Source organism: Hemitrygon akajei, chromosome 24 (assembly GCF_048418815.1).
Source record: "Hemitrygon akajei chromosome 24, sHemAka1.3, whole genome shotgun sequence".
Taxonomy (NCBI): domain Eukaryota; kingdom Metazoa; phylum Chordata; class Chondrichthyes; order Myliobatiformes; family Dasyatidae; genus Hemitrygon; species Hemitrygon akajei.
Window position 1 is genome coordinate 53,094,211 of NC_133147.1, and position 67,040 is coordinate 53,161,250.

At 51.0% G+C, this 67,040-nt stretch overlaps 3 protein-coding genes and 1 pseudogene across 3 annotated transcripts in view; 2 read left to right on the forward strand and 2 right to left on the reverse strand.

The window, feature by feature from the left end:
• The window catches only part of LOC140715740 (C3a anaphylatoxin chemotactic receptor-like), a 150,292-nt gene extending 146,990 nt beyond the window's left edge, over nt 1-3,302 (forward strand). Inside the window, exons 2-3 of the mRNA XM_073028109.1 lie at nt 505-1,543; nt 1,895-3,302. Coding sequence (XP_072884210.1) covers nt 512-1,543; nt 1,895-2,629 — 1,767 coding nt within the window. The 5' untranslated portion in view covers nt 505-511 and the 3' untranslated portion in view covers nt 2,630-3,302. The remainder of the gene's footprint in view (nt 1-504; nt 1,544-1,894) is intronic.
• Nucleotides 3,303-12,686: 9,384 nt separating this feature from the next.
• LOC140715621 (C3a anaphylatoxin chemotactic receptor-like) lies at nt 12,687-40,741 on the reverse strand. Its single transcript, XM_073027989.1, has 3 exons — nt 40,600-40,741; nt 15,967-16,213; nt 12,687-14,374 (listed from the first exon to the last, which is right to left on the reverse strand). Exon 3 carries the CDS (start codon nt 14,365-14,367, stop codon nt 13,330-13,332), a length of 1,038 nt encoding a protein of 345 aa, XP_072884090.1. The 5' UTR covers nt 14,368-14,374; nt 15,967-16,213; nt 40,600-40,741; the 3' UTR covers nt 12,687-13,329.
• On the reverse strand, nt 38,025-38,941 carry LOC140715741 (C3a anaphylatoxin chemotactic receptor-like; annotated as a pseudogene).
• Nucleotides 40,742-61,671: 20,930 nt separating the features above from the next.
• On the forward strand, nt 61,672-62,740 carry LOC140715742 (C3a anaphylatoxin chemotactic receptor-like). Its single transcript, XM_073028110.1, has 2 exons — nt 61,672-62,307; nt 62,387-62,740. Exons 1-2 carry the CDS (start codon nt 61,672-61,674, stop codon nt 62,738-62,740), a joined length of 990 nt encoding a protein of 329 aa, XP_072884211.1.
• The last annotated feature ends 4,300 nt before the right edge of the window (nt 62,741-67,040 follow it).

The following is a 67,040-nucleotide window of genomic DNA, read 5'->3' on the forward strand; positions in this document are numbered from 1 at the left end:
CCTCCCCTTCTCTCTTCACCGTTTCTCTTAAGACTCCCTCTTCCCCTTCCCTCCCCTCCTCCTCTCACCTTGTCTACTCCCTCTCCCATTTCTCTCCTCTTCCCTTCTCTCTACCTGTCCTTATTCTTCAATCCCCCGGTTATCTTCAACCAATCTTCACCTGTCCTCCCTTCACCATCTCCTCTGCCCGTCCTTCTGCCTTTCAGCACCCAGCATCCTTCCCTTACCCATCCATTTCTCTTCCTTTTGCACCTCCTCATACCCCAGTTTCAGTTCCTCCTCTGTTGTTCACTCCCTCCCCCTCCCTTTCTCCCTTCACTCCGGTTTAGTCCTCTATCATCTTCACCTACCTCTCCTCTCACATGCACCTCTCCTTTTGACCCCATCTTCCCTCTTTACCCTCCCTATCTCTCCCTGCTTCCTCTTTCCCTCTCCCACCTCTCTACTTTTGTCCCCTCCCTCCATTCCCAATCTCTCTCACCTCCACAATATCTTCCCCTCCAGGCTCAGCATGATGTATTATGGAGATGATTACTTCTACAACATATCTTCCTTTGGAAACTACTCTGATGAGAACTTACCTGGGGATTCTGGGACCCAACTGCCAACATCCGCCATTTTGTCCATCTTTGTCTACGCCCTCACTTTCCTGTTGGGTGTCCCTGGCAACGGGGCCGTCATCTGGGTGACAGGCTTCAAGATGAAGTGGAGCGTCAACACGGTGTGGTTCCTGAACCTGGCTGTGGCAGACCTGACCTACTGCCTCAGCCTCCCCTTCCAGATGGCTAACGTTGCCCTGAGGAACTCCTGGCCTACAGACAATGTCCTCTGTAAGCTCATTCCCTCGGCCATCGTCCTGAACATGTACGCCAGTGTTTTCCTATTGACCATGATCAGCATCGACCGCTGCCTGGCCGTCACTAGGCCCATTTGGTCCCTGACCCACCGTTCCCTGTCTTGGGTGCGTGCGGCCTGCCTTGCGGCCTGGGGCCTCGCCTTCCTCATGTGCCTGCCCACTCTGCTGACACGGAAGATGTACATAGACTCTGAGTTCGGCTTGACTTACTGCACCTTTAACTACACCGGGACTTATTTTGGAGACCGGACCAGGGAGGTGGTGGAGGTGACACGGGCCCTCTTTGCCTTCATCATCCCCTTCCTCATCATGGCATTCTGCTACCTCCTGATCGGCCAGAAGCTGCAGAGGGGCAAGTTCACCAAGTCCAGCAAGACCAGGAAGCCTGTCCGCCTCATTGCAGTTGTAGTTGCCGCCTTTTTCCTCTGCTGGCTCCCATACCACATCTGCGGCCTAGCTCAGGCTTTCTCCAAACATCAGGCGGCCTGGGTCTGGGATAGCTTCTCCGTGGGCCTAGCCTCCTTCAACAGCGCCCTGAACCCCATCCTCTATGTCTTTGCCGGCCGCGACTTCCGCCAGGTTTTCCGGCGTTCCCTGTCCACCTCGCTCCGTTTGGCCTTTGCTGAGGAGCGGACGGAGACAGCTTTCAAGACTCACATCAACACCATCTCCAGTATAGATGCCAGTGTGTGAGGGCTCTCCCTCTACGTCCCGCCAATGCTGGCTCCTCGCTCCATCCTGCCATTGATAACCCGTACTCCATCTTGCCCTGTGTCACCTTCCACCATTATAGCACCCGTTCCCCTTTGCCAGCGCTCTGCCTACCATTGTCCCAATCCTACAAGGCCTATCGTTCAAGGCCTGGTGAACGAAAATCCTCGGCTGATAGCCAACCACTGACTCCTGCCCCGCCCACCTATTTGCCCGTGATCTGTTCAACCCCTGAGCAACTAACTGAATATTTCCCCGCAGTCGCCAGATAGCGTCCGATCAAAAAAAAAGTTGCCCCAGCTCAAAGGACCCTCTGCGTGAGTTCAGACCAAGTTGATTCATTGCCTCCTGGGCTCGGCTTCCTTATTGCCATGGCAAACAGACACGACAGCTCTATTGCGCTGTGACTTTTGCCCCCATGCCTGCCCCCTCCATCAGGTCCCCCCTCAGCCTGCCCCACTCCAGGGAGAACAGACATTGTCTCTCCGGTCTCTCCTTATAACCGAAACACTCCTCATGTGCCTGCCCACTCTGCTGATACGGACGATGTACATAGACTCTGAGTTCGGCTTGAGTTACTGCACCTTGAACTACACCGGGACTTATTTTGGAGACCGGACCAGGGAGGTGGTGGAGGTGACACGGGCCCTCTTTGCCTTCATCTTCCCCTTCCTCATCATGGCATTCTGCTACCTCCTGATCGGCCAGAAGCTGCAGAGGGGCAAGTTCGACAAGTCCAGCAAGACCAGGAAGCCTGTCCGCCTCATTGCAGTTGTAGTTGCCGCCTTTTCCCTCTGCTGGCTCCCATACCACATCTGCGGCCTAGCTCAGGCTTTCTCCAAACATCAGGCGGCCTGGGTCTGGGATAGCTTCTCCGTGGGCCTAGCCTCCTTCAACAGTGCCCTGAACCCCATCCTCTATGTCTTTGCCGGCCGCAACCTCCGCCAGGTTTTCCGGCGTTCCCTGTCCACCTCGCTCCATTTAGCCTTTGCTGAGGAGCGGACGGAGTCAGCCTGCAGGACTCACATCAAGACCATCTCCAGTACGAATGCCAGAGTGTGAGGGCTCTCCCTCTATGTCCCGCCAATGCTGGCTCCTCGCTCCGTCCTGCCATTGATACCCCTTACCCCATCTTGCCCTCTATCAACTCCCGCCATTATCGCAACCGTTCTGCCCCCGCCACCACTCTGCCTACCATTGTCCGAATCCTACAAGGCCTATCGTTCATGGCCTGGTGAATGAAAATCCTCAGCTGATAGCCAACCACTGACCCCTGCCCCCCACCACCTATTTGCCCGTGATCTGTTCAACCCCTGAGCAACTAACTGAATATTTCCCCACAGTTGCCACATAGCGTCCGATCAAAAAACCCTGCCCTGGCTCAAAGGACCCTCTGCGTGAGTCTAGGCCAAGTTGGTTCACTGCCTCCTGGGCCTGACTTCCTCATTGCCATGGCGACCAGATATGACAGCTCTATCGGGCCGTGTCTTTTGCTCCACTTCTGCCACCTCCATCAGGTCCCCCCTCAGCCTCCCCACACTCCAGGGAGAACAGACCCAGACTCTCTGGTCTCTCCTCATAACCGAAACACTCTGTCCCGGACAACGTCCTCTGCACCCTCTACAGTGCAGTCACCTCCGTCCTGTAGTGTGGACACTGTACTGCAGCTGTGGGTTGGCCAAAGTTTTGGACCAAGAACCTTCACCAGGACTGTTTATTCATTAAAAATAAAACTTTGAAATAAAATTATAAATAAAATGCGTAAAAGATATGTTTATTCATCTATGGAAATGAATAAACATGACTGCTTATCTATTTCCATAGATCCTAGGGTGGTGGGGTGGAGATACATCTCTACTAAAGGAGATGTAAGGTTCCCCTTTCCTCCACCAGCCTGCAGGTCACCCTTGGGCAAGTTGTAGACCCTCCAATCAGGGTCACGTGAAACCGTGGGAGCAGGTGGTGGGTGGTCATATGATCTGTATGGGGAGGGTGGATCAAACTGGATCGCCTTCTCCGGGGGCTGAGGGGAGACCTGCTGGAAGATTATAAAGTCATGGGAGCATGGATGGGATGGACAGTGACGATCAGTTTCTCCTCCCGCCCCCGGGAAGAGGGCTTCGTTTCAGGGGGAGAGGAAGGAAAGTTTAAAGGAGACGTGCTGGGTGCCAGAAGTGGGCTGCCATGGGGGGAGGTGGTAGTGGAAGCACCGGCCTGTTTAATTAATGAATTTATTGAGTTACAGCGAAGATTAGACTCTTCTAGTCCTTCGTGCCACACCGCCCAGCAATCGCCTGATCTAAACCTGCCTAATCCCAGGATAGTTTATCCTACCCTACCAATACCTATACCAATACCAATACCAATAGGGTACCAATTACCCTACCAACCGGTATGTCTCTGGACTGTGGGATGAAACCGGATCACCCGGAGGAAACTCACTCGGTCACCGGGTGAATGTACAAACTCCTTACTGGCAGTGGCCGGAATTGAACCCGGGTCTCCCGTACTGTGCTAACCGCGACACTAGAGACTTCTACACACTGTGGACTCTTCGTTAGTGCAAGTATCTAATCAGCCAATCACGAGGAAGCAACCCAGTGCATAAAAGCAGGCAGACATGGTCAAGAGGTTCAGACCAAACACGGGAATGGGGGACGAAATGTGATCAAAGTGACATTGACTGTAGGATGCATTATTGGTGCCAGATGGGGTGGTCTGAGTATCTTAGAAACTGCTGATCTCCTGGGATTTTCAGACACAGCGGTCTGTAGAGTTTACAGAGAATGGTGCAAAAACAAAAGAAAAACACCCATTGAGTTGTGTGGGCGAAAAAGCCTTGTTAATGAGAGAGATCAGAGGAGAATGGCCAGACTGGCTTAAGCTGTCAGGAAGGTGGCAGTATCTCCAATATCCACTCGTTACAACAGAGACCACAACACGTCAAACCTTGAAGTGGACGGGATAGAGCAGCAGATCACAAGCATACACTCAGTGGCCGGTTTATTCAGTACAGGAGGGACCGAATAAAGTGGCCACTGAGTGTATGTAGACACATGATCGTGCAGGGAATGGTGGGATACGGGTCACGTACAGAAAGGATTCAGCTGAATTCAGCAGTTTGCTCGGCACAGATATCCCTCTACGATGTTTCCCCCTGCTGCCCAAAACCGGTTCTGCAACAGCAGATGTTTAAACTGAAGGCATCTCCACACAGGCTTAACAGTGGATCCCCGGGTCCAATCCCGCAGCCGTTGTGGAGAGAACGACCCTTCAGTGAGGATGAGAGACAAATGTATGCAGGAAAGAACTCAAGCCGGGGTTGAAGGTGGCCAAAAGTCTCCTTGGTGAGTGGGATAAAAGAGAATCCCCAGGTATTGTATTGAACCAGATTCAGAATCACTGGCAGATTTGAGATATTTATTGACTGTGTACAATGCATTGCACTACATAACAATAGAGAAAAAACTGATTCACAGTAAGTGTGTATGTATGTGTATATACACATGGGGGAAACTTGGGGGAAGAAACTGTTACATAGACTGGTCGTGAGAGCCCGAATGCTTCAGAGCCTTTTCCCAGACGGCAGGAGGGAGAAGAGATTGTATGAGGGGTGTGTGGGGTCCTTCATAATGCTGTTTGCTGATAGCGTGTAGTGTAAATGTCCATGATGGCCGGAAGAGAGACCACGATGATCTTCTTAGCTGACCTCACTATCCGCTGCAGGGTCTTGCGATCTGAGAAGGCCATGTGGCCCATTGAGTTTGTTGCACCTTTACATCGATTATGATCCCTCTCAACTCCAGTCTCCTGCTTTCTCCCCGTTAACCGTTTATGCTCTGATGAATCCAGAATCTATCCACCTCCACTTTAAATATATCCAATGACGTGGCCTCCACAGCTGTCTGTGGCAAAGAGTTCCAGAGATTCACCTCCATCTGGCTAAGGAAATTAATCCTCACCTCCGTTCTAAAGGGATGTCCCTCTATTCTGAGGCTGTGTCCTCTGGTCCCAGACTCCCGCACTATAGGGAACATCCTCGCCATGTCCATTCTCTCTCAGCCTTTCAATATTCAAAAGGATTCATTTAAATCACATTTCAATCATCCAGACAGAAAGGTTGGAAATGTGGGCAGAGAAATGGCAGATGAAGTTTAATCCAGATGACCATCAAGTCAACTCAAGTCAACTTTTACTGTCATTTCAACCATAACTGCTGGTACAGTACATAGTAAAAATGAGACAATGTCTTTCAGGACCACGGTGTTACATGATACAGTACAAAAAACTAGTCTGAACTACGTAATAAAAAAACACAACACAGAGAAAGCTACACTAGACTACAGACCTACACTGGACTGCATAAAGTGCACAAAAACAGTGCAGGCATTACAATAAATAATGAACAGGGCAGTAGAGCAAGGTGTCAGTCCAGGCTTCGGGTATTGAGGAGTCTGATAGCTTGGGGGAAGAAACTGTTACGTAGTCTGGTCGTGAGAGCCCGAATGCTTCGGAGCCTTTTCCCAGATGGCAGGAGGGAGAACAGATTGTATGGGGGTGTGTGGGTTCCTTCATAATGCTGTTTGCTGTTAGCGTGTAGTGTAAATGTTCATGATGGCCGGAAGAGAGACCCCGATGATCTTCTCAGCTGACCTCACTATCTGCTGCAGGGTCTTGCGATCCGAGATGGTGCAATTTCTGAACCAGGCAGTGATGCAGCTGCTCAGGATGCTCTCAATACAACCCGTGTAGAATGTGATGAGGATGGGAGGTGGGAGATGGACTTCCCTCAGCCTTCGCAGAAAGTAGAGACGCTGCTGGGCTTTCTTTGCTATGGAGCTGGTGTTGAGGGACCAGGTGAGATTCTCTGTCAGGTGAACACCAAGAAATTTGGTTCTTTTTGCGATCTCTACCGAGAAGCCGTTGATGTTCAGCGGGGAGAGGTCGCTCCGTGCTCTCCTGAAGTCAACAACCATCTCTTTCGTTTTGTTCACATTCAGAGACAGGTAGTTGGCTCTGCACCAGTCTATTAGCCGCTGTACCTCCCGCTCTGTATGCTGACTCATCATTCTTGCTGATGCGGTTCGAGCTGTGTGTTGCAGCACAGTCGTGGGTCAGCAGAGTGAACAGCAGTGGACTGAGCACACAGCCCTGGGGAGCACCCGTGCTCAGTGTGATGGTGTTGGAGATGCTGCTCCCGATCCGGACTGACTGAGGTCTCCCAGTCAGGAAGTCTAGGATCCAGTTGCAGAGGGAGGCGTTCAGGTTCGGTAGGCTCAGCTTTTCAATCAGTTTCTGAGGGATGATTGTGTTGAATGCTGAACTGAAGTCTATGAACAGCATCCGAACGTATGTGTCTTTTTTGTCCAGGTGGGTTAGCGCCAGGTGGAGGGTGGTGGCAATGGCGTCATCTGTTGAGCCGTTGGGACGGTACGCAAACTGCAGGGGGTCCAGTGAGGGGGGCAACAGGGTCTTGGTATGCCTCATATTGAGCGTCTCAAAACACTTCATGACAATGGATGTGAGTGCAACGGGACGTAGTCATTTAGGCAGGACACTGATGACCTCTTTAGCACGGGGACAATGGTGGCGGCTTTGAAGCACGTTGGAACGGTGGCGCTGCTCAGGGAGATGTTGAAGATGTCAGTGAGAACATTTGCTAGCTGGTCTGCACATCCTCTGAGCACTCTACCAGGGATGTTGTCTGGTCCAGCAGCCTTCTGTGGGTTGACCCTGCACAGGGTTCTTCTCAGGTCGGTCATGGAGAGACACATCACCTGTTTAATGCATGCCCTCTGGTAGATATTTCTACCCTGGGAAGAAGATACTCCCTGTCTATTCTATCTATGAGTCTCATAATCTTATAAACCTCAATCAAATCTCCCCTGAGCCTCTGCAGCTCCAATGAAAACACTCCACGTTTGTCCAGCTTCTCCCGATAGCACATGCCCTCTAAACCAGGCAGCATCCTGGTAAAGCTCTTCTGCTCCCTCTCCAAAGCTCAACATCCTTTGCCGGGTGACCAGGACTGCATGCATTACTCCAGATGTGGCCTAACCTGATTTTTATAAAGTTGTATCACAACCTCTTGAACTCAGTCCGCTGTGAACTAAAATCAAGCATCCCATAAGCCTTTTTAACCACCCTATTGATCTGTGTGACTGGTTTCATGGATATGTGACCCCTGCTCTTGGTGATTTATATAAATGACCTGGTTGAGGAAGTAGAAGAATGGGTTAGTAAGATTGTTGATGACACAAAAGTTGGGGGTGCTGTGGATAGTCTGGAGGGTTGACAGGTTCCTGAGAGGAGGTAGCCGAGATAGTTGATGAATACTTTGCTTCAGTATTCACCAGTAAAAAGGACCTTGGCAATTGTGGGGATGACTTAAAGCGGTCTGAAATGCTTGAATGTGTAGACATCAAGAAAGAGGATGTGCTGGAGCTTTTGAAAGGTATTATGTTAGTTAAGTCACCAGGACCAGGAGGGCTATTCCCAAGTCTACTGTGGCAAGCAAGGGAGGAAATTGCTGAGCCTCTGGCGATGATCTTTGCATCATCAATAGGGACAGAAGAAGTACCGGAGGATTGGAAGCTTGCAAACGTTGTTCCCTTGTTCAGGAAGGAAGTAGACATAACCCAGGAAGTTATAGACAAGGAAGTCTTACGTCAGTGGTGGGCAAGTTGTTGGAGAAGATTGAGAGGCAGGATTTATGAGCATTCGGAGAGACATTATCTAATCTGGGATAGTCAGCATGGCTTTATCAAGGGCAAGTCAAACCTTACAAACCTGATTGAGTTCTTTGAGATGTAACAAAACACATTGATGACGGTGGAGCAGTCGATGCAGTGTATATGGATTTCAGTGAGGCATTTGATCAGGTTCCCCATGTGAGGCTCACTCAGGAAGTAATGAAGCATGGGATCCAAAGAGGCCTCGCTTTGTGGATCCAGAATTGGTTTGACCAGAGTAGGCAAAGGGTGGCTGTGGATGGTTCGTATTCTGCATGGAGGACGGTGGCCAGTGGTGTTCTTCAGGGATCTGTTCTGGGACCCCTCCTCTTGGTGATTTTTATAAATGATCTGGATGAGGAAGAGGAAGCGTGGGTTAGTCAGATTGTTGATGACACAAAGGTTGGGGGTGTTGTGGATAGTCCGGAGGGTTGACAGAGGTTACAGCTCGACATCAACAGGATGCAGAACTGGGCTGAGAAGTGGCAAATGGAGTTCAGCCCAGACAAGTGTGAAATGATTCATATCGGTAGGTCAAATGTAAAGACAGAACATAATATGAATGGTAAGACTCTTGGCAGTGTGGAGGATCAGCGAGATCTTGGGGTCCATGTCCCTAGGACACTCGAAACTGCTGCGCGGGTTGACAATGTTGTTAAGAAGGCGTATGGTGTGTTGGCCTTCATCAACTGTGGAATTAAGATCAACAGCCATAAGGTAATGTTACATCTATATGTAATACCCTGGGAAAGGTTTCACTGCTAAAGTAGTGGTTGTTCTGTAGCAGCAGTGTTTGGGTCATGAGATAGAGATAACGGGGGCTTTCGAATATGCACCATCCAATGAAGGGAGTGTTTTTTCTTGTTGTGTGCCTGAGAACAAGGTGATCCGAGTCTTTTGTTCGGTGAGAGATGAAGAGAGAAGATGCCTGAAAGGAGAAGTTGTAGCCAGCAGGATGGAGTGGACTTGGAGTTGAGAAAGCCCGGGGAGATTGATGGAAGACCAACGGCAGGAAAACCGTGAGCTCCAACTTGTCCACATTAGACAGTTTCATTAAAATGGGCCCTTTTCTTTTTGTTTTCTTTACTAACCCTTTAGTCAAATTAAGAATTATAAAGCTTAATTGTTTAATTCCATATGGTGTACTGTCGGTTATTTCGTGGTACTGACTCATAACGGGGGAACCAATGACACAGCATCGACACGAACAAGTGGTTTTGGTCCTCAGATTCCACACGTTTGTCGGCCAGGGACTGTCTTCCCTAGGCTAACACCGCCGGCCGAACCTGAGGGTGACATATATAACACCTTGGTCAGAACCCACTTGGAGTACTGTGTTCAGTTCTGGTCACCTCACTACAGGAAGGTTGTGGTTTCTATAGAGAGAGTGCAGAGGAGATTCACAAAGATGTTGCCTGGATTGGGGAGTGTGCCTTATGAGAATCGTTTGAGAGAACTCGGCCTTTTCTCCTTGCAGCGACGGAGGATGAGAGGTGAACTGATAGAGGTGTATAAGATGAGGAGAGGCATTGATCGTATAGATAGTCTGACACTTGTTCCCAGGGCTGAAATGGTTAACACGAGGGGGCATAGTTTTAAGGTGCATGGAAGTAATTACCGAGGGGATGTCAGGGGTAAGTTTTTCACACAGAGAGTGGTGGGATTGTGGAATGCACTGCCAGCAATGATGGTAGAGGTTTGATTGAGGTTTATAAGATTATGAGACTCACAGATAGAATAGACAGGGAGTATCTTTTTCCCAGGGTAGAAATGTCTCCCAGAGGGCATGCATTGAAAGTGAGAGGGGGTAGGTTCAAAGGGGATGTGAGGGGTAAGTTTTTTACTCAGGGAGAGGTTGATGCCTGGAATGTGCTGCCTGTTATGGTGGTTGTGGCAAATGCATTAGAGGCTTTTAAGAAACGTTTGGATAAGCACGTGGATGTGAGGAGAGAGAGGGATATAGATATGGAGAAGGTAAAAGGGATTAGTTTATTTGGAAGGGTTTGATTTAGCTGTTTTACTCCTATAGTGCAGGAGTCTAGGACCAGAGGACACAGCCTCAGAATAGAGGGAAATCCCTTTAGAACGGAGGTGAGGATTAATTTCTTTAGCCAGATGGTGGTGAATCTCTGGAATTCTTTGCCACAGACAGCTGTGGAGGCCAGGTCATAGGATATATTTAAAGTGGAGGTGGATAGATTCTGGACTCATCAGAGCATAAACGGTTAATGGGGAGAAAGCAGGAGACTGGAGTTGAGAGGGATCATAATCGATGCAAAGGTACAACAGACTCAATGGGCCACATGGCCCATATATATATACATACTTACTGTGATTGAGTTTTTTTCTCTATTGTTATGTAGTGCAATGCATTGTACACAGTCAATAAATTTCTCAACATCTGCCAGTGATTCGGATTCTGGTTCAATACAATACCTGGGGATTCTCTTTTATCCCACTCACCAAGGAGACTTTTGGCCACCTTCAACCCCGGCTTGAGTTCTTTCCTGATACATTTGTCTCTCATCCTCACTGAAGGGTCGTTCTCTCCACAACGGCTGCGGGATTGGACCCGGGGATCCACTGTTAAGCCTGCGTGGAGATGCCTTCAGTTTAAACATCTGCTGTTGCAGAACCGGTTTTGGGCAGCAGGGGGAGACATTGTAGAGGGATATCTGTGCCGAGCAAACTGCTGAATTCAGCTGAATCCTTTCTGTACGTGACCCGTATCCCACCATTCCCTGCACGATCATGTGTCTACATACACTCAGTGGCCACTTTATTCGGTCCCTCCTGTACTGAATAAACCGGCCACTGAGTGTATGCTTGTGATCTGCTGCTCTATCCCGTCCACTTCAAGGTTTGACGTGTTGTGGTCTCTGTTGTAACGAGTGGATATTGGAGATACTGCCACCTTCCTGACAGCTTGAGCCAGTCTGGCCATTCTCCTCTGATCTCTCTCATTAACAAGGCTTTTTCGCCCACACAACTCAATGGGTGTTTTTCATTTGTTTTTGCACCATTCTCTGTAAACTCTACAGACCCCTGTGTCTGAAAATCCCAGGAGATCAGCAGTTTCTAAGATACTCAGACCACCCCATCTGGCACCAATAATGCATCCTACAGTCAAAGTCACTTCGATCACATTTCCTCCCCCATTCCCATGTTTGATCTGAACCTCTTGACCACATCTGCCTGCTTTTATGTACTGGGTTGCTTCCTCGTGATTGGCTGATTAGATACTTGCACTAACGAAGAGTCCACTGTGTGTAGAAGTCTCTAGTGTCGCGGTTAGCACAGTATGGGAGACCCAGGTTCTATTCTGGTCATTGGCTATTATAAACTATCCTGGGATTAGGCACGTTTAGATCAGGCGATTGCTGGGCGGTGTGGCACAAAGGACTGGAAGAGTCTAATCTGCGCTGTAACTCAATAAATTCATTAATTAAACAGGCCGGTGCTTCCACTACCACCTCCCCCCATGGCAGCCCACTTCTGGCACCCAGCACGTCTCCTTTAAACTTTCCTTCCTCTCCCCTTCAGACGAAGCCCTCTTCCTGGGGGCGGGAGGAGAAACTGATCGTCACTGTCCATCCCATCCATGCCCCCATGAGTTTATAAACTTCCAGCAGGTCTCCCCTCAGCCCCTGGAGAAGACGATCCAGTTTTGTCCACCCTCCCCATACGGATCGATCTCTACCCTCGCCTGGTGTTGTGCAAGTTTTTCCTTGTAAACCAGGGGATCCCACTCTTTTCTGTGCCATGGTCCAATCACACAAGGGGTCTCCCCGGACCCCAGGGTGGGGACCGCTGTTGTAAACACAAGAGATTCTGCAGCTCTTGCTAACTCTTCCAGAGCAACACGCACAAAACGCTGGAGGGACTCAGAGGAGCGATTGTTGGCTCATTATGCGCCGTGTCGTATGGTGTAGGCGATCGCAGTCTGAGATCAACATTGTTCTTGGCAATTTTCCTGCAGAAGGGGTTTGCCATTGCCTTCTTCTGGGCAGTGTCTTTACAAGACAGGTGACCACGGCCATTATCAATACTCTTTAGAGATTGTCTGACTGGTGTCAGTGGTCGCATAACCAGGACTTGTGATCTGCACCGGCTGTTCATATGACCACCTCCCACCTGCTCCCACGTCTTCACGTGACCCTGATGGGAGGGTCTACAACTTGCCCAAGAGTGACCTGCAGGCTGGTGGAGGAAAGGGGAACCTTACATCTCCTTTAGTAGAGATGTATCTCCACCCCAGCACCATAGGAACTATGGAAATAGATAAGCAGTCATGTTTATTCATTTCCATAGATGAATAAACATATCTTTTACTCATTTTATTTATAATTTTATTTCAAAGTTTTATTTTTAATGAATAAACAGTCCTGGTGAAGGTTCTTGGTCCAAAACTTTGGCCAACCCACAGCTGCAGTACAGTGTCCACACTACAGGACGGAGGTGACTGCACTGTAGAGGGTGCAGAGGACGTTGTCCGGGACAGAGTGTTTCGGTTATGAGGAGAGACCAGAGAGTCTGGGTCTGTTCTCCCTGGAGCGGGGGGGGGTTGAGGGTGGACCTGATGGAGGTGGCAGAAGTGGGGCAAAAGTCACGGCATGAAAGTGCTGTCATATCTGGTCGCCATGGCAATGAGGAAGCCAGGCCCAGGAGGCAGTGAACCAACTTGGCCTGGACTCACGCAGAGGGTCCTTTGAGCCGGGGCAGGTTTTTTTGATCGGACGCTATGTGGCGACTGCGGAGAAATATTCAGTTAGTTGCTCAGGGGTTGAACAGATCACAGGAAAATAGGTGGTGGGGGGCAGGGGTCAGTGGTTGGCTTTCAGCCGAGGATTTTGGTTCACTAGGTCTTGAACGATAGGCCTTGTAGGATTGGGACAATGGTAGGCAGAGCGCTGGTGGGGGCAGAACGGTTGCGATAATGGCGGGAGTTGATAGAGGGCAAGATGGAGTAAGGGGTATCAATGGCAGGACGGAGCGAGGAGCCAGCATTGGCGGGACATAGAGGGAGAGCCCTCACACTCTGGCATTCATACTGGAGATGGTCTTGATGTGAGTCCTGCAGACTGACTCCGTCCGCTCCTCAGCAAAGGCCAAGCGGAGCGAGGTGGACAGGGAACGCCGGAAAACCTGGCGGAAGTTGCGGCCGGCAAAGACATAGAGGATGGGGTTCAGGGCGCTGTTGAAGGAGGCTAGGCCCACGGAGAAGCTATCCCAGACCCAGGCCGCCTGATGTTTGGAGAAAGCCTGAGCTAGGCCGCAGATGTGGTATGGGAGCCAGCAGAGGAAAAAGGCGGCAACTACAACTGCAATGAGGCGGACAGGCTTCCTGGTCTTGCTGGACTTGGCAAACCTGCCCCTCTGCAGCTTCTGGCTGATCAGGAGGTAGCAGAATGCCATGATGAGGAAGGGGAAGATGAAGGCAAAAAGGGCCCGTGTCACCTCCACCACCTCCCTGGTCCGGTCTCCGAAATAAGTCCCGGTGTAGTTCATGGTGCAGTAAGTCAAGCCGAACTCAGAGTCTATGTACATCGTCCGTGTCAGCAGAGTGGGCAGGCACATGAGGAAGGCGAGGCCCCAGGCCGCAAGGCAGGCCGCACGCACCCTAGCCAGGGACCGGTGAGTCTGGGACCAAACGGGCCTAGTGACAGCCAGACAGCGGTCGATGCTGATCATGGTCAATAGGAAGACACTGGCGTACATGTTCAGGACGATGGCAGAGGGAATGAGCTTACAGAGGACATTGTCTGTAGGCCAGGAGTTTCCCAGGGCAACGTTAGCCATCTGGAAGGGGAGGCTGAGGCAGTAGGTCAGGTCTGCCACAGCCAGGTTCAGGAACCACACCCTGTTGATGCTCCGCTTCATCTTGAAGCCTGTCACCCAGATGACGGCCCCGTTGCCAGGGACGCCCAACAGGAAAGTGAGGGCGTAGACAAAGATGGACAAGGTGGAGGCTGCTGGCAGTTGGGTCTCACAATCCTCAGGTAAGTTCTCATCAGAGTAGTTTCCAAGGGAAGACATGTTGTAGAAGTAATCATCTCCATAATACATCATGCTGAGCCTGGAGGGGAAGATATTGTGGAGGTGAGAGAGGTTAGGAATGGAGGGAGGGGACAAAAGTAGAGAGGTGGGAGAGGGAAAGAGGAAGCAGGGAGAGATAGGGAGGGAAAAGAGGGAAGATGGCTTCAAAAGGAGAGGTGCACGGGAGAGGAGAGGTAGGTGAAGATGATAAAGGACGAAACCGGAGTGAAGGGAGAAAGGGAGGGGGAGGGAATGAACAACAGAGGAGGAACTGAAACTGGGGGATGAGGAGGTGCAAAGGGAAGAGAAATGGATGGGTAAGGGGAGGATGCTGGCAGCTGAAAGGTGGGAGGACGGGCAGAGGAGATGGTGAAGGGAGGACAGGTGAAGATTGGTTGAAGATAACCGGGGGGGGGGGGGAATTGAAGAATAAGGACAGGTGAGAGAAGGGAAGAGGAGAGAAATGGGAGAGGGAGTAGACAAGGTGAGAGGAGGAGGGGAGGGATGGGGAAGAGTGAGTCTTAAGAGAAATGGTGAAGAGGGGAGGGGAAGAGGGAAGGGGAGGGGGAAGAGGGAAAGAGAGGAGGAAGAGGGAAGGGGATGAGGGATGGGGAGGGGGAACATGAAGGATAGAAGGATGAGGAATGGGGAGGGTGAAGGAGAGGGAATAAGGAGCAGGAAGGGGGAGGGGAAGGGAAGAGGAGGAAAAGTAAGAGGAGAAAGGGGAGAGGAGGAGGAGTTGGGAAGGGGAGGGTGGGGAGGAAGAGGTAAAGGGTGGAGGAGGGAGGGTAAAAGGGAGGAAAAAGAAGAAGGAGGGGAATGTGGAGAAGGAAGCGGTGGATGAGGAAGGAAGAGGAAGAGGAGGAGGAGGGAAGGTTAGAAGGAGAAAAGGGGAGGAGGAGGAATGGGAAGGAGAAGGAGTGGTGGAGGGATGGGGAGAAGGAGGAGGAGGAAAGGTGGAACCATTGCGTAGGAGACGGAAGGGTGAAGGGAAGGAGGGAGGGGGTAAAGATGGGGTGTGGGGAAGGGAGGTTGCAGTACATGGCAGGGACAAGCAAAGAGAGAGGGGGACGGAGGATGTGAGATGAAGTGGGGGAGGGTTGAATACAGGAACGGTGGAAAGCATAAGGAGGGAAAGAGGGGAAGGTGAGTGGCAAAGGGTGGAGGGGCAGGGGAAGAGATAGAGAGGAGGGAAGAACAAGAAAGGGTGGGGTGAAAGTTTGAAGGGGTGGGAATAAGACGGGTCTAGATGGAGAGAGGAGGGTTGGAGGGAAAAGAGAGAGAGGTTGGAAGTCACACCCATCTCCCCCTTCACTGCCCCTCCTGCACCACGGTGCTCACTCCTCACCAGCCCTCACACACCGCATTGGTTCTCCTCCCTGACAGACCCTCCAGACCCACAGCAGAGACGGGAAATGGACGGGGAAGAAAGTGGCCTTCAGTGTGACTCTCCCTCCTCACCTCCTCACCCTCAGCACGGCACTCCCTCCTCACCGAAATGAACGCAGTGTACTCCTCCATCCTCACCTCCCCCACACCACCCCACCCTCTCCCTCCCCACCATTCATCATCCACTGCCGGCCCCTAGGGACCCCAGCACCGGCATTCCTTCCTGGGCCCCCACCGACTCACCTTGGAGCCTGCTCTCCCTCTCGATGAAGTTCAGCCTCCCCGGAATCTCTGGCTCACTCCGTCCCCCCGGGCAGCTCGGGAGAGTTGGACTCAGATCCCAAACTGCTGCGACCACAGCGACCAATCCTGAAGATGAACTGTGCAGAAAAGAACGGAAGGGCTGTCCGCAGCCCCGGTAGAGCAGGGAAGGGAGAATAGGACGCTGGTCCGGGAGCAGTCCGGAGAGTGGAGTGGGTCCCGTCTGATGCTGAAAAACACATCAGTATGATTTTGTCACTTTTTTAAATCTCTGGTTTATTAGCTCAGTTCCTCAAACTGAATCAGATGGGGACGGCAAAGCGTTGAAGAGAAACCACAGGAGTTCCTGAATGAGAGAAAAAGGGGTAAACATCCCATCACACACTCCCGGGGTCAGACACAGAGTGAAGCTCCCTCCACACCGTCCCATCACACACTCCCGGGGTCAGACACCGAGTGAAACTCCCTCCTCACTGTCCTATCACACACTCCCGGGGTCCGACACAGAGTGAAGCTGCCTCCACACCATCACATCACACACTCCCGGGGTCAGACACAGAGTGAAGCTCCCCCAACACTGTCCCATCACACATTCCCGGGGTCAGACGCAGAGTGAAGCTCCCTCCTCACTGTCCCATCACACACTCCCGGGGTCAGACACAGAGTGAAGCTCCCTCCGCACTGTCCCATCACACACTCCCAGGGTCAGATACAGTGTTAATCTCCCTGTTCACCGTCCCATCACACACTCCATGGATCAGACACAGAGTGAAGCTCCCTCCACACCATCCCATCACACACTCTCACGGTCAGACACAGAGTGAATTTCCCTCTACAGATCTGATCCCACAGTCCCGGTGTGGAGCTGGAAGATTAAGTCAGTGGGGTGGGGTGGGAGGGGGGTCGGTGGTGTGGTAGATATTGACAGTCATCAGTCACGAGATGTTGCCTGTTTGACTGAGCTGGGGTCCACCGTTGGGAGAAGAGGCTGTGCACAAGAAATCTGGTTGTTGGGAAAGAGTTCTGTCCCTCTGGGAGCAGAGGAACTCCTGCTGTAGGTGGCAAGAGGTGTCTGTGGAACTGTCAGGCACAAAGGAGCAAAGACTGTGACAGTCCCATCATGAACACTTGCTGAAATCCCTCCCCTTCCCAGTTCCCTGGTGAAGACAGGCAATACCTTGGACATTTTATTTTAAAAGTCTGGGCAGCCCGCAGTCGACCTCTGTGAGGAGATCTTCTCCCAAACTCTGGACCCGCACGGGAGAGCGTCACTGTCTTTGCTCCCACTCCCCACAATCCATCTCCCCTTTCCTGGGCCGTGGGCTTGTTTTCAAAGCGATCATTTCTCTTTTTTGCCTACAAAGCACTCCCGACGTCTGCTTTAATTTTGCTGGTACACGGACGACATACATAGACTCTGAGTTCAACTTGAATTACTGCACTATGAACTACACCGAGATTGATTTTGGAGACCGGACCAGGGAGGTGGTGGAGGTGACACGGGCCCTCTTTGCCTTCATCATCCCCTTCCTCATCATGGCATTCTGCTACCTCCTGGTCGGCCAGAAGCTGCAGAAGGGCAAGTTCACCAAGTCCAGCAAGACCAGGAAGCCTGTCCGCCTCATTGCAGTTGTAGTTGCCGCCTTTTTCCTCTGCTGGCTGCCATACCACATCTGCGGCCTAGTTCAGGCTTTCTCCAAACATCAGGCCGCCTGGGTCTGGGATAACTTGTCCATGGGCCTAGTCTCCCTCAGCAGCATCCTGAACCCCATCCTTTATGGCAGTGGTTCTCAACCTTTTCTATGCCCCACACCCCTAGGAAATGTTTGATTAATGTTCGCACCCCCTACAAAAGTAATATCACATTTGAAGATGAAGAAGTCTAATTTCTAATTTTTGAACCACATACCATACTGCGGGTGAACAAATTGAACTTAAAAAATAAGCTTTTAACTCAGTGCAGAAAATGCAAATATAAATTGTGTAATTAGATTCTAATTTATTCAGAAAAAATTGTAAACAGTGAAATCAATCCCAATTGTGAACATAAAATTCAATGACTTCTTTGCTCCTGCTTCTCATTCGTGATTTTTTCAAAACATGGAACTTACTTGCTGACTGCGATCCTCAGGTCTGCCTGTGGATTCAGGCGATACCTAGATTTTGTCTTGATTGACAAAAGAGAACTGAATCCAGATTCACACAAGTATGTTGTTGCAAATGGAATGAGGACACGGAGTGCTTTTCCACCAAGTCTTGGGAACATATCCAGTGCTGCACACCAAAACTCCTCCAAAGTCTTGCTTTCAAATTGCATTTCAAGAGCTCGATTTGTCCGCCAATCAATAAGATCTTCCTTCAGCTCTGCATCATCTGACATTTTTGCCAAATTGTAGGAATATGGATTCATGATCCATTCTTCTGAAATCTTCAGGTCTCCAGCAGCAAAATATCCATCAAACGATTCTGACAGCATTTCCAAATGAGCCACAATTTCTTCACGCACAGTAGGAGTTATGGATCCAGCATCATCACCCATCTCTTCTAGTGAAGGAAAATTTGAGAGACTGCCTCTTTCCATCCTTCGACGCCAAAGACATAACTTTTCTTTGAAGCATTCAACTTTTCACAAGCCTTCAATATGTTTATCCCTTTTCCAAGAAGAGAAACACTCAGGTCATTCATACGAGTGAAAATGTCAGCTAAATAAGCCAGCATTTGGGTGAATTCCTGTGATTCCATTGCCCCAACCAGATCACATTCACGCACCTCCAGAAAGATTTTGATTTCTTCCCACAGTTCAAATAAGCAGGTTAAAGCTTGTCCTCGTGACAACCAACGGACTTCTGTGTGGAAAAGCAAATCTGAATGCTCACTTCCCAGATCCTCACAAAATGATCTGAAGATGTGATGGTTCAAAGCATGCCCCCGATCCAGTTGATGATCTTCACACAAGCATCAAGGATTTTCTTCAAATTTGGAGGCAATGTTTTTGATGCCAAAGCATGCCGATGAAGAAAACAATAGGTAACTTGCAAGTCTGGTATCTCCTTTTTCATCAATGCAGAACAGCCAGATTTATTTCCAAGCATTGCAGGTGCCCCGTCAGTGCACACAGAACCAATGACTTTGATATCTAAATCATGTTTGGCAAAGACGTCTTTCACCAGCTGCATCACATCCTTTGCAGTTGTGTTTGTTTTCAGATCTTTACAAAACAAGAAATCTTCTGTAACACTTACCCAACAGGCTGGTATATGTCTAGGGGAAAAGGAGATCCAGCCACTCACCAACCCCGCCTCCCGTACACGCAGGTGCTGTGAGAATCGCGTTTATGCCTCGCGCCCACCAACAGTATCAAACCCACAACAAATACCGGGTGTATGAAATACACTTTAAAGAGTTTATTAAAATTAAAAGAGTATTAGGCAATACTATATATATATATATATATATATATATATATATATACAAGAAAAAAAACAAAAGGCGCCAACTTATCAAAGTACAGTCAGTTAGTGCACTCGTTGGAGCTCAACCAGCGAACCATTCGACCCCTCGTCGCTTGCCTCCGACTTCCACGTCTTCGCACCTGGCACCACCCCCGGTGGTCTTCCGAGCGCACGTCCACCTTCCTCGGCGTCTCCCTCCTGACTCCCTTCACTCCCAAGCCCGCGCAACCCCTCCCCCAAGTTCCCAGCCTCATAAAACACAATAACATTCCCCATTGATTAACAAATGAAAACAATTACCATATCAGCCATTCTAAAGCGAAACAACGGTGAGAGAAACATTTAACAGACAAAGAAACATCCCTACTCGTAACAAACCAAAGAAGCCCTTTTTAGTAACATACACAGGACATTGTACATTCTCTCCCCACCAGCAAATGTCATGCCCTCATGGCATTACTAGAGTTCCCCAAAGCTTCTTGCAACACACAAAACCCCACCCAGGTGCAGAAAGCAGTGACATAACTACCCAGAGCAGTAGAAATCACACTTGGTTCTCCTGGTACCACATATGTCAACCTCTCCGGGGGGCGCCTAATCCTCTGAGATACCCCTTCTGCCCCACTGGGCTCCCTCTTCACCTGCGAACCCACTGTCTTGGACACCCCAGGTCTTCCTGACAGACCCTCACCCCCTTCCTCACGGGGGTCCTCCCTCACCTGAGATCTCTCCGGCTCACGCTCGGGCTCCACCCTCTCTCCCACCAATGTTGGCTGCCTCTCCATCTGACCCTCAAGACCTTCCCTCCTCTCACCCAATTCAGTATGGAAAGGGCCAAGAGCCTCCTCTCCTGGTACTGGAGCACCAGCGAATGAGAACAGGGGCCACTCATCTGAGTCGTCCTCCTCCGAATCGATAGCCATTTTCGGGCGAGGGACCTGTCCCCGCTCTTCAGCAGCTGGCTCTTCCCTTTCTCCGCGCCCTCGCAGAGTCCTTGTACTAGGCGTAACCTCCCACTCTGGCTCCGTATCCACCTGCACCGCTTGACCCAGCGGCAGCAGGTGATTCCGATGGAGTACCTTGATAGGCCCTTTCCCATCCTCAGGTTTCACCCGGTAAACTGGCAGGTTCGGCATCTGGCTCTCTATTACATAGGGGCTGGCTGCCCATCGATCTGCCAACTTATGCTTACCAGGGAGTCCCAAATTCCGTAAAAGGACCCGGTCGCCCGGCAATAATTGAACAAACTTCACCTTTCGATCATACCGCATCTTATTCCTCTGATTTTGTTTGGTAGGCACCGCCTCGGCCAACTTGTACGCCCGCAGTAACTCCCTCTTCTTGTCGGACACATACTTTAGATGGGACTTCCTGGGTAATTCACCCACTTCACCCTCAAAACACAAGTCAATGGGCAACCTCACTTCCCGCCCGAACATCAGATAATAGGGCGAATATCCTGTAGCATCATTGCGAGTACAATTGTAATAGTGAACCAATTGTCCAATATGACGACTCCACCTGCTTTTCTGTCCAATCTCCAGCGTCCCGAGCATATCCAACAGGGTCCTGTTGAACCTCTCTGGCTGTGGATCTCCCTGTGGGTGATAAGGGGTAGTCCTCGATTTCTCAACCCCAAGCATAGTCAGTAATTCATGGATAAGGCGGCTCTCAAAGTCCCACCCCTGATCACTATGGATTCGCCTGGGAAGGCCGTTATGAACAAAATACTTCTCCCATAATACCTTCGCCACTGTCGTCGCCCTCTGATCCTTAGTGGGAAATGCCTGAGCATAGTGAGTGTAATGATCGGTGATGACTAAGACATTCGCGGTGTTGCTGGTGTCAGGCTCAATCGACAGAAAATCCATACATACCAGGTCCAGAGGTCCCACACTCTGCAAGTGCGACAGTGGAGCCGCCAACATGGGCAGGGTCTTCCTCCGGATGCAACGACTGCATCCCCTACAGTATTCTTCGACTTCCCCCCTCATCCGGCGCCAGTAGAACCGGTCTTTGAGTAATCCATAGGTCTTTTCCACCCCCAAGTGTCCGGAATCATCATGTAGGGCCTGGAGTACAGCCTGCCGATACTCCTCCGGCAGGACCAGTTGCCAACAGTGGGGTTGGTCCGGAGGCGCCGTTACCCGGTATAAGATTTGGTTCTTTAACTTCAACCGAGACCACTCCTTCAACAGGGGCACGAATGGGTGTTTCGCCTTCTCAGCCAACGCCCCATCCCCCCTCTCGACCGCTCTCCACACTGTGCCAATGCCTGGGTCATTTTGCTGAGCAGCTGCCACTTCCCCTGGACTCAGTTCTGGCAACTGTTTAGTCCGCAGTGCAGTCAGGTCACAGTAAGCTAGGGGTATGGCGTCGTCAAAAACCCCCAAATGGTCCACGGCTCGTTCCAACCTCCCTCTTCCCTCGGCCTTCACGGTGATAGCAAACTGACACATCGCCTTCACTCCAGGGGCAGGGACACTCTCCCACTCCTCGTCCCTCTCCTGTTCCCCCGGCTCCCGACGAGACAAAGCATCCGCATCGACATTCTTGCTTCCGGGCCGGTACCTCAGGCTGAACTCATATACCGACAAGGCCGCCAGCCACCGATGTCCTGTGGCATCCAGCTTCGCCGAAGTCAAAATATAAGTGAGAGGATTGTTATCCGTTCTCACCTCAAACTTGGCTCCGTACAGGTAATCGCCCAGCTTGTCCACCACCGCCCACTTCTGCGCCAGGAACTCCAACTTGTGAGTGGGATAGTTTCTCTCCGATGGCGACAAGCTTTGGCTGACAAATGCTACCAGTCTCAATGCTTTGCCATGCTCCTGGTACAGAACAGCTCCTAGACCGTCTCGGCTGGCATCCGTGTGCAGCACATATGGCTTCTGGGGATCGGCAAAAGCCAACACCGGGGCCTGGGTCAGTGCCCTTTTCAAAGATCGGAACGCCTCTTCACATTGATCATCCCATCTCGAGCCAAAAGGTTCCGCCGGGTTCCAGTATCCGCCAGCGTCCTGCCTCTGGTCCCCCGTCCTTTTCTTTCCCACCGGGGGATAGCCACACAACAGCTGAGTCAACGGGTGACACACTTTGGCGTATCCTTTCACAAATCGCCGGTAATACCCACAGAACCCCAAAAATGAGCGCAGAGCGCCCACTTTCTGGGGTCTCGGCCAGGTAGTCATGGCCTCTATCTTGGTTGGATCAGTAGCCACTCCCTCTCGCGAAATGATATGGCCAACGTAGCTAACCGACGACTTGCAGAACTGGCATTTGTCCAGGTAAAGCTTCAACCCTTCTTCATTAAGCCGGTCCAACACCTTCAACAGTCTCTCCTCATGTTCCTCCAAAGTCGATCCAAACACTATCAAATCGTCCAGGTACACCAGCACCTCTAACAGATTCATATCCCCCACAGTTCTCTCCATGAGCCTCTGGAAGGTGGCTGGGGCTTCCGATATGCCTTGGGGCATTCGTTCAAACTGAAAGAACCCCAGCGGTCAGATAAAAGCGGTCTTCTCTTTATTGCCCGCACTCATCGGGATCTGGTAATACCCACTTCTTAAATCCAGCACACTGAACCACTTCGCACCGCTCAGGCAGGCCAACGCATCCTCCACTCTTGGGACAGTATATTGATCAGGGACAGTTCGCCGATTCAACGTCCTGTAGTCAACACACATACGCACTCGCCCATTCTTCTTCCATGCCACCACTATTGGGGACGCATAAGGACTTCGGGACTCAACTATGATTCCGGCTTCCTTCAACTTGCACAAGTGCTGCCGCACGTCCTCAACATCTGCCGGAGCCAGCCGCCGGGATCTCTCTCTGAACGGGGTGTCCTCCATCACCCGGATGATGTGGCTAGTGCTTTTGGAGCAGCCAACATCAAACTCGCCCCGAGAAAAAACAGCTTCCATCTTCAGCATCTTCTCCACTAGCCTGCGTTTCCACTCCGGCGACATAGGGGAATCCCCGAAGTTAAAGACTTCAGCGGTCAGCTCCCTTCGATGCTCCGATCCCTCCCCGTTAGGGGTCCTCACTGGTGCGCTAGACATTACCGTCACCGGAAACAGATGTGCCAGCGGCATTCCCCTCTTAAAGGTGATGTCTCTTGCCGTAGTGTTCCTGACACTTACGGCTATACGCCTCGCATGTACCACCCCTGGTCTCTGCACTTCGGACCTCACCAGCGCCCCCGCCGGAAATCGTGTCTCCCCTTCAAGATCGTCCGGGGCGTCTACTAACAGGGCTTTGCCCGTCGGCACTCCTGGGAATCTGGGGGTCCCCATCACTAGTGCTACCTCCCCTGGTCGGATCACCTTGGGCCTCGCCTGCGTACACCACACCATCCCTCGTTTACACTCCGGGTCCAGTCCTAGGGAGGCAACCCCTTCTTCGAACACTGCTCGAAACACTGGATGCACCGAGAGGGTCTCCAGAAAGTCTTCCCCTGCTTTCTCCTTACAAGCTCCCAGGAGCCGTCGCACAACGGGGGAATTAGTCCCCACCAGGAGGGCAGCACCACCGGTTTCCACCGGGTCAGGACACACCAACACCAACGTCTCAATAGCTTCGGACACTCCCACATCGCCCTCCGAGAACTCCAATCTCACTGATAGGTACCCATCGTACGGGTAGTCACCCTCGCTCACACCCCAAATCTGCAGGGCGTCAAATGGGGTTACGGGCAAATGCTTTAGAGATTGGTTGTAGAAAGACCGGTACAATAAGGTCACCTGTGATCCCGTATCCAGAACGGCTTTTGCGTAAACTCCCTCTATCCGTAGACCCACAATGGCATGGGGTCCTACCAGCCCATCTGGAATAGAGGCGTGGGCACCCGGTGGTCCCCTGGCTGATCTCTGGGAACGTGTTCCTCCAGAGGCTCCAGTCCGTTCCCTCACTGAGCCTCTCCTAAGTTTCCCGACACCTCCCCCTTCATAGTCGCAGGGGGGCTTGTCCTCCGTGGAACTCCTGGTCTCTCATAATCCCACCTAAAGTGTCCCTCCTCTGCACAGCTATAGCACACCCTCGGCTGCCCACAGTCCCGCCTGAAATGCCCCTCTTTCCCACAGTTAAAGCACACGCTGCCTGCCGCCCCTCCTCTCCCAGGACGGCTCCCGCTCCCAACCCACGGCACTGGTCGCCCCTGAGAGTGGGTACCTCCCCTGTCCCTCCCCTCCAGAGGGGGTTCTCTACCCCCCGGTGGGTTGTCATTCCTCCACCCAGCCACCACTTCCTGTATCGCTGAGGATCGCTCCCGTAGGCCCGCGCCCCTTTTTCGCCCCAACGCTCTCTCTTCCTCCCGCACCTCTCTAATCAGTTGCCCGAACGATGGAGGAGGGTCTTTCTTATAAGCCTGCCGGATAGTCCATGCCACCTTGTCCTCCTCCAGAGAGCCACTGAATAACTGACTCATCCTCACGCTAGCCACGTCAGGCGCCTTCACTACCCCCCGGCACCGCAGCCCCGAGAGCATCCCCTCCATCCTAAATATGTACTCGGAGAGCTTTTCCACTCTCCATTGTTCCAGGTGTTGGAACTCTGCTAAAAGCAGCCAGGGTTCCCCTGACAACCCAAACACTTCCTCCAAAACTTCTGTACATTCCTCCACTGAGGCCCCAGACTTTTCAGCTTTCAACTCCCGACTGTTTTGGCTGCTAAACCCCTCAAACTTCCCACCAATCGCTGCCTCTTCTCCTCCTCCGAGCCTGGCCACTCCTCTAACATCAAGGACGTATGCTCGATCCAGGTCTCATAGTCCACCGCCCCGTCCGGAGTCGGATTGGCTCCGGAGAACACCCCCAGCTTCAGCCGTGGCCTCTCGGCCACTCCCACCAGGGAGTTAAGTGCGGCTGCCAGCTCCGAGGCTTCCCCCCTACCTGGGGGGCGGGGGCCTAGTCACGACTCCCTCCTCCCTCCTCCCTTTGCTAGTGCCGGCCACCTCTCTGGGGTTTTCCTCTAGCTCTAGCTCCTCCTCTGATGTCTCCTCAGCCTCATCCTTGGAGAAGGGGTGGAGCCCCCACAGCCCCTCCTCCCCCGGTACACTGACCGTCGCCGGCAGTTCCAACGTCCTGACGTCAGCACTCGTACTAACCAACACCCAGCTAGACTCCACCTCTTTACCACACCGTCTAGCTACCAATTCTACCTGCCCAATACCTTTTACCAAACTTAACCCCCGCACTAACACGTCTCCCGAAACTCGAAAATCCACTCCGCTCACTACACAGGCATACTGCACCGGTACATCTTCCAACTCGCACCAGTTAACAAACTTATCTCTGTCCATCTCCGCTCTGCTGCCTGCGCCATTCCACAGCCCCTGACAATCCAATCCCGGGCGAGCACCCCACAAATGTAACACTTACCCAACAGGCTGGTATATGTCTAGGGGAAAAGGAGATCCAGCCACTCACCAATCCCGCCTCCCGTACACGCAGGTGCTGTGAGAATCGCGTTTATGCCTCGCGCCCGCCAACAGTATCAAACCCACAACAAATACCGTTATGAAATACACTTTAAAGAGTTTATTAAAATTAAAAGAGTATTAGGCAGTACAATATATATATATATATATATATATATATATACAAGAAAAAAAACAAAAGGCGCCAACTTATCAAAGTTCAGTCAGTTAGTGCACTCGTTGGAGCTCAACCAGCGAACCATTCGACCCCTCGTTACTTGCCTCCGACTTCCACGTCTTCGCACCTGGCACCACCCCCGGTGGTCTTCCGAGCGCACGTCCACCTTCCTCGGCGTCTCCCTCCCGACTCCCTTCACACCCAAGCCTGCGCAACCCCTCCCCCAAGTTCCCAGCCTCACAAGACACAATAACATTCCCCATTGATTAACAAATGAATACAATAACCATATCAGCCATTCTAAAGCGAAACAACGGCGAGAGAAACATTTAACAGACAAAGAAACATCCCTACTCGTAACAAACCAAAGAAGCCCTTTTTAGTAACATACACAGGACATTGTACACTTCCTTCACAGCACCATCATTGACGTACCTCACTAATGTGATGAGTTGACTACAACTGGAGACATCAGTTGACTCATCCAACTGAATAGAGATTTCAAGAGGACCAGCTCTGACATCTGAGATGACTTGGTCCAAAATATCTTCACTCGAATCACTGATTCGGTTGTGAATGACATTATTTGATAGGGGCACCTGTTCAAATTTTTTCTTGCTTCTTTGCCCAGGATAATTGTTGCCATTTCCGGTGCACATGGTTTGTTGAGATCTTCCACAATTGTGTGGGGCTTCTTGTATTTGGCCACTTTATATGCCACTTGGTATGAAGCAAGAAGTAGTGGTTTTTCAACAGAAATGAAACATAACTTTGAAAGAGTTCCTTGTGAATCAAAACGAGCTCTTTTGATTTTCAATGACCCAACATCATGTCCTTCAACATCAGCTACGCCATGGTTGTTCTTGAAGTGCTCTTGAAGCTTGGATGGCTTCAGATTTGAGTTGGAAAACACAACGCTACAAAGAATGCACTGGGTTTTTTGCAAGCCATCATTTCCTGTTGTGTAAGTGAAACCAAAGCACGCATAGTCATCATTCCATTTCCTTCTTTTTGACATGATGAAGGGTTAAGGGTAAAGAGAAAAATATGAGCTAATATGAGAAAAACTATGACTAAGTCAGGGATGACCGCTTTACTCAACCAGACATGCCTATAGTAAAGTATCGGCAGAAATACACTTTCAAATATTATATTATGTTATTATCTGTGGTTACGCCAAGATAAATCGTCAGGTGGAAATGCTATGGGGACGTGACGTGATTTATTAGGCTACTCTCTACTGAATTTACACACCTATTTCCAATGATTACCAGAGATATGAACTCCCATCACACGATTCAAAGTCCTCGGTGCCTACCATGATACCTCCTCAACTAACACAATTCAAAATTATCAACAACTCAAGAAAAAAATCTTTTAAGAGAAAAAAAAAAGCCTTTGAAATTCAAAAACTTCTTTAATGCATTGAGACAAATATGAATGAATGACTTCAGCTGCTTTTTATCAAAATGTGGCTTTTAAAAATTTTATAATTGAATAATTTACCTACTGTCTGCGGGTTTGGTTTTAACGTGAAGTCGTTACTCGATGGTTCATTCGGGATGTATAAAGATTTTGGCACTATAAGATGATTTTTAACTCTGACATGTAACCTTCTAGCTAACATTGATGAGACTCCTCAACTCTGAGGTGTAACTTCCCAGGTAACACTGATGTGAATCCTCAACGCTGACTCGAGCAGCGGGAGACTGAAGCGAGTTTACGTCTCTCTCGACTCGGGCAGCGGGAGACTGGAGTGTGCTTGGGACAAACGTTACTACCACTTCTCAAGGCACACTGGCAGCTGGCTGAGTGATGACTCGTGACTCGGCACTCAAGGACACAAGCCACTCTTTGTCGCACCCCCTGAAATTCCATCTCGCACCCCCTCGGGATGCAGGCACCCCAGGTTGGGAACCCCTGCTCTATGTCTTTGCTGGCCGTGACTTCCGCCAAGTTTTCCAGCGTTCCCTGTCCACCTCATTCCGCTTGGCCTTTGCTTAGGAGCTGACGGAGTCAGCCTGCAGGACTCACATGAAGACCATCTCCAGTGCAGCTGCCAGAGTGTGAGGGCTCTCCCTCTATGTCCCGCCAATGCTGGCTCCTCGCTCCGTCCTGCCATTGACACCCCTTACTCCATCTTGCCCACTGCCACCTCCTGCCTTTACCGCACCCGTTCCCCCCACCACCAGCGCTCTGACTACCATTGTCCCCAATCCTACAAGGCCTACTGTTCAAGGCCTAGTGAACCAAAATCCTCGGCTGATAGCCACCCACTGACCCCTGCCCCCCACCACCTATTTTCACGTGATCTGTTCAACCCCTGAGCAACTAACTGAATATTCCCCCGCAGTCGCCAGACAGCGTCCGATCAAAAAAAACTTGTCCAGGCTCAGAGGACCCTCTGCGTGAGTCCAGGCCAAGTGGGTTCACTGCCTCCTGAGCCCGGCTTCCTCATTGCCATGGCGACCAGACATGACAGCTCTATCTCGTCGTGACTTTTACCCTGCCCTTACTCCCTCCATCAGGTCCCCCCTCAGCCTCCCCCTGCTCCAGGGAGAACAGACGCTGCCTCTCCGGTCTCTCCTCGTAACCGAAATGCTCCGTCCCGGGCAACGTCCTCTGCACCCTCTACAGTGCAGTCACCTCCTTCCTGTAGTGTGGAGACCAGAACTGGACACTGTACTCCAGCTGTGGGCTGACCAAAGTTTAGGGCCAAGACCCTTCACCAGGACTGTTTATTCATTAAAAATAAAATTATGAAATAAAATTATTAATAAAATGAGTAAAAGTTATCTTTATTCATCTATGGAAATGAATAAACATGACTGCTTATCTATTTCCATAGATCCTAAGGTGGTGGGGTGGAGATACATCTCTACTAAAGGAGATGTAAGGTTCCCCTTTCCTCCACCAGCCTGCAGGTCACCCTTGGGCAAGTTGTAGACCCTCCAATCAGGGTCACGTGAAGACGTGGGAGCAGGTGGGGGGTGGTCATATGAACAGCCGGTGCAGATCACAAGTCCTGGTTATGTGACCACTGACGCCAGGCAGACAATCTCTGAAGAGTGTTGATAATGACCTGGGTCACCTGTCTTGTAAAGACACTGCCCAGAAGAAGGCAATGGCAAACCCCTTCTGTATAAAAATTGCCAAGAACAATATTGATCTCAGACCGCGATCATCTATGCCATACGACACGGCGCATAATGAGCCAACAATCGCTCCTCTGAGTCCCTCCAGCATTCTGTGCGTGTTGCTCTGGAAGAGTTAGCAAGAGCTGCAGAATCTCTTGTGTTTACAACAGCGGTCCCCACCCTGGGGTCCGGGGAGACCCCTTGCGTGATTGGACCATGGCACAGAAAAGCCTGGTTTACAAGGAAAAACTTGCACAACAACAGGTTGTATGGGGAGGGTGGATCAAACTGGATCATCTTCTCCGGGGGCTGAGGGGAGACCTGCTGGAAGATTATAAAATCATGGGGGCATGGATGGGATGGACAGTGACGATCAGTTTCTCCTCCCGCCCCCGGGAAGAGGGCTTCGTTTCAGGGGGAGAGGAAGGAAAGTTTAAAGGAGACGTGCTGGGTGCCAGAAGTGGGCTGCTATGTGGGGAGGTGATAGTGGAAGCACCGGCCTGTTTAATTAATGAATTTATTGAGTTACAGCGCAGATTAGACTCTTCCAGTCCTACGTGCCACACCGCCCAGCAATCGCCTGATCTAAACCTGCCTAATCCCAGGATAATTTATAATAGCCAATTACCAGAATTGAACCTGGGTCTCCCATACTGTGCTAACCGCGACACTAGAGACTTCTACACACAGTGGACTCTTCGATAGTGCAAGTATCTAATCAGCCAATCACGAGGAAGCAACCCAGTGCATAAAAGCACGCAGACATGGTCAAGAGGTTCAGACCAAACACGGGAATGGGGGAGGAAATGTGATCGAAGTGACTTTGACTGTAGGATGCATTATTGGTGCCAGATGGGGTGGTCTGAGTATCTCAGAAACTGCTGATCTCCTGGGATTTTCAGACACAGCGGTCTGTAGAGTTTACAGAGAATGGTGCAAAAACAAATGAAAAACACCCATTGAGTTGTGTGGGCGAAAAAGCCTTGTTAATGAGAGAGATCAGAGGAGAATGGCCAGACTGGCTCAAGCTGTCAGGAAGGTGGCAGTATCTCCAATATCCACTCGTTACAACAGAGACCACAACACGTCAAACCTTGAAGTGGACGGGATAGAGCAGCAGATCACAAGCATACACTCAGTGGCCGGTTTATTCAGTACAGGAGGGACCGAATAAAGTGGCCACTGAGTGTATGTAGACACATGATCGTGCAGGGAATGGTGGGATACGGGTCACGTACAGAAAGGATTCAGCTGAATTCAGCAGTTTGCTCGGCACAGATATCCCTCTACGATGTCTCCTCTTGCTGCCCAGAACCGGTTCTGCAACAGCAGATGTTTAAACTGAAGGCATCTCCACACAGGCTAAACAGTGGATCCCCGGGTCCAATCCCGCAGCCGTTGTGGAGAGAACGACCCTTCAGTGAGGATGAGAGACAAATGTATCAGGAAAGAACTCAAGCTGGGGTTGAAGGTGGCCAAAAGTCTCCTTGATGAGTTGGATAAAAGAGAATCCCCAGGTATTGTATTGAACCAGAATCCGAATCACTGACAGATGTTGAGAAATTTATTGACTGTATACAATGCATTGAACTACATAACAACAGAGAATGAACTGAATCACAGTAAGTGTGTATGTATATATATATGGGTCATGTGGCCCACTGAGTCTGTTGTACCCTCACATCGATTATGATCCCTCTCAACTCCAGTCCTTGACTCCCGCACTATAGGAAACATCCTCGCCATGTCCATTCTCTCTAGGCCTTTCAATATTCAAAAGGTTTCACTTAAATCACATTTCAATCATCCAGAAAAAAACGTTGGCAATGTGGGCAGAGAAATGGCAGATGAAGTTTAATCCAGATGAACATGAGGCATTTTAAAAAAAGGATCTAGTGATTTCCCAGTGTATACGATGAATAAACTCTCCTCGGGCTTCCAGCCGGGTTCAGGAATTGATTTTAACTGATGTTTTGATTGTAAACTCTGGATGAAGTCAGGCGTTTAACTTTGCAGGATGAAAAGTTCAGGGAAAGTATCCAGTAAATGGCAGGAATGTAAGGAGCGCTGATGAACAATAGAAGGATGTTGTGGTCCCTGGGGTCCACAGCTCCCTGAAAGTGGTCACACGAGTAGATAGGTTGATAACAGAGAACAGTAGAGCAAAGGAATGGGCCATTCGGCCCACAATGTTGTGCTGAACCAGCTAAATCAAACCCTTCCAAATAAACTAATCTCTTTTACCTTCTCCATGTCTATATCCCTCTCTCTCCTCACATCCACGTGCTTATCCAAACGTTTCTTGAAAGCCTCTAATGCATTTGCCACGACCACCATAACAGGCAGCACATTCCGGGCATCAACCACTCCCTGAGTAAAAAACTTACCCCTCACATCCCCTTTGATCCTACCCCCTCTCACTTTCAATGCATGCCCTCTGGTAGACATTTCTACCCTGGGAAAAAGATACTCCCTGTCTATTCTATCTATGTCTCATAATCTTATAAACCTCAATCAAATCTTCCCTGAGCCTCTGCCGCTCCAACGAAAACACTCCACGTTTGTCCAGCTTCTCCCGATAGCACATGCCCTCTAAACCAGGCAGCATCCTGGTAAAGCTCTTCTGCTCCCTCTACAAAGCTCAACATCCTTTGCCGGGTGACCAGGACTGCATGCATTACTCCAGATGTGGCCTAACCTGACTTTTATAAAGTTGTATCACAACCTCTTGAACTCAGTCCGCTGTGAACTAAAATCAAGCATCCCATAAGCCTTTTTAACCACCCTATTGATCTGTGTGGCCGGTGTCATGGATCTGTGAACATGGATCTCTCTGCTCAGCAACATGATTAAGAATCTTGCCCTGAACAGTGCACTGTCTCCCTGCATTTGCCCTGCCAAGGTGCAGCACCTCACATTTATCAGGGTAAAACTCCACCTGGCATTTCTCAGCCCAACTGATCATCAGTCTATCGCGCTGTATGCTTTGCCAGTCTCATACGCTATCCATCACTCCACCAATAGAACATAGAAAATCTAGCATTTTACAGGCCCTTCGGCCCACAATGCGGTGCCAACTAGAAACTGTCAAGAATTTCCCTGCCACAGAGCCCTCTGTTTTGTAAAGTTCCAAGTCCTTTAAAAGACCCTATTGTATCCACCTCTACCATCGTTGCTGGCAGTGCATTCCACGCACCCACCACTCTCTGTGTGAAAAACTTACCCCTGACATCCCCTCGGTACCTACTTCCATGCACCTTAAAACTATGCCCCCTCGTGTTAGCCATTTCAGCCCTGGGAACAAGTGTCAGACTATCTATATGATCAATGCCTCTCATCATCTTATACACCTCTATCAGTTCATCTCTCATCCTCCGTCGCTGCAAGGAGAAAAGGCCGAGTTCACTCAAACGATTCTCATAAGGCACGCTCCCCAATCCAGGCAACATCTTTGTGAATCTCCTCTGCGCTCTCTCTATAGAAACCACAACCTTCCTGTTGTGAGGAGACCAGAACTGAACACTGTACTCCAAGTGGGGTCTGACCAAGGTGTTATATATGTCACCCTCAGGTTCGGCCGGCGGTGTTAGCCTAGGGAAGACAGTCCCTGGCCGACAAACGTGAGGAATCTGAGGACCAAAACCACTTGTTCGTGTCGATTCTGTGTGTTCAGTTCCCCCGTTATGAGTCAGTACCACGAAATAACCGACAGTACACCATATGGAATTAAACAATTAAGCTTTATAATTCTTAATTTGACTAAAGGTTTAGTAAAGAAAACAAAAAGAAAAGGGCCCATTTTAATGAAACTGCCTAATGTGGACAAGTTGGAGCTCATGGTTTTCCTGCCATTGGTCCTCCATCAATTTCCCTGGGCTTTGTCAACTCCAAGTCCACTCCATCCTGCTGGCTACAACTTCTCACAGGCAAATTCTCTCTTCATCTCTCACCAAACAAAAGACTCGGATCACCTTGTTCTCAGGCACACAACAAGAAAAAACACTCCCTTCATTGGATGGTGCATATTCAAAAGCCCCCGTTATCTCTATCTCATGACCCAAACACTGCTGCTACAGAACAACCACTACATTAGCAGTGAAACCTTTCCCAGGGTATTACATATAGATGTAATAGATGTAAGGGTATTACCTATGGCTGTTGATCTTAATTCCACAGTTGATGAAGGGCAACACACCATACACCTGCTTAACAACATTGTCAACCCACGCAGCAGCTTTGAGTGTCCTAGGGACATGGACCCCAAGATCTCGCTGATCCTCCGCACTGCCAAGAGAATATGATGTTCTGTCTTTACATTTAACCTACCGATATGAATCATTTCACACTTGTCTGGGCTAAACTCCATTTGCCACTTCTCAGCCCAGTTCTGCATCCTGTTGATGTCGAGCTGTAACCTCTGTCAACCCTCCGGACTATCCACAACACCCCCAACCTTTGTGTCATCAACAATCTGACTAACCCACGCTTCCTCTTCATCATCCAGGTCATTTATAAAAATCACCAAGAGGAGGGGTCCCAGAACAGATCCCTGCAGAACACCACTGGCCACCGTCCTCCATGCAGAAGACGAACCATCCACAGCCACCCTTTGCCTACTCTGGTCAAACCAATTCTGGATCCACAAAGCAAGGCCTCTTTGGATCCCATGCTTCATTACTTCCTGAGTGAGCCTCACATGGGGAACCTGATCAAATGCCTCACTGAAATCCATATACACTACATCGACTGCTCTACCTTCATCAATGTGTTTTGTTACATCTCAAAGAAGTTAATCAGGTTTGTAAGGCTTCACCTGCCCTTGATAAAGCCATGCTGAATATCCCAGATTAGAAAATGTCTCTCCGAATGCTCATAAATCCTGCCTCTCAATCTTCTCCAACAACTTGCCCACCACTGAAGTAAGACTTCCTTGTCTATAACTTCCTGGGTTATGTCTACTTCCTTCCTGAACAAGGGAACAACGTTTGCAAGCTTCCAATCCTCCGGTACTTCTTCTGTCCCTATTGATGATGCAAAGATCATCGCCAGAGGCTCAGCAATTTCCTCCCTTGCCTCCAATAACAGACTTGGGAATATCCCACCTGGTCCTGGTGACTTAACTAACATAATACCTTTCAAAAGCTCCAGCACATCCTCTTTCTTGATGTCTACATACTCAAGCGTTTCAGACCGCTTTAATTCATCCCCACAATTGCCAAGGTCCTTTTTACTGGTGAATACTGAAGCAAAATATTCATCAACTATCTCGGCTACCTTCTCTCAGGAACTTCTGTCAACCCTCCAGACTATCCACAGCACCCCCAACTTTTGTGTCATCAACAATCTTACTAACCCACCTTCCTCTTCCTCATCCAGGTCATTTATAAAAATTACCAAGAGGAGGGGTCACAGATCCATGAAACTGGCCACACAGATCAATAGGGTGGTTAAAAAGGCTTATGGGATGCTTGCTTTTTGTTCACAGCAGACTGAGTTCAAGAGGTTGTGATACAACTTTATAAAAGTCAGGTTAGGCCAAACCTGGAGTAATGCATGCAGTCCTGGCAGGTCTCTCAGTGGGAGAGCATTTTGGAGTTAGTGATCACAACTCCATCTCCTTTACCATGGCGCTGGAGAGGGATAGGAGCAGGTAAACATTTAATTGGGGTAAGGGGGAATAAGATGCAGGAACTTGGGAATATAAATTGGGAGCAGATGTTCTCAGGGAAATGCACAGCAGAAAGTGGCAAATGTTCAGGGAACATTTACATGGCATTCTGCATAGGTTTGTTCCATTGAGGCAGGGAAAGGATGATAGGGGTAAAACACTCAAGGTGTACAAAGAATATGGAAAAACTAGTTGAGAAGAAAAGCAAAGCTTACAAAAGGTTCAAGAAGCTAGGTACTGTTAAAGCTCTAGAAAATTACAAGGGTGCTGGGAAATGACGTGGCGGCGAGGAAGCCCACCCCTCCTACAAATGACCAGGTGATGTGTCTCTCCAAGGGGGACGTGAGAAGAACCCTGTGCAGGGTCAACCCATGGAAGGCTGCTGGACCAGACAACATCCAATGTGCTTCAAGGACGCCACCAATGTCCCCGTGCCAAAGAAGTCTTCAGTGTCCTGCCTAAATGACTACTTACATGATGTTGCACTTACATCCCATCAACGTGAAGTGTTTCAAGAGGCCACATCATGAGGCATATCAAGACCCCTCACTGGACCCCCTGCAGTTTGCATACCGTCCCAACCGCTCAACAGATGACGCCATTGCCACCACCCTCCACCTGACAAAAAAGACACATACGTTCAGATGCTGTTCATAGACTTCAGTTCAGTATTCAACACAACCATCCCTCAGAAACTGATTGGAAAGCTGAGCCGACTGGGCCTGAACACCTCCCTCTGCAACTGGATCCTAGACTTCCTGACTGGGAGACCCCAGTCAGTCCGGATCGGGAGCAGCATCTCCAACACCATCACACTGAGCATGGGGCCCCCCCCAGGGTTGCGTGCTCAGCCCACTGCTGTTCACTCTGCTGACCCACGACTGTGCTGCAACACACAGCTCGAACCACATCATCAAGTTCGCCGATGACACGACCGCGGTGGGTCTCATCAGCAAGAACGATGAGTCAGCTTACAGAAAGGAGGTGCAGTGGCTAACAGCAGTGAAGCATTCGGGCTCTCACGACCAGACTATGTAACAGTTTCTTCCCCCAAGCTATCAGACTCATCAATACCCGAAGCCCGGACTGACACCTTGCCCTATTGTCCTGTTTATTATTTATTGTATAATAATAAACACCTGTACAGTTTTTGTGCACTTTATCCACCCAGTGTAGGTCTGTAGTCTAGTGTAGCTTTCTCTGTGTTGTGTTTTTTTATTACGTAGTTCAGTCTAGTTTTTTGTACTGTGTCATGTAACACCATGGTCCTGAAAAACGTCTCATTTTTACTATGCACTGTACCAGCAGTTATGGTCGAAATGACAGTAAAAGTTGACTTGACTTGACTTGATGTTCATCTGGATTAAACTTCATTTGCCATTTATCTGCCCACATTTCCAACATTTCTGTCTGGATGATTGAAATGTGATTTAAATGAATCCTTTTAAATATTGGAAGGCCTAGAGAGAATGGACATGGCGAGGATGTTTCCTATGGTGCCGGAGTCTGGGACCAAGGGCACAGCCTCAGAATAGAGGGACATCCCTTTAGAACAGAGGTGAGGATTAATTTCTTTAGCCAGATGGTGGTGAATCTCTGGAATTCTTTGCCACAGACAGCTGTGGAGGCCACGTCATTGGATATATTTAAAGTGGAGGTGGATATGTTCTGGACTCGTCAGATCATCAACAGTTAATGGGGAGAAAACAGGAGACTGGAGACCAGGGGCGGGAGGAGAAACTGATCGTCACTGTCCATCACATCCATGCCCCCATGATTTTATAATCTTCCAGCAGGTCTCCCCTCAGCCCCCGGAGAAGATGATCCAGTTTGATCCACCCTCCCCATACAACCTGGTGTTGTGCAAGTTTTTCCTTGTAAACCAGGCTTTTCTGTGCCATGGTCCAATCACGCAAGGGGTCTCCCCGGACCCCAGGGTGGGGACCGCTGTTGTAAACACAAGAGATTCTGCAGCTCTTGCTAACTCTTCCAGAGCAACACGCACAAAACGCTGGAGGGACTCAGAGGAGCGATTGTTGTCTCATTATGTGCCGCGTCGTATGGCGTAGGCGATCGTGGTCTGAGATCAATATTGTTCTTGGCAAATTTTCCTGCAGAAGGGGTTTGCCATTGCCTTCTTCTGGGCAGTGTCTTTACAAGACGGATGACCCAGGTCATTATCAACACTCTTCAGAGATTGTCTGCCTGGTGTCAGTGGTCGCATAACCAGGACTTGTGATCTGCACCGGCTGTTCATATGACCACCCCCCACCTGCTCCCATGGTTTCACGTGACCCTGACTGGAGGGTCTACAACTTGCCCAAGGGTGACCTGCAGGCTGGTGGAGGAAAGGGGCACCTTACATCTCCTTTAGTAGAGATGTATCTCCACCCCACCACCTTAGGATCTATGGAAATAGATAAGCAGTCATATTTATTCATTTCCATAGATGAATAAACATATCTTTGATTCATTTTATTGATAATTTATTTCATAATATTATTTTTAATGAATAAATAATCCTGGTGAAGGGTCTTGGCCCTAAACCTTGGCCACAGCTGGAGTACAGTGTCCATTTCTGGTCTCCACAGTACAAGAAGGAGGTGACTGCACTGGAGAGGGTGCAGAGGATGTTGCCTGTGCCTGAGCATTTCTGTTACGAGGAGAGACCGGAGAGGCAGCGTCTGTTCTCCTTGGAGCGGGGGGATGCTGAGGGGGGACCTGATGGAGGTAGCAGGGGTGGGGCAAATGTTACGACGAGATAGAGCTGTCATGTCTGGTCGCCATGGCAATGAGGAAGCCGGGCTCAGGAGACAGTGAACCAACTTGGCCTGGACTCAAGCAGAGGGCCCTTTGAGCCAGGACAAGTTTTTTTTGATTGGATGCTATCTGACGACTGCGGGGAAATATTCAGTTAGTTGATCAGGGGTTGAATAGATCACGTGAAAATAGGTGGTGGGGGACAGGGGTCAGTGGTTGGCTTTCAGCAGAGTAATTTGGTTCACCAGGCCTTGAACAGTAGGCCTTGTAGGATTGGGACAATGGTAGGTAGAGCGGTGGGGGGGTGCGGGTGCAATAAAGGCAGGAGGTGACAGTGGGCAAAATGGAGTAAGAGGTATCAATAGCATTGGTGGGACATAGAGGGACAGCCCTCACACTCTGGCAGCCATACTGGAGATGTTCTTCATGCGAGTCCTGCAGGCTGACTCCGTCCACTCCTAAGCAAAGGCCAAGCGGAGCGAGGTGGATAGGGAACGCCGGAAAACTTGGCGGAAGTCACGGCCAACAAAGACATAGAGCAGGGGTTCAGGGCGCTGTTGAGGGAGACTAGGCCCACGGAGAAGCTATCCCAGACCCAGGCCGCCTGATGTTTGGAGAAAGCCTGAGCTAGGCCACAGATGTTGTATGGGAGCCAGCAGAGGAAAAAGGCGGCAACTACAACTGCAATGAGGCGGACAGGCTTCCTGGTCTTGCTGGACTTGGCAAACTTGCCCCTCTGCAGCTTCTGGCCGATCAGGGAGGTAGCAGAATGCCATGATGAGGAAGGGGAAGATGAAGGCAAAGAGGGCCCGTGTCACCTCCACCACCTCCCTGGTCCAGTCTCCAAAATAAGTCCCGGTGTAGTTCAAGCTGCAGTAACTCAAGCCGAACTCAGAGTCTATGTACATCTTCCGTGTCAGCAGAGTGGGCAGGCTCATGAGGAAGGCGAGGGCCCCAGGCCGCAAGACAGGCCGCACGCACCCTAGCCAGGGACCGGTGAGTCTGGGACCAAACGGGCCTAGTGACGGCCAGACAGCGGTCGATGCTGATCATGGTCAATAGGAAAACACTGGCGTACATGTTCAGGACGATGGCAGAGGGAATGAGCTTACAGAGGACATTGTCTGTAGGCCAGGAGTTTCCTCAGGGCAATGTTAGCCATCTGGACGGGGAGGCTGAGGCAGTAGGTCAGGTCTGCCACAGCCAGGTTCAGGAACCACACCGTGTTGACGCTCCACTTCATCTTGAAGCCTGTCACCCAGATGATGGTCCCATTGCCGGGACGCCCAACAGGAAAGTGAGGGCGTAGACAAAGATGGACAAGATGGCGGATGTTGGCATTTAGGTCCCAGAATACTCAGGAAAGTTCTCATATGAGTAGTTTCCAAAGGAAGACATGTTGTAGAAGTAATCATCTCCATAATACATCATGCTGAGCCTGGAGGGGACGGTATTGTGGAGGTAAGAGAGGTTGGGAATGGAGGGAGGGGACAAGAAGAGGGAAGGAGGGAGATGGGTGAGGGAAACAGGAAGCAGGGAGAGAGAGGGAGGGAAAAGAGGGAAGATGGGGTCAAAAGGAGAGATGCATGAGAGTGGAAAGGTAGGTGAAGATGATGGATGAAAGAATATTGAAGGGGAAAGGGGGGGAGGGGGATGAACAACAGAGGAGCAACTGAAACGGGTGGATGAAGAGGTGTGAAGGGAGGGGGAGGGTAGAGAGATGGATGGGTAAGGGGAGGATGCTGGGTGCTGAAAGACGGAAGGAGTGGCAGAGGAGATGGGGAAGGGAGGACAGGTGAAGATTGGTTGAAGATAACCGGGGGGGGGGGGGGAATGAAGAATAAGGATAGGTGAGAGAAGGGAAGAGGAGAGAAATGGGAGAGGGAGTAGACAAGGTGAGAGGAGGAGGTGAGGGAAGGAGAAGAGGGAGAGTGAAGAGGAAAGGGGAAGAGGGAAGGGGAAGAGAGAATGGGATGGGGATGAGGGAAGGAGAGGGGGAAGAGGAAAGGGGAGGGGAAGAGGGAAGAGGCGGGGGAACATGAGGAGAGAAGGATGAGGAAAGGGGAGAGTGAAGGAGAACGGGAGGAGGAGCAGAAAGAAAGGGTGAGGAGGGGAAGGGAAGAGTAAGAGGAGAAAGGGGAGGGGATGGGTGGACATGAGTGGAAGGGGTGGAGGAGAAAGGGAAGGGAAGGAGGAGGATGTCGGAAGGGGAGGGTGGGGAAGAAAAGGTAAGGGGTGGAGAAGGGAGGGTGAGGAAAAGGGAGGGGAAGGAGGAGGGAAGGGGAGGAGGAGGGAAGGGGAGCAGGAGGAAAAGGTGGAAGCATTGCGTAGGAGACTGAAGGGTGAAGGGAAGGAGGGAGGGGGTAGAAATGGGGTGTGGGGGAAGGGAGGTTGCAGTACGTGGCAGGGGCAAGCAAAGAGAAAGGGGGACGGAGGAAGTGAGGTGAAGTGGGGGGGAGGGTTGAATGCAGGAACGGTGGAAAGAATAATGGGGGAAAGAGGGGAAGGTGAGTGGCAAAGGGTGGAGGGGGCAGGGGAAGAGATGGAGAGGAGGGAAGAACAAGAAAGGGAGGGGTGAAGTTTTGAAGGGGTTGGAAAGGAGAGGGGCCTGAGTGGGGAGAGGAGGGTTGGAGGGAAATGAGAGAGAGGATGGAGGTCACAACCATCTCCCCCCTCACAGCCCCTCCTGCACCACGGTGCTCACTCCTCACCAGCCCTCACACACCACATTGGTTCTCCTCCCTGACAGACCCTCCAGCCCCACAGCAGAGACGGGAAATGGACGGGGAAGGGGAAGAAAGTGGCCTTCAGTGTGACACTCCCTCCTCACCTCCTCACCCTCAGCACGGCACTCCCCCCGACTGAAATGAACGCATTGCGCGCCTTCATCCTCACTTCACAACACCCTCTCCCCCCCTCCCTCCCCACCATTCATCATCCACTGCCGGCCCCTAGGGACCCCAGCTCCAGCATTCCTTCCTGGGCCCCCACCGACTCACCTTGGAGCCTGTTCTCCCTCTCGATGAAGTTCAGCCTCCCCGGAATCTCTGGCTCACTCCGTCCCCCCGGGCAGCTCGGGAGAGTTGGACTCAGATCCCAAACTGCTGCGACCACAGCAACCAATCCTGAAGAAGAACTGTGCAGAAACGAACGGAAGAGCAGGGAAGGGAGAATAGGACGCTGGTCCGGGAGCAGTCCGGAGAGTGGAGCGGGTCCCGTCTGAGGCTGAAAAACACATCAGCATGATTTTGTCACTTTTTTTTAATCTCTGGTATCCGGTTTAACAGCTCAGTTCCTCAAACTGAATCAGATGGCGATGGCAAAGCGTTGAAGAGAAACCACAGGAGTTCCTGAATGAGAGCAAAAGGAGTAAATATCCCATCACACACTCCCAGGGTCAGACACAGAGTGAAGCTCCCTCCACACCGTCCCATCACACACTCCCGGGGTCAGACACAGAGTGAAGCTCCCTCCACACCGTCCCATCACACACTCCCGGGGTCAGACACAGAGTGAATCTCCCTCCACACCGTCCCATCACACACTCCCGGGGTCTGACACAGAGTGAAGCTCCCTCCACACCGTCCCATCACACACTCTCGGGGTCAGACACAGAGTGAAGCTCCCTCCACACCGTCCCATCACACACTCTCGGGGTCAGACACAGAGTGAAGCTCCCTCCACACCGTCCCATCACACACTCTCGGGGTCAGACACAGAGTGGAGCTGTTCTGATTGCGCTGGGAGAAATCGAGGAAAAACTGCTGTAACAAGGTCGTGAGTTACTTGGAAATTGGTTTGAAACGTGTCTTAGACATCTACGTGAGCGGCTGGTTTAGTGTGGAAGCTTCGTTTGGAGTTTTTCTGCCAGTTTGGACGGGGTTCGTTGACGGCTGCGAACTGCGTAGCACCCAGCTGTGGCTGCTGGCAACTCGCCAGGAAGCCGGGTCACTCCAAAAACCGGAGACAAACGCCGTTGTTCCCCCACTGACATCGGGACAACCTCCTTCCATCTTTATCGTCGGGATTCTCGATCGGTGTAGGAGCCGAAGCATCGTTTGAGACGTCTCGACCTCACCGCCTGGAAGTTCTGCAGGACTAACGGAGCCTTTCCCGGCGGGTGGAGTTTCTGGCACGGAGCCAGCAAGGTACTGTCGAGTACAAACTTTTCCAGGCAGTTACTCAACTCGCTCCAGCACTTTATAAGCAGCACCACCGTATCTTTCTCGATTCGGACACAGAAGTAACATGCCGGACCAGTCTACGGGGAGTCGCAGGCCTTCGGGGAGTTATGCCAAGGCGGCTGCCTCTCCAGCCTCGGACAACGCCCTGTTTCGGTCGGTGAAAGTGGGACGCGGGGTGCAATGTATTTTGCGAACTGGAACTACCCTGGAAAAGTGCGCGGAGGCTATGGAGGACTTGTTGGGGAGAGATGGTGTTTTGGCCACTGAGAAAGAGTTCGGGAAGGCAGTGTTTTATCTCAGGAATGATGAGTTGGTGCTCATCATTCCTCAGTAGGGGGATCATGGTGGAAAACATCTTTTTACAGATGGAGCTGGTGACAGCTCCCACACAACACATCGTCCTCGGTCACGTAAAGCCTTTCATCCCCAACGAGGACCTGCTTCCCGCACTAGCCCGCTTGGGGCAAGTACGGTCAGAAATAATTGCCATCAGGCACAAATTCAGGAGACACACCCTCCGTACCGTAATCTCTTTCCGGCGACAGGTATTCATGAAGCTGGAAAGGGAGGACGAAGTTGAGGGCCGGTTTACTATCCGGCACGAGGGGGTAGATTATCAGGTGTATTGGAGCTCTGAGCGCCCACGGTGCCATGCGTGCGGGGAGGTGGGGCACTTTCGGAGGGACTGTCCTAGCACCCGAAAACCCATGGAGTCCACTTCGGGAACCAGTGCCCCAGCTAACTCTGCCCCTGATCCCATTCCTGCTCCTACACATGTGCCGGCCCCTGCTCCTGCCCCTGACCCTGTCTCTACCCCTGTCCCTATTCCTACGTCTGTTCCAGTCACTACTCCTACCCCTGTGGTTCAGGCGGGTGATCCTGAGGCTACGTGCAGGGAGGTTCAGGCGAGGGATGGGGTGGAGCCCGTGCGGGGAAGGAAAGCGGGGAAGAAATCCAAACACATTAAGAAGTCGGCCCCCGAGGCCGCAGAGCTCACGCCCATTTGCCCTAAAGTGGAGCGGGAGGCTCGGGGAAGTGCACAGTTGGACGGGGTGATGGAAGCGGAGAGTAACACTCCATCGGTGAATCCCGCACCTGTGTGCTCCTCCGGCTTGAAGAGGAGAAGGGAATGTTCCCCCAAGAGGGCAGAGAATGCAGATGCGGGAGAGTCCCAGAAAGGGGTGGGAATCCGGGTGGAAGTTGTGTCTAACCCTGAATCTCCAGATGTAGCCACCAGTCCTGTGGTGGGTGGTGTGGTTGTGCAGGAAGCTAGTGCTAGGCCTGTTTGCACAACTGGAACAGACCTGGAGCCCTCCACCCAGGACTTAGCAGTAAGCGCCTCCCTGGAGGCAAGTGTATTAAATAGTATGAGCGGAGAGGAGACCAAGCTCTCTCACTGTCAGCATCAGGCTGCCGGTGAATCCCTTGGACCAGAGCTGCTGGGGTCCCCTTCATGCCTGTCTCCTGGGGAGGGAGATATAACCTGCATGCCGACCCCATCAACTAATGGCCTACAGGGAGTCCCTGGGGATTTTCCCTCCATCGTGGTAACTGTGGATAAGACTGATGTGACGGTGGAGCGGGAAGGTATGAGGGAGGTACCCGCTGTGCAGTGTGGTTTACAAGTGCAGCCATCTTATACACCACATGAGGAGGAAGATGGGGTATCTGTCTGCAGTCAGGGGTTGGAGGGAGTTTCTATTGATAGCGAGACAATGGACGTCCTCACCCCTCCTGAAAAATCCGCATTGATACTTGTGGAGGAGATCAGAGAGTTTATTCACTCCTCTGTGGGTGCAAAGCATCGGCCTGAACTAGCCTCGTTTCACTGGCCTAGCATGCCGAGGCTGGTGAAGTCCTTGCGAGTCATCCTCGGACGGAAGGGGAAGGGGAAGAGGAATGCTGTGTCAGGGAATGTCAGACGGCAGCTGAAATCCTTCCTGGATGACCTGGTGAGGGACATCAGGGTGGAAAGCAGCCTCACTCCTTTGGGAGATGGTGGGTCACAGGGTAGCGGTGGTAGCAGTCGGACCCGGAAAGCAAAGAATATTCTTGGTTTTCTTCGGGATAGTGCGGCTGAGGGTGCCACCGCTCTCAGTGGGAAGGCTCCTCCATCACGGACCCCGACAAAATAATCAAAGAAGTCCGCACTTTCTATCGGTCCTTATTCTCACCAGATCCGTCAAGTACAGAGGCATGCAATGAGGTGTGGGAAGATTTGCCAAAGGTCAGCCCAGAGGATGCAGTGCGTCTGGACGCTCCCCTGACTCGGGAGGAGCGGTCTACTGCCCTTCGGCAACTCCGGAGGGGTAAGCCCCCTGGCTTAGATGGTCTGAGTGTGGAGTTCTATCAGGCTTTTTGGGATGTCCTGGGAGTTGATTACAGCCTTGTTCTAAGGGAGAGCCTAGCCACCAGGGAAATGCCCCTCTCATGGCAGAGAGCTGTTGTGGTCCTACTGCCCAAGAAGGGAGACCTTCGCCTGCTAAAGAACTGGCGCCCGGTCTCCCTCTTGTGCGCGGATAACAAGATCTTCGCCCAGGCAATGGCCAACCATCTTGGTTCAGTACTGAGACAGGTGATTCATCCTGACCAATCTTACACGGTCCCGGGCCGCTCCATCCAGGACAATGTCCACCTAGTACGGGACCTGATCCACCTGCAGCAGGAGACTGGGTCCCGGGCAGCGTTTCTTTCTCTTGACCAGGAGAAGGCGTTTGACTGGGTAGACCACAGTTTCCTGGTGGGCACTCTGCAGGCCTTTGGGCTCGGACCACACTTTGTGGCCCGAGTTCAGCTCCTATACTCTGCCGCAGAGTGCCTTGTTAAGATCAATGGATCACTGGCAGCGCCCATTCCCTTCAGAAGAGGAGTACGTCAGGGGTGCCCCATGTCCGGTCAATTGTACGCGATCTGTGTCGAGCCATTCCTCAGCCTTCTTCGGCCAAGGCTGACAGGTCATGGAGGTCGTCCTCTCGGCCTACGCCGATGATGTACTCCTCATGATGACAGATCCCAATGACCAGCGGAGGATGCGCGAGTGCCAAGAAGTTTTCTCGGTGGCATCCTCCGCTAGGATCAACTGGATGAAATGTTCCGGACTCTTAGTGGGTCAGTGGCAGGTGGACTCCCTGCTGGAGGAGATGAGAGCTTTTGAGTGGAGCACCAGACGTCTCCTCTATCTGGGAGTCTACCTGAGTCCTTCTGGGGAGTCCTGGCTGGCGAACTGGCAGGACCTGGAGACGAAAGTCATGGCCCGGCTGGGGCGATGGTCAGGCCTTCTCAGGGTGCTTTCCTATCGAGGCAGGGTGGTGGTCATAAACCAGCTGGTGGCCTCCATGTTGTGGTATCGGATGGTCACCTTGGCCACTCCTGCCCCGTTTGTTGTGAGAATGCAGAGGAAGTTAGTGGACTTCTTCTGGGGCAACAGGAAACACTGGGTCTCTGCAGCGGTCTTGAGTCTCCCAGTGGGAGAGGGCGGACAGTCGCTGGTGTGCGTTCGAACGCGACTGGCGGCTCTCCGCCTCAGGACTCTGCGGGGATTCCTGGACGCCGAGCACCCTCCCAGGTGGCACGAGTTGGCGACTTTCTTCCTCCGGAGGGGCTGCTGTCTTCACGAAGACATGCGGCTACCACTGGCGGGCGTCAGCCATGCTGCTTTGCGGAGTCTGCCCGGCTTCTATCAGGACCTACTGAAAGTCTGGAACATGGTCGCCTCAGGCCGGGAATCCCCTCCTCTGGTGGAGGGCGGGGTCCTGGCCGACCCTTGCCCTACCCCAGTGGATGACGGTGCGGCTCAGGTGTGTGGACCGACTCAGGCCGAGCTGCTTGTCGGGCCCAGGCCCCGCAACCTTGTCCGAGAGCTGAGTCCACACAACTTGAGCCGTCTCTCATCGATACCCACAGTCCCATTCAGGGATGCAAGTAGGAGGTATTTGTATGGGCTGCTGCTCCACACCCTCCACTTCTTTGCCCTTGTCCACCGTCCCGACACACCATGGCGGACAGTCTTTCCACCCGGAGGTGAGGAGGGTCCCCACTGGAAATCCCTTTATGAGGGGGTTCTTCCCATGCACCTGGGGGATCTTGGCTGGAGGGTGCTGCATAGAGCGGTGCCCTGCAATAAGTTTTTTAGTTTGTACATGGATCTCCCACCCGCATGCCACTTCTGCGGGCTGGAGGAGACCGTTTACCACATGTATATGGAGTGTGCGAGGCTGCTGCCCCTTTTTGCGTATTTACGTGGGCTGCTTCTCACCTTCTGGCTACATTTTAGCCCCACCCTATTTGTATATGGTCATCCAGTAAGGAAGGGGGCATGGAGGGATGAGGATGTCACAGTCAACTTGCTCCTGGGGCTGGCGAAATCTGCCATTCGAGGGTCTTGGAAACGGGTGGCGGGAGGATCTCCCCGGGCAGACTGCCCGGCAATGTTTAGGGGGTATGTTCGTGCCCGGGTAAATATTGAAAAAGAACACGCGCAGTCCACGGTGACCTTAGAGGAGTTTCGAGACAGTTGGGCTCCGCGGGGTGTAAATGCCATCGTGGATAGAGATGGCAACATTTTGGTGTAATGTCTGTTGTCTAGTTGTAGTGAAGTAATTGTGTTTGCCACTGTTTTGTATATATTGTATAGCACCGATATTTGTAATAAAGGATTTTGTAAAAAAGGGGTCAGACACAGAGTGAATCTCCCTCCACACTGTCCCACCACTCACTCTCAGGGTCAGACATAGAGCGAATTTCCCTCTACACATCTGATCCCACAGTCCCGGTGTGGAGCTGGAAGATTAAGTCATTGGGTGGGGTGGGAGGGGGGTCGGTGGTGTGGTAGATATTGACAGTCATCAGTCACGAGATGTTGCCTGTTTGACTGAGCTGGGGTCCACCGTTGGGAGAAGAGGTTGTGCACAAGAACTCTGGTTGTTGGGAAAGAGTTCTGTCCCTCTGGGAGCAGAGGAACTCCTGCTGTAGGTGGCAAGAGGTGTCTGTGGAACTGTGAGGCACAAAGGAGCAAAGACTGTGACAGTCCCATCATGAACACTTGCTGAAATCCCTCCCCTTCCCCGTTCCCTGGTGAAGATAGGCAATACCTTGGACATTTTATTTTAAAAGTCTGGGCAGCCCGCAGTCGGCCTCTGTGAGGAGATCTTCTCCCAAACTCTGGACCCGCACGGGAGAGCGTCACTGTCTTTGCTCCCACTCCCCACAATCCATCTCCCCTTTCCTGGGCCGTGGGCTTGTTTTCAAAGCGATCGTTTCTCTTTTTTCCCTACAAAGCATTCCCGAAGTCTGCTTTAATTTTACTGGTACAGTGTTTGCGGCAAACAATGTTCATAACACAATGTTTATATTAGGATAGAGGATGAAGATGAAATAAATAAAATATATATTCAAAAGATTCAAAGTACATTTATTATCAAAGGCTGTATAAATTATAAAACCTGGAGATTTGTTTGCTTCCAGGAAGCTGCAAAGGAAGGAACCCGAAAGAACCCAATTAAAATATAAAGACCAACCCCCAACGGGCACAGAGAGAAGGGGTGGGGTGGGGGTGGTATCTTGCAAACAATGGAAGTGAGCATTCCAAAACAGATTGAATCCTTGGATCCAAATCCCCGGAGCACCCGGATGACCCGGAACCCTCCGGATCAGTTCATCATTTCAGCGGGACAAATTGCCGAAAAGTTCACAGACATGAAGCACAGCAGCGAGGGGCGATCTATCACCCTCAGCACCACAGAGACAGGAGGACAGGAGGAAACATCACAGGATATACATTTGTTTTGTACATACAGTGTGTGTGTGTGTGTGTGTGTGTGTGTGTGTGTGTGTGTGTGTGTGTGTGTGTGTGTGTGTGTGTGTGTGTGTGTGTGTGTGTATATGTATGTGTATATTGCATATTATACCCCAGGGCATGGCTTTTCCACTTTAAAAACCTTCCCATATTGGACTCAATGGACAACCTCTCTGTGTGTATGTGCCCATATATAAATATTTTTGATTTTATTTATTTTTTTATTGAGCTTTGTCACGGAACAGTCCGTTCCAGTCCTTCGAGCCGTGCTGCCCAGCAGTCCCCCGTTTTAACCCAGCCTAATCACGGGACAATTTGTAATGAACAAATTAAACTGCTAACTCTCTTATTTCTTCCCCCTCCCAACCAATCTCCCCTCTCCCATTCCTCTTCTCTTTCATCTCCCTCCCGATGGACGACGTAGATAGACTCTGAGTTCAACTCTGGTCACCGAATTATAGGAAAGATATCAATAAATTAGAGAGAGTGCAGAGACGATTTACTAGGATGTTACCTGGGTTTCAGCACTTAAGTTACAGAGAAAGGTTGAACAAGTTAGGTCTCTATTCATTGGAGCATAGAAGGTTGAGGGGGGATTTGATCGAGGTATTTAAAATGTTGAGAGGGATAGATAGAGTTGACGTGAATAGGCTGTTTCCATTGAGAGTAGGGGAGATTCAAACGAGAGGACATGATTTGAGAGTTAGGGGGTAAAAGTTTAAGGGAAACATGAGGAGGTATTTCTTTACTCAGAGAGTGATAGCTGTGTGGAATGAGCTTCCTGTAGAAGTAGTAGAGGCCAGTTCAGTTGTGTCATTTAAGGTAAAATTGGATAGGTATATGGACAGGAAAGGAGTGGAGGGTTATGGGCTGAGTGCGGGTAGGTGGGACTAGGTGAGATTAAGAGTTCGGCACGGACCAGGAGGGCCGGAATGGCCTGTTTCCGTGCTGTGATTGTTATATGGTTATATGGTTATATGGTTAACTTGAGTTACTGCACTATGAAATACACCGAGAGTTATTTCGGAGACCGGACCTGGGAGGTGGTGGAGGTGACACGGGCCCTTTTTGCCTTCATCTTCCCCTTCCTCATCATGGCATTCTGCTACCTCCTGATCAGCCAGAAGCTGCAGAGGGGCAAGTTCGCCAAGTCCAGCAAGACCAGGAAGCCTGTCCGCCTCATTGCAGTTGTAGTTGCCGCCTTTTTCCTCTGCTGGCTCCCATACCACATCTGCGGCCTAGCTCAGGCTTTCTCCAAACATCCAGAGGCCTGGGTCTGGGATAGCTTCTCCGTGGGCCTAGCCTCCTTCAACAGCGCCCTGAACCCCATCCTCTATGTCTTTGCCGGCCACGACTTCCGCCAGATTTTCCGGCGTTCCCTGTCTACCTCGCTCCGTTTGGCCTTTGCTGAGGAGCGGACGGAGTCAGCCTGCAGGGCTCACATCAAGACCATCTCCAGTATAGATGCCAGTATGTGAGGACTCTCCCTCTATGTCCCGCCAATGCTGGCTCCTCGCTCCGTCCTGCCATTGATACCCCTTACCCCATCTTGCCCTCTATCAACTCCTGCCATTATTGCACCCGTTCCGCCCCCACCAGTGCTCTGCCTACCATTGTCCCAATCCTACAAAGCCTATCATTCAAGGCCTGGTGAACGAAAATCCTCGGCTGAAACCCAACCACTGACCCCTGCCCCGCTCACCTATTTTCCCGTGATCTGTTCAACCCCTGAGCAACTAATTGAATATTTCCCCGCGGTCGCCAGATAGCATCCGATCAAAAAAAAACTTGCCCCGGCTCAAAGGACCCTCTGCATGAGTTCAGACCAAGTGGGTTCACTGCCTCCTGAGCCCGGCTTCCTCATTGCCATGGCGACCAGACATGACAACTCTATCTCGTCGTGACTTTTGCCCCACCCCTGCTACCTCCATCAGGTCCCCCCTCAGCATCCTCCCGCTCCAGGGAGAACAGACGCTGCCTCTCTGGTCTCTCCTCATACCCAAAATGCTCCATCCCGGGCAACATCCTCTGCACCCTCTCCAGTGCAGTCACCTCCTTCCTGTAGTGTGGAGACCAGAACTGGACACTGTACTCCAGCTGTGGGCTGGACAAAGTTTCGGGACAGGACCCTTCACCAGGACTGTTTCATTAAAAATAAAATTACAAAATAAAATTATTAATAAAATGAGTAAAAGATATGTCTATTCATCTATGGAAATGAATAAACATGACTGCTAATCTATTTCCATAGATCCGAGGGTGGTGGGGTGGAGATACATCTCTACTAAAGGAGAGGTGCCCTTGGGCAAGTTGTAGACCCTCCATTCAGGGTCACGTGAAGCCGTGGGAGCAGGTGGTGGGTGGTCATATGAACAGCCGGTGCAGATCACAGGTCCTGGTTATGTGACCAAGGACGCCACTAATGCACCCGGAGGTAACTCACACGGTCACCGGGTGAATGTACAAACTCCTTACTGGCAGCAGCCGGAATTGAACCCGGGTCTCCCGTACTGTGCTAACCGCAACACTAGAGACTTCTACACACAGTGGACTCTTCATTAATGCAAGTATCTAATCAGCCAATCACGAGGAAGCAACCCAGTGCATAAAAGCACGCAGACATGGTCAAGAGGTTCAGACCAAACACAGGAATGGGGGAGGAAATGTGATCGAAGTGACTTTGACTGTAGGATGTATTATTGGTGCCAGATGGGGTGGTCTGAGTATCTCAGAAACTGCTGATCTCCTGGGATTTTCACACACAGCGGTCTGTAGAGTTTACAGAGAATGGTGCAAAAACAAATGAAAAACACCCATTGAGTTGTGTGGGCGAAAAAGCCTTGTTAATGAGAGAGATCAGAGGAGAATGGCCAGACTGGCTCAAGCTGTCAGGAAGGTGGCAGTATCTCCAATATCCACTCATTACAACAGAGACCACAACACGTCAAACCTTGAAGTGGATGGGATAGAGCAGCAGATCACAAGCATACACTCAGTGGCCGGTTTATTCAGTACAGGAGGGACCGAATAAAGTGGCCACTGAGTGTATGTAGACACATGATCGTGCAGGGAATGGTGGGATACGGGTCACGTACAGAAAGGATTCAGCTGAATTCAGCAGTTTGCTCGGCACAGATATCCCTCTACAATGCCTCCCCCTGTTGCCCAAAACCGGTTCTGCAACAGCAGATGTTTAAACGGAAGGCATCTCCACACAGGCTTAACAGTGGATCCCCGGGTCCAATCCCGCAGCCGTTGTGGAGAGAACGACCCTTCAGTGAGGATGAGAGACAAATGTATGCAGGAAAGAACTCAAGCCGGGGTTGAAGGTTGCCAAAAGTCTCCTCGGTGAGTGAGATAAAAGAGAATCCCCAGGTATTGTATTGAACCAGATTCAGGATCTCTGGCAGATGTTGAGAAATTTATTTACTGTCTACAATGCATTGCACTACATAACAGTAGAGAAAAAACAGAATCACAATAAGTGTGTATGTATAATGGCCATGTGGCACCTTTACATCGATTTTGATCCCTCTCAACTCCAGTCTTAAGCTTTCTCCCCGTTGATGCTCTGATGAATCCAGAACCTATCCACACCCACTTTAAATATATCCAATCACCTGGCCCCACACAGCTGTCTGTGGCAAAGAATTCCAGAGTTTCACCACCATCTGGCTAAAGAAATTAATCCTCACCTCCGTTCTAAAGGGATTTCCCTCTATTCTGAGGCTGTGTCCTCTGGTCCCAGACTCCCGCACTATAGGAAACATCCTCACCATGTCCATTCTCTCTCAGCCTTTCAATATTCAAAAGGATTCATTTAAATCACATTTCAATCATCCAGACAGAAATGTTGGAAATGTGGGCAGATAAATGGCAGATGAAGTTCAATCCAGATGACCATCAAGTCAAATCAAGTCAACTTTTATTGTCATTTCGACCATAACTGCTGGTACAGTGCATAGTAAAAATGGGACAACGTTTTTCAGGACCATGGTGTTACATGATACAGTACAAAAAATTAGACCGAACTACATAATAAAAAAACACAACACAGAGAAAGCTACACTAGACTACAGACCTACACTGGGTGGATAAAGTGCACAAAAACAGTGCAGGCATTACAATAAATAATAAACAGGACAGTAGAGCAAGGTGTCAGTCCAGGCTTCAGTTATTAAGGAGTCTGACAGCTTGGGGGAAGAAACTGTTACATAGTCTGGTCGTGAGAGCCCCAATGCTTCGGAGCCTTTTCCCAGATGGCAGGAGGGAGAAGATATTGTATGAGGGGTGTGTGGGGTCCTTCATAATGCTGTTTGCTGTTAGCGTGTAGTGTAAATGTCCATGATGGCAGGAAGAGAGACCCTGATGATCTTCTCAGCTGACCTCACTATCTGCTGCAGGGTCTTGTGATCCGAGATGGTGCAATTTCCGAACCAGGCAGTGATGCAGCTGCTCAGGATGCTCTCAATACAACCCCTGTAGAATGTGATGAGGATGGGGGGTGGGAGATGGACTCTCCTCAGCCTTCGCAGAAAGTAGAGACGCTGTTGGGCTTTCTTTGCTATGGAGCTGGTGTTGAGGGACCAGGTGAGATTCTCCGTCAGGTGAACACCAAGAAATTTCATGCTCTTTATGATCTCTATCGAGGAGCCGTTGATGTTCAGCGGGGAGTGGTCGCTCCGTGCCCTCCTGAAGTCAACAACCATCTCTTTTGCTTTGTTCACATTAAGAGACAGGTAGTTGGCTCTGCACCAGTCTGTTAGCCGCTGCACCTCCTCTCTGTAAGCTGACTCGTCATTCTTGCTAATGAGACCCACCACGGTCGTGTCATCGGCGAACTTGATGATGTGGTTTGAGCTGTGCGTTGCAGCACAGTCGTGGGTCAGCAGAGTGAACAGCAGTGGACTGAGCACACAACCCTGGGGAGCCCTCGTGCTCAGTGTGATGGTGTTGGAGATGCTGCTCCCGATCCGGACTGACTAAGGTCTCCCAGTCAGGATCCAGTTGCAAAAGGAGGTGTTCAGGTCCAGTAGGCTCAGCTTTCCAACCAGTTTCTCAGGGATGATTGTGTTGAATGCTGAACTGAAGTCTATGAACAGCATCCGAACGTATGTGTCATTTTTGTCCAGGTGGGTTAGGGCCAGGTGGAGGGTAGTGGCAATGGCGTCATCTGTTGAGCAGTTGGGACGGTACGCAAACTGCAGGGGGTCCAGTGAGGGGGGCAACAGGGTCTTGATATGCCTCATGATGAGCCTCTCAAAACACTTCATGATGATGGATGTAAGTGCAACGGGACGGTAGTCACTTAGGCAGGACACTGAAGACTTCTTCATTGTGCCCTCTGGTCCCAGACTCCGGCACTATAGGAAACATCCTCGCCATGTCCATTCTCTCTCAGCCTTTCAATATTCAAAAGGTTTCATTTAAATCACATTTCAATCATCCAGACAGCAAAGTTGGAAATGAGGGCAGAGAAATGGCAGATGAAGTTTAATCTAGATGAACATGAGGCATTTAAAAAAAAAGGATCTAGTGATTTCCCAGTGCATATGATGAATAAACTCTCCTTGGGCTTCCAGCCGGGCACAGGAATTGATTTTAACTGATGTTTGGATTGCAAACTCTGGATGAAGTCGGGCGTTTAACTTTGCAGGATGAAAAGTTCAGTGAAAGTATCCAGTAAATGGCAGGAATGTAAGGAGCGCTGATGAACAATAGGAGGATGTTGGGGTCAAATTCACAACTCCCTGAAAGTGGTCAGACGAGTAGATAGACTGATAACAGAGAACAGTAGAGCATGGGAATGGGCCATTCGGCCCACAATGTTGTGCTGAACCAGCTAAATCAAAACCCTCCAAATAAACTAATCCCTTTTACCTTCTCCATGTCTATATCCCTCTCTCTCCTCACATCCACATGCTTATCCAAACGTTTCTTAAAAGCCTCTAATGCATTTGCCACGACCACCATAACAGGCAGCACATTCCGGGCATCAACATCTCCCTGTGTAAAAAACTTACCCCTCACATCCCCTTTGAACCTACCCCCTCTCACTTTCAATGCATGCCCTCTGGTAGACATTTCTACCCTGGGAAAAAGATACTCCCCGTCTATTCTATCTATGAGTCTCATAATCTTATAAACCTCAATCAAACCTCTATCATCGTTGCTGGCAGTGCATTCCACGCTCCCACCACTCTCTGTGTGAAAAACTTACCCCTGACATCCCCTCGGTAATTACTTCCATGCACCTTAAAACTATGCCCCCTCGTGTTAACCATTTCAGCCCTGGAACAAGTGTCAGTCTATCTATACGATCAATGTCTCTCATCATCTTATACACCTCTATCAGTTCACCTTTCATCCTCCGTCACTGCAAGGAGAAAAGGCCGAGTTCACTCAAACGATTCTCATAAGGCACGCTCCCCAATCCAGGCAACATCTTTGTGAATCTCCTCTGCACTCTCTCTATAGAAACCACAACCTTCCTGTAGTGAGGTGACCAGAACTGAACACAGTACTCCAAGTGGGGTCTGACCAAGGTGTTATATATGTCACCCTCACCCTCATTTCCAACTTTGCTGTCTGTGTGATTGAAATGTGATTTAAATGAAACCTTTTGAATATTGAAAGGCTGAGAGAGAATGGACATGGCGAAGATATTCCCTATAGTGCGGGAGTCTAGGACCAGAGGACACAGCCTCAGAATAGAGGGAAATCCCTTTAGAATGGAGGTGAGGATTAATTTCTTTAGCCAGATGGTGGTGAATCTCTGGAATTCTTTGCCACAGACAGCTGTGGAGGCCAGGTCATTGGATATATTTAAAGTGGAGATGGATATGTTCTGGACTCATCAGAGCATCAACGGTTAATGGGGAGAAAGCTGGAGACTGGAGTTGAGAGGGATCATAATCGATGTAAAGGTACAACAGACTCAATGGGCCACATGGCCCATATATATATATATATATACATACTTACTGTGATTGAGTTTTTTTCTCTATTGTTATGTAGTGCAATGCATTGTACACAGTCAATAAATTTCTCAACATCTGCCAGTGATTCTGATTCTGGTTCAATACAATACCTGGGGATTCTCTTTTATCCCCTCACCAAGGAGACTTTTGGCAACCTTCAACCCCGGCTTGAGTTCTTTCCTGATACATTTGTCTCTCATCCTCACTGAAGGGTCATTGTCTCCACAACGGCTGCGGGATTGGACCCGGGGATCCACTGTTAAGCCTGTGTGGAGATGCCTTCAGTTTAAACATCTGTTGTATCACTTTCGCCAATCAGTGGGTCAGTGGGGTGGGGTGGGGTGGGAGGGGGGGGGGGTCGGTGGTGTGGTAGATATTGACAGTCATCAGTCACGAGATGTTGCCTGTTTGACTGAGCTGGGGTCCACCGTTGGGAGAAGAGGCTGTGCACAAGAAATCTGGTTGTTGGGAAAGAGTTCTGTCCCTCTGGGAGCCGAGGAACTCCGGCTGTAGGTGGCAAGAGGTGTCTGTGGAACTGTGAGGCACAAAGGAGCAAAGACTGTGACAGTCCCATCATGAACACTTGCTGAAATCCCTCCCCTTCCCAGTTCCCTGGTGTTATGCCTGCAGCCCCCTCCTTTGTGAGAATCGCAAGATCACTATTGGGTTGGGTCAGGGGACCCAGGAAATGAGAGAGAGACGTGCAGAATGTCTCGTTCCCCGGCGATGTAAAGCTACGGGACATGGCCATTGTCTCTTGGAGACAGATTTGTGGATTGAGATACTATGCTACGTGAACGCCCTCAGGCAAAGTGGGCTGGGTGAGGGAGAGATTGCATCACCCCAACCTGATTGACATCTACGACCCTGCGAGTCAGGATAAAAGAGGGTCTGTAGGAACGGCCCCTCAGATGCACCAGAAGAAACGCTAACGATCCCGTAATAGTGGGAAGCCATTTGAAGGAGGCCACGTGCGTTCAGTTCCATTGCCTTGATCTGGTGGCTGGTACCACGTAAAACGGCTTTTAACTAGCAACGGGGAAACCAACTCCCCCGACTCAAAGGATTGACATCATAAAAGACCTGGGCAAGTTTAAAACCGTCTCTCTCTTAAACCCAAAACGCTGTAGCTTGAACGAACTAACAGTGACTGTTATATTTCCATCGGACAATACATTATCCCCTAGACAACGATAGAGCTATTTTTTATTGATTATTATTATACCCGTGCTTTTAGATTTAGTATGGACGACGTATATTATCTGTATGTTTGCATTAATCTTATTTTTGTGCCCCTTTATCAATAAATACTTTTAAAAATAGTACCATCAGACTTCAACGGACCTCTCTATCTTTGCTGGTAAGAGACCCAGTTACGGGGTACGTAACACCTGGTGAAGACAGGCAATACCTTGGACATTTTATTTTAAAAGTCTGGGCAGCCCGCAGTCGACCTCTGTGAGGAGATCTTCTCCCAAACTCTGGACCCACATGGGAGAGCGTCACTGTCTTTGCTCCCACTCCCCACAATCCATCTCCCCTTTCCTGGGCCGTGGGCCTGTTTTCAAAGCGATCGTTTCTCTTTTTTCCCTACAAAGCATTCCCGAAGTCTGCTTTAATTTTACTGGTACAGTGTTTGCGGCAAACAATGTCCATAACACAATGTTTATATTAGGATATAGGATGAAGATGAAATAAATAAAATATATTTTCAAAAGATTCAAAGTACATTTATTATCAAAGGCTGTATAAATTATAAAACCTGGAGATTTGTTTGCTTCCAGGAAGCTGCAAAGGAAGGAACCCGAAAGAACCCAATTAAAATATAAAGACCAACCCCCAACGGGCACAGAGAGAAGGGGTGGGGTGGGGGGGGGAACCTTGCAAACAATGGAAGCGAGCATTCCAAAACAGATTGAATCCTTGGATCCAAATCCCCGGAGCACCCGGATGACCCGGAACCCTCCGGATCAGTTCATCATTTCAGCGGGACAAATTGCCGAAAATGTTGAATGTTTTGATTGATCGGGCGTGTGTGATGGGATATTTACTCTTTTTTCTCTCATTCAGGAACTCCTGTGGTTTCTCTTCAACGCTTTGCCGTCCCCATCTGATTCAGTTTGAGGAACTGAGCTAATAAACCAGAGATTTAAAAAAGTGATAAAATCATGCTGATGTGTTTTTCAGCCTCAGACGGGACCCACTCCACTCTCCGGATGCTCCCGGACCAGCGTCCTATTCTCCCTTCCCTGCTCTACCGGGGCTGCGGACAGCCCTTCCGTTCGTTTCTGCACAGTTCATCTTCAGGATTGGTTGCTGTGGTCGCAGCAGTTTGGGATCTGAGTCCAACTCTCCCGAGCTGCCCGGGGAGACGGAGTGAGCCAGAGATTCCGGGGAGGCTGAACTTCATCGAGAGGGAGAGCAGGCTCCAAGGTGAGTCGGTGGGGGCCCAGGAAGGAATGCCGGAGCTGGGGTCCCTAGGGGCCGGCAGTGGATGATGAATGGTGGGGAGGGAGAGGGTGGGGTGGTGTGGGGGAGGTGAGGATGGCGGAGTGCACTGCGTTTATTTCGGAGTGGAGGGAGTGCCGTGCTGAGGGTGAGGAGGTGAGGAGGGAGTGTCACACTGAAGGTCACTTTCTTCACCTTCCCCGTCCATTTCCCGTCTCTGCTGTGGGGCTGGAGGGGCTGTCAGGGAGGAGAACCAATGCGGTGTGTGAGGGCTGGTGAGGAGTGAGCACCGTGGTGCAGGAGGGGCAGTGAGGGGGTAGATGGTTGTGACTTCCATCCTCTCTCTCCTTTCCCTCCAACCCACCTCTTTCCATCTTTCCCTTTACCTCCATTCCCCTTCTTTCCCCACCTCTAACCCTTTCCATTGCTCAACCCCCATCTCTCTCCCTGCTCACTTCCCCTTATCCCTCCTCCCCCTTCTGCACTTGGCATCCTCGCTCCCCCCTCCCCCTCTTCCTCTCATATTCTTCCCTCCCCCTTTCCCTTCCCCTCCCCAAATTTCCCTCCCTTTCCCAACTCTGTTTCCTTCCTCTTCTCCCCTCTTCCCAGCTTGTCCCATCCCCTTCTTCCCTCCCTCTTCCCCATTCATATCTCTTCTCTCTTCTCTGTTATGCAATTTTCTTCCTCCTTCCCCCTCCCTCTTTCCCCTTTCCCTTTCCCCCTCTTCCCCCTCTTCCCCTTCTCCCACCCTCATTCCCCTTCCCCCTCTTTCCCCATCCCCCTCCCTCTTCCCCTCTCTTCCCCTTCCCCCTCCCTCTTTCCCCCTTCCCCCTCCCTCTACCCCCTCTTCCCCATCCCCCTCCCTCTTTCCCTTCCCGGTCCCTCTTCCCCTCTCTTCCCATTTCCCCTCCCTCTTTCCCCCTTCCCCTCCCTCTTTCCCCCTTCCCCCTCCCTCCTTCCCCTTCCCCCTCCCTCTTGTCCTCTCTTCCCCTTCCCCCTCCCTCTTTCCCCTTCCAGCCCCCTCTTTCCTCTCTTTCCCCTCCCTCTTTCCCCATCCCCTCCCTCTTCCCCTCTCTTCCCCTTCCCCCTCCCCCTTCCCCCTCCCTCTTCCCCCTCTTCCCCATCCCCCTCCCTCTTTCCCCTTCCCCCTCCCTGTTCCTCTCTCTTCCCCTTCCCCTCCCTCTTTCCCCTTCCCGCTCCCTTTCCTCTCTTCCCCTCCCTCTTTCCCCTTCCCCCTCCCTCTTCCCCATCCCCCTCCCTCTTCCCCTCTCTTCCCCTTCCCCCTCCCTCTTTCCCTCTTCCCCCCCCTCTTTCCCCTTCCCCCCCCTCTTTCCCCTTCCCCTCCCTCTTCCCCTCTCTTCCCCTTCCCCCTCCCTCTTTCCCCTTCCCGCTCCCTCTTTCCTCTCTTTCCCCTCCCTCTTTCCCCATCCCCCTCTCTCTTCTCCTCTCTTCCCCTCACCCCTCCGTCTTCCCCTTCCCCTCCCTCTTCCCCCTCTTCCCCTTCCCCCTCCCTCTTCCCCCTCCCTGTTCCTCTCTCTTCCCCTTCCCCTCCCTCTTTCCCCTTCCCGCTCCCTTTCCTCTCTTCCCCTCCCCCTTTCCCTTCCCCCTCCCTCTTTCCCCTTCCCCCTCCCTCTTTCCCCTTCCCCCTCCCTCTTCCCCATCCCCCTCCCTCTTCCCCTCTCTTCCCCTTCCCCCTCCCTCTTTCCCTCTTCCCCCTCCCTCTTTCCCCTTCCCCCTCCCTCTTCCCCTCTCTTCCCCTTCCCCCTCCCTCTTTCCCCTTCCCGCTCCCTCTTTCCTCTCTTTCCCCTCCCTCTTTCCCCATCCCCCTCCCTCTTCCCCTCTCTTCCCCTTCCCCCGTCTTCCCCTTCCCCTTCCTCTTCCCCCTCTTCCCCATCCCCCTCCCTCTTTCCCCTTCCCTCCCTCTTCCCCCTCTTCCCCTTCCCCCTCCCTCTTTCCCTTTCCCGCTCCCTCTTTCCTCTCTTTCCCCTTCCCCCTCCCTCTTCCCCTTCCCCCCTCTTTCCCCTTCCCCTCCCTCTTCCCCCTTCCCCTACCCCCTCCCTCTTTCCCCTTCCCCCTCCCTCTTTCCACTTCCTCCTCCCTCTTTCCCCTTCCCCCTCCCTCTTCCCTCTCTTCCCCAACCCCCTCCCTCTTTCCCTTCCCCCTCCCTCTTCCCCTCTCTTCCCCTCCCCCTCCCTCTTTCCCTCTTCCCCCTCCCTCTTTCCCCTTCCCCCTCCCTCTTCCCCTCTCTTCCCCTTCCCCCTCCCTCTTTCCCCTTCCCGCTCCCTCTTTCCTCTCTTTCCCCTCCCTCTTCCCCCTTCCCCCTCCCTCTTCCCCCTTCCCCCTCCCTCTTCCCCCTTCCCCCTCCCTCTTCCCCCTCTTCCCCTTCCCCCTCCCTCTTTCCCCTTCCCGCTCCCTCTTTCCTCTCTTTCCCCTCCCTCTTTCCCCTTCCCCCCCTCTTCCCCTTCCTCCTCCCTCTTTCCCCTTCCCCTCCCTCTTCCCCCTTCCCCCTACCTCTTTCCACTTCCTCCTCCCTCTTTTCCCTTCCCCCTCCCTCTTTCCACTTTCTCCTCCCTCTTTCCCTTCTCCTCCCTCTTTCCCCTTCCTCCTCCCTCTTCCCTCTCTTCCCCTTCCCCCCTCTTTCCCCTTCCCTCTCCCTCTTCCCCTCTTCCCCTTCCCCCTCCCTCTTTCCCCTTCTTCCTCCCTCTTTCTCCTTCCCCCTCCCTCTTTCCCCTCTTCCCTCTCCCTCATTCCTCTATTCCCCTCTTTCCCCTTCCCTCTCCCTCGTTCCTCTATTCCCCTCTTTCCCCTTCCCTCTCCCTCTTTCCTCTCTTCCCCCTCCCTCTTTTCCCTCTTCCCTCTCCCTCTTTCCTCTCTTCCCCTCCCTCTTTCTCCTTCCCTCTCCCTCTTTCCTCTTTCCCCTCCCTCTTTGCCCCTTCCTTCCTATTTCCCCTTCCCCTCCCTCTTCCCCTCTCTTCCCCTTCCCCCTCCCTCTTTCCCCTTCCCCCTCCCTCTTCCCCTCTCTTCCCCTTCCCCCTCCCTCTTCCCCTTCCCCTCCCTCTTTCCACTTCCTCCTCCCTCTTTCCCCTTCCTCCTCCCTCTTTCCCCTTCCCCCTCCCTCTTTCCCCCTCTTCCCTCTCCCTCTTTCCTCTCTTCCCCTCCTTCTTTACCCCTCTTCCTTCTCCCTCTTTCTCTTCCCCATTCTGCTCTTCTCTCTCCATCTTTCCCTTTCTTCTCCCCTTTCTCTCTTTCTCCCTCTTCCCCATCCTATTCTTCTCCCCTCATTCCCCTACCTCCCTTTTTCTCCTTCAGTCCCCTCTTCACCTCCCTCTTCCTTCATCCTCTCCCCACTCCCCCTTCCCTCTCTTTCTTACCCCTTCCCCTGCCCCCTTTCCTCCTTCCACATCTCCCCTCCCTCTTATGCCACTTTCTTCCTCTTCCCATCTCCTCCCTCTTCCATCATTTTCCTCCCTCTTTGCCGACCAGTTCCCAGTCTTCCCTCCCCACACCATCCACTCATTTCCCCTCCACCTCCAGCCCTTCAGCATTCTCACTACTGATTCTCCCTCCCCTTTCCTGTCCTCGCTCCTTCTTCCTTGCCGCTCCTTCTCCTGATCTTCCCCTCTTCCACCCCACCCTCACCCTCCCACCTCTGTTGTCCTTGGCCTCCCTAACTCCATCTAGGCCCCTCTCCTTCCCACTCCCTTCAAACCTTCACCCCACCCTTTCTTGTTCTTCCCACCTCTCCATCTCTTCCCCTGCCCCCTCCACCCTTTGCCACTCACCTTCCCCTCTTTCCCTCCTTATTCTTTCCACCGTTCCTGCATCCACCCTCCCCCCACTTCACCTCACATCCTCCGTCTCCCTTTCTCTTTGCTTGTCCCTGCCACGTACTGCAACCTCCCTTCCCCACACCCCATTTCTACCCTTCCCTCCTTCCCTTCATCCTTCCGTCTCCTCGCAATGTTTCCACCTTTCCTCCCCTCCTCCCCCTCCCTATCCACTCCTCCTCTCCCTCCCTCCTCCACCCCTTCCGTCCCCTTTCTCCTCCACCACTTCCTCTCATGTCCACCCATCACCTTCCCTTTCTCCTCTTACTCTTCCTCCTCTTCCCTTCCCCTCCTCCCCCTCTCCTTCACCCTCCCCTTTCCTCTTCACCCTCCCTCTTCCTCTTCCCCTCCCTCTTCCCCCTCCCCCCTCCTCCCTCGTCTTGTCTACTCCCTCTCCCATTTCTCTCCCCTTCCCTTCTCTCACCTGTCCTTATTCTTCAGCCCCGGTTATCTTCAACCAATCTTCACCTGTCCTCCCTTCCCCGTCTCCTCTGCCCCTCCTCCTGCCTTTCAGAACACAGCATCCTCCCCTGGCCCATTCATCTCTCTACCCTTCCCCCTCCCTCCGCACCTCTTCATCCACCCGTTTCAGTTGCTCCTCTGTTGTTCATTCCCCTCCCCCCTTTCCCCTTCAATCCTCTTTCATCCTCCATCATCTTCACCTACCTCTCCTCTTTCTCGCACCTCTCCTTTTGACCCCATCTTCCCTCTTTTCCCTCCCTCTCTCTCCCTGCTTCCTCTTTCCCTCACACATCTCCCTCCTTCCCGCTTCTTGTCCCCTCCCTCCATTCCCAACCTCTCTCACCTCCACAATATCTTCCCCTCCAGGCTCAGCACGATGTATTCTGGAAATGATTACTACTACAACCTGCCTACCTTTGCATTCTACCCCGATGGATTCTACTCCTTTGGAAACTTCTCCTTTGGAAACTACTCCGATGAGAACTTACCTGTGGATTCTGGGACCCAACTGCCAGCAGCCTCCACCTTGTCCATCTTTGTCTACGCACTCACTTTCATGTTGGGCGTCCCTGGCAACGGGGCCGTCATCTGGGTGACAGGCTTCAAGATGAAGCGGAGCGTCAACACGCTGTGGTTCCTGAACCTGGCTGTTGCAGACCTGACCTTCCAGATGGCTAACGTTGCCCTGAGGAACTCCTGGCCTACAGACAATGTCCTCTGTAAGCTCCTTCCCTCGGCCATCGTCCTGAACATGTACGCCATTGTTTTCCTATTGACCATGATCAGCATCGACCGCTGTCTGGCTGTCACTAGGCCCGTTTGGTCCCAGACTCACCGGTCCCTGCCTTGGGTGCGTGCGGCCTGCCTTGGGGCCTGGGTCTTCGCCTTCCTCATGAGCCTGCCCACTCTGCTGACACGGAAGATGTACATAGACCCTGAGTTCAACTTGACTTACTGCACCTTGAACTACACCAGGACTTATTTCGGAGACCAGACCAGGGAGGTGGTGGAGGTGACACGGGCCCTCTTTGCCTTCATCTTCCCCTTCCTCATCATGGCATTCTGCATTCTGCTACCTCCTGATTGGCCAGAAGCTGCAGAGGGGCAAGTTCGCCAAGTCCAGCAAGACCAGGAAGCCTGTCCGCCTCATTGCAGTTGTAGTTGCCGCCTTTTTCCTCTGCTGGCTCCCATACCACATCTGCGGACTAGCTCAGGCTTTCTCCAAACATCCAGAGGCCTGGGTCTGGGATAGCTTCTCCGTGGGCCTAGCCTCCTTCAACAGAGCCCTGAACCCCATCCTCTATGTCTTTGCCGGCCACGACTTCCGCCAGGTTTTCCGGCGTTCCCTGTCCACCTCGCTCCGTTTGGCCTTTGCTGAGGAGCGGACGGAGTCAGCCTGCAGGACTCACATCATGACCATCTCCAGTACGAATGCCAGAGTGTGAGGGCTCTCCCTCTATGTCTCGCCAATGCTGGCTCCTCGCTCCGTCCTGCCATTGATACCCCTTACTCCATCTTGCACTCTGTCACCTACCAACATTATCGCACCCGTTCCCCACCCCGCCACCACTCTGCCTACCATTGTCCCAATCCTACAAGGCCTACTGTTCAAGGCCTAGTGAACCAAAATCCTCGGCTGAAAGCCAACCACTGACCCCTGCCCCCCACCACCTATTTGCCCGTGATCTGTTCAACCCCTGAGCAACTAACTGAATATTTCCCCGCAGTTGCCACATAGCGTCCGATCAAAAAAGCCTGCCCTGGCTCAAAGGACCCTCTGCGTGAGTCCAGGCCAAGTTGGTTCACTGCCTCCTGGGCCTGGCTTCCTCATTGCCATGGCGACCAGATATGACAGTTCTATCGCGCCGTGACTTTTGCCCCACTTCTGCCACCTCCATCAGGTCCCCCCTCAGCCTCCCCCCACTTCAGGGAGAACAGACCCAGACTCTCCGGTCTCTCCTCGTAACCGAAACACTCTGTCCCGGGCAACGTCCTCTGCACCCTCTCCAGTGCAGTCACCTCCTTCCTGAGACCAGAACTGGACACTGTACTCCAGCTGTGGGTTGGCCAAAGTTTCGGGACAGGACCCTTCACCAGGACTGTTTATTCATTAAAAATAAAATCATGAAATAAAATTATTAATAAAATGAGTAAAAGTTATCTTTATTCATCTATGGAAATGAATAAACATGACTGCTTATCTATTTCCATAGTTCCTAGGGTGGTGGGGTGGAGATACATCTCTTCTAAAGGAGATGTAAGGTGCCCCTTTCCTCCACCAGCCTGCAGGTCACCCTTGGGCAAGTTATAGACCCTCCAATCAGGGTCACGTGAAGCCGTGGGAGCAGGTGGTGGGTGGTCATATGAACAGCCGGTGCAGATCACAGGTCCTGGTTATGCGACCACTGACACCAGGCAGACAATCTCTGAAGAGTATTGATAATGGCCGGGGTCACCTGTCTTGTAAAGACACTGCCTAGAAGAAGGCAATGGCAAACCCCTTCTGTAAAAAACTTGCCAAGAACAATGTTGATCTCAGACCGCGATCGCCTATGCCATACGACACGGCGCATAATGAGCCAACAATCGCTCCTCTGAGTCCCTCCAGCGTTTTGTGCGTGTTGCTCTGGAAAAGTTAGCAAGAGCTGCAGAATCTCTTGTGTTTACAACAGTGGTCCCCACCCTGGGGTCCGGAGAGACCCCTTGTGTGATTGGACCATGGCACAGAAAAGCGTGGGATCCCCTGGTTTTCAAGGAAAAACTTGCAGCAACAACAGGGGAGGGTAGAGATCGATCCGTATGGGGAGGGTGGATCAAACTGGATCGTCTTCTCCGGGGGCTGAGGGGAGACCTGCTGGAAGTTTATAAAATCATGGGGGCATGGATGGGATGGACAGTGACGATCAGTTTCTCCTCCCGCCCCCGGAAAGAGGGCTTCGTTTTAGGGGGAGAGGAAGGAAAGTTTAAAGGAGACGTGCTGGGTGCCAGAAGTGGGCTGCCATGGGGGGAGGTGGTAGTGGAAGCACCGGCCTGTTTAATTAATGAATTTATTGAGTTACAGCGCAGATTAGACTCGGAGAATTAAAAAGCCTTGTTAATGAGAGAGATCAGAGGAGAATGGCCAGACTGGCTCAAGCTGTCAGGAAGGTGGCAGTATCTCCAATATCCACTCGTTACAACAGAGACCACAACACGTCAAACCTTGAAGTGGACGGGATAGAGCAGCAGATCACAAGCATACACTCAGTGGCCGGTTTATTCAGTACAGGAGGGACCGAATAAAGTGGCCACTGAGTGTATGTAGACACATGATCGTGCAGGGAATGGTGGGATACGGGTCACGTACAGAAAGGATTCAGCTGAATTCAGCAGTTTGCTCGGCACAGATATCCCTCTACGATGTCTTCCCCTGCTGCCCAAAACCGGTTCTGCAACAGCAGATGTTTAAACTGAAGGCATCTCCACACAGTCTTAACAGTGGATCCCCGGGTCCAATCCCGCAGCCGTTGTGGAGAGAACGACCCTTCAGTGAGGATGAGAGACAAATGTATGCAGGAAAGAACTCAAGCCGGGGTTGAAAGTGGCCAAAAGTGTCCTTGGTGAGAGGGATAAAAGAGAATCCCCAGGTATTGTATTGAACCAGATTCAAAATCACTGGCAGATGTTGAGAAATTTGTTGACTGCGTACAATGCATTGCACTACATAACAATAGAGAAAAAACTGAATCACAGTAAGTATGTATATATATATATGTAGGTCATGTGGCCCATTGAGTCTGTTGTACCCTTACATCGATTATGATCCCTCTCAATTCCAGTCTCCTGCTTTCTCCCCATTAGCCGTTTATGCTCTGATGAGTCCAGAATCTATCCACCTCCACTTTAAATATATCCAATGACCTGGCCTCCACAGCTGTCTGTGGCAATGAATTCCAGAGATTCACCACCATCTGGCTAAAGAAATTAATCCTCACCTCCATTCTAAAGGGATTTCCCTCTATTCTGTGGCTGTGCCCTCTGGTCCTAGACTCCCACACTATAGGAAACATTCTCGACATGTCCTTTCTCTCTAGGCCTTCCAATATTCAAAAGGATTTATTTAAATCACATTTCAACCATCCAGATAAAAATGTTGGCAATATGGGCAGAGAAATGGCAGATGAAGTTTAATCCAGATGAACATGAGGCATTTTAAAAAATGGATCTAATGATTTCCCAGTGTATACGATGAATAACCTCTCCTCAGGCTTCCAGCCGAGTTCAGGAATTGATTTTAACTGATGTTTGGATTGCAAACTCTGGATGAAGTCAGGCGTTTAACTTTGCAGGATGAAAAGTTCAGGGGAAGTATCCAGTAAATGGCAGGAATGTAAGGAGCGCTGATGAACAATAGGAGGATGTTGGGGTCAAGTTCACAGCTCCCTGAAAGTGGTCACACGAGTAGATAGACTGATAACAGAGAACAGTAGAGCACAGGAATGGGCCATTCGGCCCACAATGTTGTGCTGAACCAGCTAAATCAAACCCCTCCGAATAAACTATTCCCTTTTACCTTCTCCATGTCTATATCCCTCTCTCTCCTCACATCCACGTGCTTATCCAAACGTTTCTTAAAAGCCTCTAATGCATTTGCCATGACCACCATAACACGCAGCACATTCCGGGCATCATGTCTGCTAGACATTTAGATAGATAGATAGATACTTTATTCATCCCCATGGGGAAATTCAACATTTTTTCCATTGTCCCATACACTTGTTGTAGCAAAACTAATTACATACAATACTTAACTCAGTAAAAATATGATATGCATCTGAATCACTCTCTCCAAAAGCATTAATAATAGCTTTTAAAAAGTTCTTAAGTAGTTTACTTAAATACATTAAATACAATCAACCCTGGCACTTTAACATATCTTACTCCTGGTGGTTGATTTGTAAAGCCTAATGGCATTGGGGAGTATTGACCTCTTCATCCTGTCTGAGGAGCATTGCATCGATAGCAGCCTGTCGCTGAAACTGCTTCTCTGTCTCTGGATGGTGCTATGTAGAGGATGTTCAGGGTTTTCCATAATTGACCGTAGCCTATTCAGCGCCCTTCGCCCAGCTACCGATGTTATACTCTCCAGTACTTTGCCCACGACAGAGCCCGCCTTCCTTACCAGCTTATTAAGACGTGAGGCATCCCTCTTTTAATGCTGCATAAGGCATCTGTGTTGGCAGTCCAGTCTAGCTTCTCGTCTAACTGTACTCCCAGATACTTGTAGGTCTTATTAGGTCTTGTATTTCTACCCTGGGAAAAAAGATACTCCCTGTCTATTCTATCTATGAGTCTCATAATCTTATAAACCTCAATCAAATCTCCCCTGAGCCTCTGCTGCTCCAACGAAAACACTCCACGTTTGTCCAGCTTCTCCCGATAGCACGTGCCCTCTAAACCAGGCAGCATCCTGGTAAAGCTCTTCTGCTCCCTCTCCAAAGCTCAACATCCTTTGCCGGGTGACCAGGACTGCATTCATTACTCCAGATGTGGCCTAACCTGACTTTTATAAAGTTGTATCACAACCTCTTGAACTCAGTCGGCTGTGAACTAAAAGCAAGCATCCCATAAGCCTTTTTAACCACCCTATTGATCTGTGTGGCCGGTGTCATGGATCTGTAAACCTGGACCCCAAGTTCTCTCTGCTCAGCAACACGATTAAGAATCTTGCCCTGAATAGTGCACTGTCTTTCTAAATTTGCCCTG

Coding starts and splice junctions, on each gene's coding strand:
- LOC140715621 (XM_073027989.1), bottom strand. CDS start 14,367: ATGATGTATTATGGAGATGATTACTTCTACAACATGTCTTCCCTTGGA.
- LOC140715742 (XM_073028110.1), top strand. CDS start 61,672: ATGTATTCTGGAAATGATTACTACTACAACCTGCCTACCTTTGCATTC. Junction 62,308..62,386: donor AGACCAGGGAGGTGGTGGAG/GTGACACGGGCC, acceptor CTGATTGGCCAG/AAGCTGCAGAGGGGCAAGTT.